Source organism: Coffea arabica, chromosome 11c (genome assembly GCF_036785885.1).
Source record: "Coffea arabica cultivar ET-39 chromosome 11c, Coffea Arabica ET-39 HiFi, whole genome shotgun sequence".
Taxonomy (NCBI): Eukaryota; Viridiplantae; Streptophyta; class Magnoliopsida; order Gentianales; family Rubiaceae; genus Coffea; species Coffea arabica.
The window spans coordinates 7,653,206-7,725,294 of NC_092330.1; the positions used below are offsets into that span (position 1 = coordinate 7,653,206).

At 36.9% G+C, this 72,089-nt stretch overlaps 1 protein-coding gene, 1 long non-coding RNA gene and 2 pseudogenes across 3 annotated transcripts; 1 reads left to right on the top strand and 3 right to left on the bottom strand.

Annotated features, from left to right (window-relative positions):
- The first annotated feature begins 761 nt into the window (after positions 1-761).
- LOC113719428 (uncharacterized) lies at positions 762-3,155 on the top strand. The gene is made up of 3 exons (XM_027244638.2): positions 762-1,362; positions 1,426-1,940; positions 2,748-3,155. The coding sequence occupies exons 1-3, from the start codon at positions 762-764 to the stop codon at positions 3,153-3,155; spliced, it is 1,524 nt and encodes a 507-aa protein (XP_027100439.2).
- Positions 3,156-20,641: 17,486 nt separating this feature from the next.
- Positions 20,642-21,738, bottom strand: LOC113719427 (probable pectinesterase 15; annotated as a pseudogene).
- Positions 21,739-23,763: 2,025 nt separating this feature from the next.
- On the bottom strand, positions 23,764-26,661 carry LOC113719426 (probable pectinesterase 15; annotated as a pseudogene).
- Positions 26,662-46,735: 20,074 nt separating this feature from the next.
- On the bottom strand, positions 46,736-52,465 carry LOC140016993 (uncharacterized). 2 transcript variants are annotated; one of them, XR_011823280.1, is made up of 2 exons: positions 49,957-52,465; positions 46,736-47,588 (listed from the first exon to the last, which is right to left on the bottom strand). It is a non-coding gene; the product is annotated as an uncharacterized lncRNA (long non-coding RNA). The 2 variants fall into 2 exon arrangements; XR_011823279.1 differs by having other exon boundaries at positions 47,768-52,465.
- Between the last annotated feature and the right edge of the window lie 19,624 nt (positions 52,466-72,089).

Below are 72,089 nucleotides of genomic sequence, written 5' to 3' on the forward strand. Positions count from 1 at the left end.
GCCAGAACCGAGAGAGGAAAGGGAGGCAATGGTTGAGCCACAACCTGAATCCCAGGCTGCAGGGGGAGATCAAGTGGCAACTGCCATCCATCAGATGGCTAACATTCTGGCTCGTTTAGTGGAACAACAGGGGCAAACCCCTGTAAATCAACCTAGGGACCCTGATAATGGGCAAGATAGGGCCTTAGAGAGATTCCATAAGTTCTCTCCACCCAAGTTCTTAGGAGGACCAGACCCGGATGGGGCCGAGAAATGGCTGGAGGCCATGGTTAATATTTTTACTGCCCTAAATTACACAGAGGAGAGGCAAGTCCAATTCGGTGTTTTCCAGTTTGAGGGGCCAGCTAGGGCTTGGTGGAACGTAGTGAGGGCCAAGTGGGAGAGAAAGGCGACTGCATGGACCTGGTTAAACTTCGTACGGGAGTTTAACGAAAAATACCTTCCACCCATCGTTCAGGAGAAGCGAGAGGATGATTTCATTAAACTCCGTCAGGGAATGTTGAGTGTAACTGAGTATGAGACTCAGTTTACAAAGTTGTCCAAATTTGATAGCTACGGAGCAAAGAAAAGTACGGAGGTTTGTGCAAGGGCTAAATGTGGAGTTAGAAGAAGCCTTAGCGGCGACCCACATTAATACATTCACGGAGGTTCTGGAGAAGGCCCTAAGGATAGAGACTGCTAGGGCGCAAGTGAGAAATTTCCATGCTAAGCGGAGAGGGGCATCTATTGGAGCCTAAGGGTCAGTACGAGGTGATCAGAGCATGCCACCTACTAAATCCGGTCGTGGGGCTGGAGGTGGACGGTTTTCGAGCACATCTAGGGGAAGTGCTCCAAGAGGAAGTGCCCAGAGGGGAGGCCAAAGTGGTAGGGGCCAAGGTAGAGGTTTTCCCCAGGGAGGCCAAATCTCCACTCCCCGGGTAACGTGTGGGTATTGTGGGAAACCGAACCACACTAAAAATGAGTGCTGGAGAAAGGCTCGAAAGTGCCTGAGGTACGGAGGTGTGGATCACCAGATAGTCAACTGTCCGCTGATCAGTGACACCCAGTCGACTGCCAGGTCAAATCCAAAACCGACCACCGCTGGAGGGGCCAGGTCGAGGGTACCGGCCAGAGTATATTCGCTGGATCAACCAACCGTGCCTGAACCAACGAAGGTGATAGAAGGCACAATCCCTGTTTTTCACTGGTTAGCCAGAATTTTGATCGACCCTGGTGCTACTCACTCTTTTGTTAATCCTGCATTTATGTTTGGAATTGACTTGAAAGTTGAAAGGTTACCTTATGATTTAGAGGTAAGAACACCTACGGATAATCAAATTTTACTTGCGAATGAGATGTATAGGAATTGTGACATTTGGGTTGGTGAGCGGAAATTGGTAGTTGACCTCATTAGTCTAGCCATTAAGGGGTACGATGTTATTCTAGGTATGGATTGGCTAGCTCATTATCATGCTCGAGTAGACTGTAGGATGAAAGTGGTTGAATTTTGTATACCGGGGGAGGCAACTCTAAAGTTAGACGTGAGGGGTATGATAGCCTCTTCTGCGCTTATTTCGGGAATAAGGGCTAGGAAATTGCTTAGTCGTGGGGCACGCGGCTACTTAGCTTTCCTGATTAACACTCCGGGAGAAAAGATTAAGTTAGAAGACATGCCAGTAATCAGTGAATATCCGGACGTATTTCCGGAGGAGTTGGAGTCTCTGCCACCTGAAAGGGAGATTGAATTTAAAGTTGACCTAGTACCCGGAACTACTCCTATTTCGAAAACCCCTTATCGTATGGCACCTGCTGACCTTAAGGAGTTAAAGGTGCAATTGCAAGACTTGCTAGAACGGGGGTTCATACATGAGAGCGAGTCGCCGTGGGAAGCTCCAGTGTTATTTGTTAAAAAGAAGGACGGAAGTTTAAGGTTATGCATTGACTATCGAGGGCTGAATGCAGTAACTATTAAGAATAAATATCCTTTGCCCCACATCGATGAGTTGTTTGATCAGTTACAAGGGGCTGTAGTGTTTTCTAAGTTGGACCTGCGACAAGGGTACTATCAGTTGAAAATTAGAAAGGAGGATGTGCCAAAAACGGCATTTAACACTCGATATGGGCATTTTGAGTTCGCGGTAATGCCTTTTGGTTTAACTAATGCCCCAGCGGCATTCATGGATCTGATGCATCGAGTGTTCAAACCTTACTTGGATAGATTTGTAGTGGTGTTTATTGATGATATCTTAGTGTATTCGAAGTCAAGGGAGGAGCATGAACAATATTTGCGGACAGTGCTGCAAACCCTAAGAGAGCATCAATTGTTCGCTAAGTTCAGTAAGTGTGAATTTTGGTTGGAAAAAGTGGCATTTATAGGTCACGTAATTTCAAAAGATGGCCTTACTGTAGACCCGGCGAAAGTGGAAGCTGTGGCCAAATGGAAGCGGCCAGAAAATCCCACAGAGGTGCGAAATTTTCTAGGTCTAGCAGGATACTACCGCCGATTTATAAAGAATTTCTCGAGAATTGCGGGACCCTTGACTAACTTGACCAAGAAACAAGGAAAGTATATTTGGGATATTAAGTGCGAGAGTAGTTTCCAAGAGCTTAAGAAACAATTGACTATGGCTCCAGTTTTAGCTTTGCCCAGTGGGCACGATAGCTATACGGTTTATACCGATGCTTCAAGAGAGGGGTTAGGGTGCGTGTTGATGCAAAATAGGAATGTGATTGCCTACGCATATCGGAAGTTAAAATCTCATTAGCAGAATTATCCGACCCATGACTTGGAGCTTGCAGCTGTAGTGTTCGCTTTGAAAAAATGGCGACATTATCTCTATGGTGTAACTTTCGAGGTTTATACGGATCATAAGAGTCTTAAGTATCTGTTTTCTCAGAAGGAGTTAAATCTAAAACAACGTCGGTGGGTAGAGTTCTTAGAGGATTATGACTGTACAATTAACTACCATCCTGGAAAAGCCAACGTTGTAGCAGATGCTTTAAGCCGAAAGGCTCAACTAGCAAGTTCTATGGTGAGAGAGTGGAGCCTGTTAGAAGAGGTATGTGAGTGGAGATCTCGTTTGGAACCAAAGAAGGTGATTTTTGGAAATATTGAGGTGAAGTCGGCATTGATGGAACGGATCAAAGAGGGCCAAGTGAAGGATCCAATAGTGTAAAAGTGGATGGAAAAGGTGAAAAAAAGAGAGTTACCTAACTTTAACTTAGGCCCTGAGGGAATCTTGAAGTTCCGAAATCGTGTCGTTGTACCTAGGGATGAGAAGTTAAAGAGGGAGATTTTGGAGGAATCACACCGCTCTAGGTATACGGTGCACCCAGGGAATAATAAGATGTACCGAGATCTTAAAAGTCTGTATTGGTGGGAGAATATGAAGGCGGAGATTGCCCAGTTTGTGCAAAAGTGTCTTACGTGCCAACAAGTAAAAGCTGAGCATCAAAAGCCGTCAGGTCTGTTACAGCCTTAAGAGATCCCTGAATGGAAATGGGAGCACATAACGATGGATTTTGTATCAGGGTTGCCACGAACACAAAAGGGGCATGATGTAATTTGGGTAATAGTAGATCGATTAACTAAGACTGCACATTTCCTACCCGTAAATATGAAATATTCATTGGAAAAACTTGCTAAACTTTATATGGATGAAGTGGTGAGGCTACACGGGGTATCAGTGAGCATTGTATCTGATAGAGACCCTAGATTTGTATCCCGATTCTGGCAGAAATTGCAAGAGGCTCTAGGAACTAAATTGAGTTATAGCACAGCGTATCACCCAAAAACGGATGGACAATCTGAGAGAACTATTCAAACTCTTAAGGATATGCTGAGAGCCTGTATTGTGGACTTTGGAGGAGGTTGGAGTCAATATTTGACCTTAGTTGAATTTGCATATAACAATAATTATCATTCCTCTATTCAAATGGCCCCATATGAAGTCTTGTATGGACGACGATGTCGATCCCCAATCCATTGGGATGAAGTAGGAGAGAGAAAAATTATAAATCCGACCATAATACCATGGGTTGAGGAAGCCTATGAAAGGGTAAAGGTGATCCGCCAGAGACTTCAAACAACCCAAAGCCGATAGAAAAGTTATGCCGACCATCGGAGGAAGGATTTGGAGTTTGAGATAGGGGATAAAGTGTTTCTTCGGATTACCCCATTGAAGGGAAATATTAGAGCTGGAAAAGGGAAAAAGTTGCAACCACGATATATAGGACCTTTCAATCGACTTGAGCTACCAGCTAGTTTGTCTAGAATCCATAACGTTTTCCATGTTTCTTTGCTTAAGAAATACCATCCGGATCCGACTCACATTTTGCCACCCGAAGAAATTGAACTCGACGAGTCCTTAACCTATGAAGAACGACCTATTCAAATATTGGATCGGAAAGTGAAGGACCTGAGAAACAAGCAGATTCCTTTAGTAAAGGTTCTATGGAAGCATCATGAAATGGAAGAAGTAACTTGGGAGCTAGAAAAGGACATGCAAGAAAGATATTCCGACCTGTTCAAGACGAAAGGTATGATTTTCGAGGTCGAAATTCTTTTAAGGGGGAGAGAGTGTGAGGACTCGCAAATTTCTTATATTTTTTTTCTCTCAAAAATGCCTTTTATTTGGAAAGTATTATTTATTAAGCCCTACTACCCCATCGTTCCACAATAAGTGCGGATAAACCTAGAAAGTAGGGTTTCACTCTTCGTTTTCAAGATTGGAGCAAAATTAGGGTTATCGCGATTTTTCGCCGGATGAATTTTCAGTATGGAGCAAGGATCAAATTTGGTGATTAAAAGTGACTTTTAGGTGAGAAATAATATGTGATTAGGGGCAATGATATAAGGTTAGTGAATAGGAAGAAAAAACCCTAGTACATGTGTTTTTAAGAAAAAGGGTGCAAACCGACGGGTACCGTGCACTACCGATTGAACGCACCACTTGACCACCACTTTCTTACCATACAAGCTCATTAATACTTGAGCAAAATATCTTCTCATTTGCCAGCTAGTTTGACCGAAACTTAGGGTTAAAAATAGCAAGGAAAAGAAAGAGAAAAATGAAAGGTGGTGGTGGCGACACTTGTCGCCACCTAAGGGTTTCTTGACCAAGAGATGGTCTTCCTTCTTATCCCCAATTTTTACTCCTTTTCCTTCATTATTTCTGCTGCTTGGCTGAACAAGAGAGGAGAGAAAGAGAGAGCAAGAAACAACTTCCTTCTTCTTGATTTTAGCCATCCAAGTGAGGAATTAAACTTCTAAACCGATTAAAGTGTTAGTTGTGGGCTTGAGAAGTTAGGGGAAACAAGAATTCCAAGAGGAGGTGAAGTATTACTCTTGCAAGCTTCAATTGTTGAGGTATAAGGCTAAACCATGGCTTTGGTTCTTTTATTGTGGTTTAAGCTGTTGCATCATGCATGATTGTGGTTGGATTAGTAGTGAAACAAGTTGTTATGATGATTTAAAGGTGATATATGTGAGTTAGGGTTGAGGTACTTGCTGCCTATACTTGCTATATGGATGAGATATGTGGTATCTAAGCTTATATAAGTGGTTTTAGTGATGATTAGAGCAAGAAATCAAGAAAGGTTGCATTGAAAACAAAAATTCCAGATTTCAGGAAAAATTTCCCCTCTTTCTGTCCGGTTTTATTGCATCATGTTAGAGGCCGAATTAGCCTTAGGTTAAAACATGAAAGTTGTAGAGAATGGTATTTTATAGTTGCCTACAAAAGTTCAGCTCAATCGGAGTAACGTAGCCAGTGAAGAGACCAAAATACCCTCGCTATTCTAGGTTACATTGCAGAGTTCCGTTTGGACAGTTTAGTCTTTTTGGTTGTGTTTATTTGTTTATCTCAATTCGTATCTTTTGATGATTACAAAACATTTGGATGTTACTAATACTTTCTGTAGAGATACTTTTCAGAAATGACACCAAACAGGTCTGTGGATTCAAAGCAGATAAAGAAGGTCAAAAAGGATGAAGAGTAGTGAGGATGATGTCGGACGCACAAAAAGAGAGTATCGGACGTCCGACATCCTTTGAGCATCTTCGGACGTGTGAAGAACTCAGACTCGGACGTCCGAAGAAGACAAGCCAGGGCTTCTATGATTAACTGATCCTGATCGGACGCTCAACACCTGAGTATCGGACGTCCGACAAGTGTTGCTGGTTTTCGGACGCAATATTTTGAACGCATCGGCCGTCCGAAGGAATTGAAGAAAAAAGTCTCAGTTTACATTCTACCCTCGGATGCACGATCGGACGTCCTAAGGGATTCATGAAAATTTCCAGAACTCATTAATCTCGTTCGGACGCATGAAAACTAAGCATCGGACGTCCGACAGCACCAACGGCTAGTTGACTCTTCAGTTGCCTTCTACCCGTTGACAGCATTAATTGAAGAATTTTCTTGTCTCCTATAAAATGAACAAAGTCAACCATCTCAGGACAACTTTGCACATCAAGTCTGCATCAGATAGTGAGTGATTCAAGGGTTAGAATACTCAAAAAGAACACGTGTACTCTTAGATTGTGCAATTTTCTGGTAGTTATTCAAGTGTGATACAGCTTCTTCAATAGTGTAGATCAGTGAGGGTTATTCGAGTGTTTGTAAAACTTCCTTACTTGACCAAGTGCGGTTTGGGGCAAGAAGGAAGTGATCCCTTTCTTATACACAAGACATTGGTTGCTAGCTTGTTCAACTTGAAGTAACTTGGTTTATAAAAGTGTTGTTCAAACCTCAGTTGTGTTTGAACCCTGGTTTGGTTTTTCCTGCTTTCATTTACTGCTTTTATACATAAACTGTTATTCACTTCATCTTACAAATTTCTGTGTTCTCTTGTTACCTGGGTCAGTGGACGGTCTTTGAGAAAAAGAGAGGTAAACTGTGTGAAAAAGGTGGCCTATATCTCAGCTAGTTTTTAAAACCTAATTCACCCCCCTCTTAGGTTGTCTTCGATCCTTACAATTGGTATCAGAGCTTGGTCTCTTAGAGATTAAGCTCAATCGGCTTGGGAGTTAAAATGACAACCAACAATGCCATGTTCTTTGAGGGACAATCTGTCACTAGACCCCCTATGTTCAATGGATCAAACTATGTGAGTTGGAAGGAAAGGATTATTATATTCCTGCAATCTATTGATATTGAATTATGGTTTATTGTCAGTGAAGGTCCATTTGACGCAACTACTGTTGATGATGTTACTCATAGGCCGAGACAAAAAACTAGAAGTGAGCTAACTGCTGAAGACAGAACTTATCTCACTCTAAATGCTAAGGCTATGAATGTTCTCTACAGTGCATTAGATTCAAATGAGTCTATTAGAGTTAAAGGCTGCAGATCTGCTAAAGAAATTTGGGATAAACTTAGAGAGATCCATGAGGGAAGCGAGAATGTGAGAGAGCAAAAGAAATCCATTCTGGTCACTAAGTATGAATCTTTTAAGATGGAGCCTCATGAAAACATTGACAAAATGTATTGCAGATTCAATGATCTGATCAAGGATTTAGAGGTGCTTGAAAAGGAGTACTCTCTAGGTGAAAAGAACAGAAAAATTCTGAATGCTCTATCAAAGGACTGGGAAAGCAAAGTGACTGCTATAGAGGAAGTCAAGGATCTAAATACTTTATCCATTGAATCTCTGATTAACTCTCTGACTTCTTACGAACTGAAACTTAAATCTAAGATGCAGGATGAAGAAGACACCAAGGTGAGAAAGAGCATTGCTCTAAAAGCTTCACAAGATGAAGATGAAACTGCCTTACAGGATGAAAATGATTTGGAAGGTGATGAGAGTGATATTGCACTCATCACAAGAGGCTTCAAAAGGTTTCTCAACAAGAGAAGATTCAGGAAAGGCGGATCCAGCAATTCCTTCCCAAATCAGTCTAATGACTTCAGAAACAGAGGAAAACTGGAGTTCAACAAGAAGCTGACTGATAAATGTTTCGAATGTGGCCAATCAGGACACTATGCAAATGAGTGTCCATTGAAGAAAAAGAAGGAGAATAAGGTTGAACGGAAACCAAAGTTCAACAATTTCCAGATTACCTGGAATGATTGCAACTCAGAAGGCGAAGTTGAAGAAGAAGAAGAATCTGCTCAAATAGCTTTCATGGCCATTGGAGATGAAGAGGTAATACAATGCAACTCTCAAACTGATAGTGATAGTGAATCTGATACTGATGTTAATTCTTTTCTAGAAAAAATGCATAATAGCTTGAAAGAATCCTATGTTAAAAACAAGGAACTAAAGTAGAAAATTACCTTTCTAATACAAGACAATGCAAACCTCTTTCAACAAAACAAGTGTCTTAAGCATGAAAATGAGAATCTGAAAATGATTGAAACTGAGGTGCTTACTGACCTTAACAAAAGGGAAAAACTCTGTAACATACTCAAAAGTGAGCAATGCAGTCTAAAAAGGAGGATGGATGATTTATGTAAACTGCTACACCATTTGAAACAGAACTGCCTTCAAAAGAATGACACTGTACCTTATGTTAATACTCATCATATAAGGCTGAATCAGAGCGCAAATGAGTTTGCTATTCACAGGAGAAGGCAAGTCAGATTGATTAAACCTGTTCATTTGATTGATCCAATATCTGTATGCAACTTTTGTTGTCAATATGGTCACATGAATAGCAACTGTTATGTTAAGAAAACATGAGGAGTGGCATGAGATGCATGTGGGTAGTCAGACATAAGACTAACTCTCAAGGACCCAACATGTAAAGGGTACCAAATGTTATCTTGTGGGTTTGTGTGTAGGTGAATCAGGATAACATTACTAAAGAATCAAAATGGTTCATTGATAGTGGATGCTCAAGACATATGACTGGTGATGCATCTCAATTCATTAAACTCAAGCAAAAAGCAAGTGGAAAGATAACATTTGGAGATGATAACAAAGCCAAAACTGTTGGCATTGGTAATGTTGGTAAGAATGGTCAAACCTTCATCCACAATGTTCTTCTCGTTGATAATTTGGGTTATAATTTGTTAAGTGTTAGCCAATTGTGTGATAGGAATTTATTTGTATTGTTCAAAAAGCTTGAATGTCTCATATTTGACTCTAAATTCAACATTGTTTTTAAAGGAAAAAGAGTAAATGATGTTTATGTTGTTGTTCTTGATAAAATTGATTCCTCCTTTATCAAATGTCTTAAAGTAGCAAATGAGGACCCATGGTTATGGCATAGAAGGTTGTGTCACTTCAATATGGATTTGCTAAAAGAAATTTCAAAAAGGGAACTTGTGAGAGGTCTCCCAAAAATCAGATTTGAAAAGGACCGGATTTGTGATGCTTGCCAATTTGGAAAACAAGTTAAAACATCTTTTAAATCTAAGAAATGTGTTTCTACTTCAAAACCACTTGAACTTTTACATCTTGACCTGTTTGGTCCTACGCAAATTACAAGCCTTGGTGGTAAGAGATACTGTTTTGTGATTGTTGATGATTATTCTAGATATACTTGGGTAATGTTCCTTGCTCATAAAGATGATGCTTTTAAGAACTTTACTTCATTATTTGCTAAAGTACAAAATCTGCTTGGCTTGAAAATCGTCAGGATTAGAAGTGATAATGGGACAGAATTCAAGTTCTGTGGTTTTCCAGAATTTTGTGATCATAATGGCATTACTCATGAATTCTCTATTGCTAGAGTTCCCCAACAAAATGGAGTTGTAGAAAGAAAAAATAGAACTCTCCAAGAGGCTGCTAGAACCATGCTTAGTGAGTGCAATTTACCAAAATATTTTTGGGCTGAAGCCATAAACACAGCCTGTTATACCATGAACAGAGTTCTCCTAAGACCAATTTTGAACAAAACCTCCTATGAGCTCATGTTTGACAAAAAGCCTGTTGTTGGTTACTTCAAAGTATTTGGTTGTAAATGTTTCATCTTAAATATCAAGGAACATCTTGGGAAGTTTGACAAGAAATCTGATGAGGGAATCTTCTTGGGATATTGTGAGAACAAAAGAGGCTTCAGAGTTTATAATCGTAGAACACTGGTTATAGAGGAGGCAATACACATTACGTTTGATGAATCTAATGATAACATTTCTATGAGCTGTGGTGAAGATGATGATACAGGTGTCCATGAAGAACTAAAGAAGTTAGCAATCAATGATCGTGACTCTGCTTCACCAGAAACTGACTTAAAGGATGCTGATGCTCAGGATAATCCAGCCGGAGAAGAGGATGACAGAAATACCACTACTCCTAATGATCTTCCAAGAACCTGGAAATTCGTTCATAACCATCCTAGGGAGCTTATAATTGGTGATCCATCTGAAAAGGTCAGAACTCGTTCTTCTAGGCAATTAATGGACAACCTTGCTTTAGTATCATACATTGAACCTAAAAATGTTTGTGATGCACTAAATGATGAGCACTGGATCTTAGCTATGGATGAAGAGTTAAATCAATTTGAAAGAAACAAGGTGTGTACCCTGGTTGCTAGACCACAAGACCATCCTATCATTGGCACAAAGTGGGTTTTTAGAAACAAAATGAATGATAAAGGGGAGGTTGTTAGAAATAAGGCCAGGCTGGTAGCTAAGGGATACACTCAAGAAGAGGGAATAGACTTTGATGAGTCTTTTGCACCTGTAGCCAGGCTGGAGTCCATAAGAATGTTTTTAGCATTTGCTTGCTTCAAAAATTTTAAATTATTTCAAATGGATGTTAAGAGTGCTTTCTTAAATGGTTTCATTGATTAAGAAGTCTATGTTGACCAACCTCCTGGTTTCGAAAATAAATCTTATCCAGATCATGTTTATAAACTCTCAAAAGCTTTATACGGATTAAAGCAAGCTCCTAGAGCATGGTATGAACGTCTGAGTGGATTTCTGATTGAAAATGGCTTTAAAAGGGGAATTGTAGACACTACACTTTTCACAAAATAAAGCTCACAAGATCTTTTAATTGTGCAAATATATGTGGATGATATCATATTTGGTGCTACTAATGAGAGCTTGTGCAAGGACTTTTCCATCATCATGCAAAAAGAATTTGAAATGAGCATGATGGGAGAACTGAACTTCTTCCTTGGACTCCAAGTGGTTCAAACCCAAGATGGAACATTTATTAATCAAACAAAATACACCAAGGAGCTGCTGAAAAGATTTGGAATGGAGGATTCAAAACCTGTTGGAACACCTATGTGCACCTCTACCAAACTTGACAAGGATGAGGAAGGTACAAAAGTTGAGGAAAAGAAGTACAGAGGTATGATTGGAAGTTTACTTTATTTAACTGCCAGTAGGCCTGACATCATGTTTGCTGTATGTTTATGTGCTCGATTTCAATCCTGTCCAAAAGAATCACACTTCAATGCAGTAAAAAGAATCCTTAGATATCTTAAAGGAACCTTAAACTTTGGTTTATGGTATCCAAAATGTCATGAACTTCCTTTATATGGATTCTCTGATGCTGATTTTGGTGGCTGTAAAATAGATAGGAAAAGTACTACTGGTATATGCAATTTTCTTGGAAATTGTTTAGTATCTTGGTTCAGTAAGAAACAGAATGCTATTTCATTGTCCACTACTGAAGCTGAATATGTTGCTGCTGGTGCCTGTTGTGCACAATTGTTATGGATGAAAAACACATTGAATGATTTTGGTTTAGTATATGAATGTGTACCTATGTACTGTGACAACACTAGTGCAATTAATCTGACAAAAAATCTCATTCAACACTCTAGGACTAAGCACATTGATATAAAGCATCATTTCATTCGCGATCTTGTCTCCAAGGGGATAATTTGTGTTGAGTTCGTTTATTCTAAAGATCAAATTGCTGATATCCTCACAAAAGCTCTTCCGTTAGATCAATTTGTATTCTTGAGAACAAAATTGGGTGTTTCAGAAAAAATATACTAAGTTTTATTCTTAGTCAATCTTTATCGGACGTCCGATGAATTGGAAAGGACGTCCGACAGTGTTCTTCATTCAAGTTTCAGAAAAACCCTGGTTCGGACGGATGTGTCAGACACCTCACTTCGTTCGGACGTCTGACACTCAAAAACTGAGTCCTATAAGACAGTTACTCATTCTTCTCAGTTCATTTTTTCCAAACGTCTCGGACGCAACCTTTCAGTTTCCTCCAATATTTGAAATTCAAATACATCTCTCCTCATACCAAGTTCCGAGAAATTGAACCAACCAACTCAATTACACCTCTACTGCCCTTTAATCACTCATAAAAATCACTCCTAACCCCCAACTACCCCAAAACTCCCAATTCAATTACAAAACCCTAACCCCACTTAAATCCCTCCTTGCGGCTTCTCAAGTACATCCTAGTTAGATCTTACTTTATTCTTCTTCTGCACACCAGTTTCCGTATCAAAAATCACAACCACATTGCATCATGGTAAGAATCAGGGGAGGATCTACTAGTGTCGGACGCTCCTTTAGGATTAGGGATGAAGATATTGAGATTGTGGAACCACCTCCTGTGGCACCCAAAAAGAAGACTGTAACTCGGAGTGGTAAGATAAAGGAAACTGCCCAAAGAAAACTGGACATTCCAACTGCTGAATCATCTGATGAGCAGTTGGAAGGGCAAAACTCTGAAGAGAACATTGTTGGTAGAGATGAGGAACTAGATCAGGCTATCCAGGGTGATAAAGATGTCACCAGGTCCTCTGCTAAACGAAAGAGGACTGCAAAGAGGAAGAGCACTCCCCAATCCAAGAGAAAGCAGTCTGCTGATCCCTCTGATGATTCACAGAATGAGGGAAACATTACTGGAAGTCAGAAAACTCCTGAACCTTCTACCAGGAAGTCTCCAAGGACAAGAACTGAAGTTCAAAATGTAGAGGCATCTGCAACACAAACTTCAAACAGGAAACGTTCTGGAAAGGATCCTGTGTCTCAACCAGTAGAAGAACCCACTCCTCTTCCAAAGTTTATCGATGATGAAGCCAGAGACAGATTTGAGTTAATCTCTCAAAAAGGGTTCATCACCCAAAGGCTCATCATTCCATTTGAATTTCGTAAGCTTGATCTTGAACCTGTCATCAAACTGTTTGAATTCCAGAAATGGACTCATCTTCTGACCATTCCTAATGTCTTTTACCCTGACATGCTTTATCAATTTTTTGCTAATCTTAGAAAGGGTAAATCACACACTGAACTCATCTCTAGGGTCAACTCTGTAGACATCATGTTAACTCCTGACATTGTGAATTCTATTCTAAAAACTAGTATAGAAACTAGTTTCAAAGGAAAAATTGCAAATTTCTTTTCGTATGAGGAATTTCCTTCTGCCTATCATCATTTTCACAATGCTAAACTCATGACATATTTTCAAACCACATTCAATACTCCTGCTGAGGCAAGACTAGATGACCTTAGTCCTCAGAATCTGATTATTTTCACCATCATTTCAAACCTGTTGGTGCCAACTGATGGCCACAGAACAGATGCAAATAAAATGGAACTCTATCTGTTCTATTGCTTTGTTGAAAAAATCCGCATTGACTTTGGATTTATAATGTGCAAGTTTCTGCTCAAAATTGGCACTGATACTCGTAGGAAGCTTTCCTATGGCAGATTTTTAACCCCTATCTTTGCCCATTTTGAAATTCCTTTCTCTGGAAAATCTCCCAAAGACAGTGCCTCATCTGTTTTCTCAAAACCTTATTTTGAACGAAAGAACTTAAAATTTTTTGAAGGCCATTGGTGTTATAAGGAGACTGTGGCTGAGTCTAGAAGGAAAAATTTTCATGAAACACCTGTTACTCCTAGGGCTCCTTGTGATCAATCAGACTTTGTCTCTCCTTTCACCATTCATCCTAGAAAGTCTGCTAGCAAGTCCTTTGCATCAAATTCTGAAGTCATTTCCTTGCTCGAAGACCTCAAACAGCATGTCTTGCTTATTGAAGAAGGTCTCATGATGACCATGACCTCTGACCAAAAATCCTCTTTTGTTGAAAAAAGAAACCTTCTTGTTCCCCCAGTACCTGAGAGCAATATAAATGAGCCAAGATCTGTGCCCACAAGACCAACCACTGGCACTGAGACAACACCAGCTTCCAGTTCTCAGCCCAAGGATAAAGGCAAGGCTCCAGCTACTGAGGAATCAGATGAAGAGGGTGATGAAGAAACCGAGGAAGAAGAGGATCCTGCACAGTATCGTCTGGCCAGGAGAAGACCCGGATCATCTAAAATAACTATCTAGGCACTACTAGGTCACTGCACCTTAATCTAGGATTATATTTCATCTTTTGCATTGAACTTTTGTACTACTGGTCTGTTCAACTGGATATTTTCTACTGTTTACCATGTTATAATTAAGTGTGTGTTATGAATGCTTTTGAATGGGTGTTTAGATTGATTATGTGTTTTTGATATCTGCCCAATGAATGAATGTTTCTGGTTGATATTTGCTAAATGATTGGTTCTAGACTGTGATGTACACTGCAAATGAATGTTTGAGATGACAAAAAGGGGGAGAAATGGATTTGGACTGATGGTGTAGGAAAACTAGTCAGGGGGAGTCAGTTTCAGGGGGAGCTGAGTTGGATTAAACACATTTGATGTTGATACGTTTCTTCCTGAAATTTGTTAGGAGGAGCTACTCATGCACTTTGGTAGGGGGAGCTGTTATATTTGTTTCTCTATCCAAATGTTTTGTCATCATCAAAAAGGGGGAGATTGTTTATCTCAATTCGTATCTTTTGATGATTACAAAACATTTGGATGTTACTAATACTTTCTGTAGAGATACTTTTCAGAAATGACACCAAACAGGTCTGTGGATTCAAAGCAGATAAAGAAGGTCAAAAAGGATGAAGAGTAGTGAGGATGATGTCGGACGCACAAAAAGAGAGTATCGGACGTCCGACATCCTTTGAGCATCTTCGGACGTGTGAAGAACTCAGACTCGGACGTCCGAAGAAGACAAGCCAGGGCTTTTATGATTAACTGATCCTGATCGGACGCTCAACACCTGAGTATCGGACGTCCGACAAGTGTTGCTGGTTTTCGGACGCAACATTCTGAACGCATCGGCCGTCCGAAGGAATTGAAGAAGAAAGTCTCAGTTTACATTCTACCCTCGGACGCACGATCGGACGTCCTAAGGGATTCAAGAAAATTTCCAGAACTCATTAATCTCGTTCGGACGCATGAAAACTAAGCATCGGACGTCCGACAGCACCAACGGCTAGTTGACTCTTCAGTTGCCTTCTACCCGTTGACAGCATTAATTGAAGAATTTTCTTGTCTCCTATAAAATGAACAAAGTCAACCATCTCAGGACAACTTTGCACATCAAGTCTGCATCAGATAGTGAGTGATTCAAGGGTTAGAATACTCAAAAAGAACACGTGTACTCTTAGATTGTGCAATTTTCTGGTAGTTATTCAAGTGTGATACAGCTTCTTCAATAGTGTAGATCAGTGAGGGTTATTCGAGTATTTGTAAAACTTCCTTGCTTGACCAAGTGCGGTTTTGGGCAAGAAGGAAGTGATATCTACACATTGGTTGCTAGTTTGTTCAACTTGAAGTAACTTGGTTTATAAAAGTGTTGTTCAAACCTCAGTTGTGTTTGAACCCTGGTTTGGTTTTTCCTGCTTTCATTTACTGCTTTTATACATAAACTGTTATTCACTTCATCTTACAAATTTCTGTGTTCTCTTGTTACCTGGGTCAGTGGACGGTCTTTGAGAAAAAGAGAGGTAAACTGTGTGAAAAAGGTGGCCTATATCTCAGCTAGTTTTTAAAACCTAATTCACCCCCCCTCTTAGGTTGTCTTCGATTCTTACATTATTCACTATAATCCGTTTGGATTTAGCCATTTTCCAAAACATGAAATTTTTAGCACCCTATCTTAGCTTTTCAACGCCATAAAGAACGTCTTAAACGGACCTCGGTAGACTGAGATATGGTCATTTGAATGCAGTACAGTTGATTAGCCGAATAGTTGGAACTAGGTTATATGAATTGGGAATTGGATTAGGTTACACTGAAAATTAGACTAAGTGCTCTTCATGAAAATTGTAGGCCGTCGTCTTAGCTTCGAATTGGTATAAGTTGCACTTCAATCCGATAAGCGTAGCCTTGGATGTGCCTGTTCCGTAAAAACCAATCAAATCTGTCTTCTATAAGCTTTGTTTCCGCACTTGATATTAGCTTAATTTTTGTTCTTGTATTGTTTTAAGCCTATGGAATGGCTATTGAACTGACTTTGAGTTATGAATAACTTTGGGTTGGATTGAGTAAGAAAATGAAGCCTAAATGGCTGGAAATTAGGAAAATGCAAAGGACATGCTGCCCAAATTTACGCTCAAAGACTATAGAAATACACTTGCGACTTGGGTAGAGTTGATATGAATATCACTTGAGCCATCTAGGACTTTGGCTATCTTGGTTCGAGGGTTATACGTTAAAAATCTAGCCAAACTTGTACCCTTGAGGAAAAGACATCATGACCGATGTAAACTCGTTTTCCTTGCACTTTCGACTCACATGTTATTCCAAGTATAATTGCTACAAAACTTACGGTTTGAAAAGCGAGCAAGTGGTTCATGAACGTCTCCCAAATGAATTTCAATTAGTTGATTCCTGTTGAACGAAACGTTTAAGTTTCGAATCTTAGACATGTTTCAAAGTTCTCAAACTGAATTTTTACCGCAGATCTGGACTCCAAACCTGGAGTATAAATGAACGTGAATACTTCAAGCCTTACATTTTGGTGAGTGCTTCCGAATATCCGATTGCACTTGATACATATGTTTCTTACTTGACTTACACGATTACATGGTGAATGAATGATAGGGCAAGGGTGTACTTTACCGCACTTGCCCTAATATGACTTATTCTTGTAATTGATTACACTTGACTTGCTATACATGTACATGAGTTATATCCTGCCTTGAATTCCAGAAACCCTGTGGCTAGTTAGTCGAGTCGAGCCGGCAAGGGTCTGGTCGATTAGATAACAAACCCTGGATAACTAGTAATGGCGAGTGGAGTGTTATCTCCTCGACCAAACGGTATACTCGAGTATTACCACCCATGTTTTGTGTGGCGTGCGGGCCCGGAGAAGGGGGTTGATCGGTGGACAGAGACTGGCGTGTAGTGGGGTTTTATTTGGACTGGCTATTACTTGAAAGTTGACGGAGTGTCAACTACCAATCGATCGAGCTGGAACGGAGCCAAGACCTCATTTGTTGTATCCTTACATGTGAATGTGAACTTGAAGTTGCTAGACTAGCTAAAATGCTCTTTCTCGGATATGACTTGTTTGCTCGCTATTTCACTATTACTCTGCTATCACTTGGTTTGTTGGCCAATTTGATATTTAGAACTTCACTGAGCTTTGGCTCACCCCGTTAGTTTTGTTTTCCTTACAGGGGTACGAGCGAGGCGTGAGACATGTAAAGACTAGCGTAGTCTAGTTGTTTGACTTTGACTTTTTGTCTTGTACTCGCGCTATTCCTCGAACATAATGTTTTGTATTTGGATTGTATACGATTTGAACTAGTTTGGGTATTTTTAGACTCTGTACCTTGACTTCTATCAATGTAAATTATAAGCTTGAATTGTGGATGTTATTTATGATTCATGGATGTGTGTACATGATTCGAGTGAGCGAGTGAGTGAGTCCTGGCGAGAGCTGGGCAGGTGGTCCGCCGAACCCTTTGGTGCGCCTTAGGAGGAGGTGGGGTCGTCACATTATAGATATCACATGCTCTCTAAACAATAAGAAATACAACTGAACCATCCAAACCCTAACTCAAAATCCACCAAAAATCATTAAAACTAGTAAGGTAACTAACATTAGCCAAGAATTTAAGTTGTTATACAAACTTAAACAAGCTTAAGGGATAGAAATAGGATGGACAGCCATAATACCTCACTAAGATGCTTGCAAGAGATATCCACTACCTCTCCTTGTAAACTTTTAGCACACCAAACTTCCCAAGTGCTCAAAGAAAGGATTAATCGGTCTAGATTCTTGAATTTTCACTCAACTAAGCTAGAAATCAAGATTGAAATGAAGTGGTCTTCACTCTTTTCTTTTTCCTCTCATAAGTCACGACCAAGATGAAGGAAAATGAAGAAAAATAAGCCAAGAAGAAAGATAACAAGAAAGGAAAATGTCTTAGTCAAAGGTCTTGGTCAAGACCTTGGTTGGATTTTTGACAAATGGCTTAATCACAAATATGTCCACCAAAATATCTCTCTTTGCCTTAGTCAATAATGGTGGCTGACTTAAGGGTTAATTAAGAGCTAATTAGCTCAACTAAAACAAGGAGATTAAGGTAATAAAGTGGTGGTCAAGTAGTGTGTTCAATCGGTAGTGAACGGTACACGTCGGTTCACACCGTTTTTCCTTAAATCGCGCGTACTAGGGTTTTAACTTATGATTTACTAACTTATTATTATCACTTCTAATCACACACTTAATATCATCTAAAACTCACTCTTAATCACTAAATTTAATACACACTCCGTACCGAGTAATCACACTTCCAAAAGACATAAAAACCCTACTTTACGTTAACGATGGAAGTAAAGGGAAAACCCTTGGTTCTGTGATTAATTGTAACTATTGAGGAAGTGAATGAGTAGTAAAGCTATTGTAAAATAATGGATTCCAAATAAAAGGGAATTTTTAAGATAATATGAGAAATTTTTCAAGTCTTCACAATCACACTACCAAAATGCACACAAAAACACACACCAAAACCCTAGTATGCACAAAAACCCTAACTTATGCCTTTCCTTTAGAAAAATTATAACTTGAGTTATATATATATATAATTTATATAACTTGGCTTGTTAAAAACTAGACTTCAAATACTAAGAATCTCTAGAAGACACCTCAAAGAGATTTAGTTCATAAGTTGATCCAAATTGAGCCATAAACTACTACAACATTCCTATGTTTACTTGTGCTGGGCAGAATTTTTTAGTCAACTTTGCCAATTTTCTAGAATTTATGGACATTGAATCAAACTCTAAATTTTACACCGTAGGAAGCCCTCTGAGTCTAGTTTCAAACGCAGCAAACAGAACTCAATTCCGACTTTCCTATACAAAGTTATAGCCAATTTCCTAAAGCTGCGCAAGGCCTCCTGCGAAAATTTCTAGATTTTCTAACAACTTGAGATTATGAAACTTTTCTTAACAAAATTCACTCCCTTGACTCAAATTCAACCATTAAAGCAACCAAGAATCAAAGACAAGTGAGTTCACATTAGGGTTATAAAGAAAAGTAAAATTTTGGGGTCTCACACAAGCCACACAAAACAATTGAGAAAAGTCGTCAAGTCTTGTCTCCCGAAATCGGTCAACAGAGAAAGAAAGAACAAGAAATATTGTTGCCATCTTTTGTCTCTAGAAAAAGCATAAAGAGAGTCTGATGTCTCTCCAATTCAGTCAAAAAGAAGAAATAGAACAAGTCAACAATTGTGGCTTTTTGATTTGTTTTTCTCCAAGTTTTGCCAAGAAGCCTCAAAGTCAAAGACAAGAATAATGTACAAAATACTCCTCTGCATTTTTAGCCTCCAAAAAAAAACAGTGCCTAAAATCTCTCACATTTCCTACTTTTTCTCCTAATTAATTGGTATCCAAATACCAATTAGTTCCTAAATAACAATCCTATTACAATTCAACTTCTTTAGCGTTTGCTTTCCTTTGGAGTGACCCCACTGATTCCCCAATTTGTAACCAGCTACTTCACTCATTTTTCTGAAACTTCCCACGTGCAAATAATCTTGAGAATCCGGCCTTGAAGGTTGGAGTTAGGCGTGGGCACGCCTAACTGTCAGGAAGTTTTCTGGAATGTTGATTTTCAGCACCTTTTTTTCACCACTTCCTGTAATTAACACCAAACACAAAACCTGAGTAGAATCCGCCAAAGAGAGCGACATTTAGTCCAAAAAACTATGAAATATCAGTGAAATAACCCACTAAAATGCACCCTATCAATACCCCTATGCTTAATAAACGATTCGTATACTTGTAAAAAATTGTGTGTGGGGTATTTAGAATTTATAAATGTAAAACTTGATTGTGGATGTGCTAATTGTATATGTATACCCTGTGCATGTCAGAGATAAATCTATCTAGGTGCGAGAAATATTGCAACAACAAAAATTAAAGGAATATTGATCGTGTTAGTAGCAAACTTGATCTGAGAGAGAGTATTACTTAAGCTAGTAAATGTTACCATATTAATTCAAGGTTCAAAATTAAAAATTTTCATATTATTATTTAGCAGTGTTTTAGTCAATTTAGAGTTTTAATAATTTTATTGGAGTCAAGTTATGGTAGTTTTATTGTTCAAAAATTAGTATATTATTAGAAAATTTTTTATGGTTGTAACACTTGTTTATCAAGTCATCTAGTCTATAAATAGAGTGGTATATTATTGTGTTTATTCGAGAAGAGTGAAATTTGAGAGTTTTGTTATTATGTGTGATTGATGATATATTATTGATATTTATTCCTTTTGGCCCAAACATACTTGTATGTGTGTAAATTGCCTCCCCATATATATTGATTTTATGAAATATATCTTCTCCTATATATACTTGCGTATGTGTAAATTGCCTCCCCATATATATTGATTTTGTGAAATATATGTCCTATATATTTTTTGGAGAATATTTTGGGTTCTACATCAAAGAGACGACATCCTAAACAGTTGTTGTTGTTGAGAAAACCACGGTAACATATGACCCCCAAACTCGTCACAGCCACACTTTACCACTACCTTTAACACTGCAATTCATGAAAGAGAAGCCAGAATTCTCGCTTGTTGAGTTTCTGGCCTACGCTGTGATGGCTCCACTAATACCACTTGTAATTTTCTTGGATTAATCTTTCCTACACTATATACACTGTCAGCGTTAGATGGATAACAACTATGTAAAATTTGAATTTGAAATTCAATTTTCGCACACATGTCGTGAATCAAACGGTGATATTGTATACACTGTCAGTATATAGAAGATTTACTCAAATTTCTTTTGCTACTGAATTTATCACGCAATCCTTGTAAAGTGATTTTCTATTTCCAAAAATGAAATTGATGGATCCTTGAACAAAGCGTTCTTTGAAATAATGCCTCCCATTATCGTCACAAGGATATCTTGGGCCCCATAAAATTCACACCCATAAAATGCAGGTTTGTCACCAAAAATCCTTAGTGCCACAACCTGTGCTCTGTCTACACCGAGGGATGGAGGAGGAGCCGTGTTCTGAAAGCTAATATTATAAGTTACAAAATTAGTAGATAAAATGGCAACTGTATAGCTGAATGGAATTCCTCTAGTCGAATTCGCAGTGTCATTTCAAGCAATCGCCATGTTCAAATAACTCTGACCTTGTATTATTAAGTTTGTCTTATTTGCACTTATCGTCACTTTCTCCCTGTACATGCCTGAATCAACTATTATAAGTGTCCTAGTAGAGCTTAAACTAGGAACAGCATCCACTGCCTTTTGTACACTATTGAACTTCGCACATCTCTTTAAATCTACTGTGAGAACAAGTGAAACCCTATAACTAGTTGTACAACGTGGATTTGCAGAGGTGCACGGGGAGTCAGACTCTTTGCTACTGGTTCGAATGTTCCACGTCGAGGTTAGGGTACCTAGGTGGTTAATGCGCGATTTTGAGGAGCTTTTAGCTTTGTGGCATCATGTGCGGGTCATGATGCATTGTCTCGAGAGGCGAACAGGTCTGCCGTTGGTCTGGCTATGGCAGGCATTAACTCAGGCAGCAATTGGGTTTTTGAGTCATGGGGGCAACTACCCCTAGAGGTTCGCAGAGATATCTCTCTGGATCAGCTAGGTATCCCGTTTAGTAGGGTTGACTAGTGTTCGTCAGGAGTAGTGCAGTAACTCATGGAGGTACGGTTTAGGCCCCCCTCCTTGTATCCCGTCTTTTCAGTATAAGCAATAAATCCAAATGTTGGTAAAAAAAAAAAAGAAACCCTATAACTAGTAATGAGTTTAGACTTTCATGCCAAATCATCACAATATTTCTCACTTTTCTTGATTCTCTTGTGACTCGGATGATGTCTAGACATTCTACGTGTAAGCTCTTGGATAATGTCGATGAAGTCCTCAAACCTGCCTTTATTGATTATCTTTCATGCAAAAGTAAGTTTTGACCTACTAGTATCATCGTTGAAAGAAATGACTGCGTTAATTGAAAAGTGATGAGTGGGATAAAGAGAAACAATGATGGAAACTAGTAGAACGAGAAAGGAGGCTAGCCACAATAAAGTGGTTATTCTAACAGTCATGCTTTGGCTACTTGCGACGGCCGGCGAGACACAAAGATATAGAGGACGGCCTTGGGAAGCAACTGACCTACTTTTCTCTTAACATCTCAACAATATAATTCTCGAACCAATCTTACGTTAGTAGTGTTTTGGAAATTTTCATATTATTATTTAGTACTATTTTAATCAAGTTAGGATTTTAGTAATTTTATTAGAGTCAAGTTATGGTAGTTTTAATATTTAGAAATTAGTATCTTATTAGAAATATCTTATGGTTGTAAAACTTATTTATCAAATCATCTAGTCTATAGATAGGGAGTCATATTGTTGTGTTTAGTTGATAAGAGTGAAATTTGAGAATCTTGTTATTATGTGTGATTAATGATATATTGTTTATATGTATTCCTCTTCTCCCACACATACTTATATGTGTATAAATTGCCTCCTCATATATATTGATTTTATGAAATATATCTCTTATAATTTTTTGATTAAAAATTTTTGAGTTCTACATCTAGTAGCCTTAGATTTAGGAAATTGATTTTTGGGGTGCCTATAAACATTGGAAAATTGTTTCGATTACGAGATTTATAGTGATTATTTTTCCCTATTAGGGTTAAGGTATAAAAATTGTGGATGTTTTTCACTGTCAGAGTTAGAGAACAAAAATTGCTGTGAAGAAATTTGTTGATCAAGCTAGATAACAAGGATGGTCAAGAAATGTCTAGTTTGTGATGATTGGACTACAAGATTGGTCCGCAAGAATTGTCAAATTGATTGAGGTTGTGAAGACAGAGATCAAAGAAAAATCCTATCAATTAAATTGTGATTATGAAAATCACAAAGTGAATTGTCAATAAGTTGACATCAAATTGGGCGACGAAAATAATCTATCCAAAAGCGTGGATTATTTCACAAGTGAAAAATAAATTGAGCAACAAGATAAATCTTTTCAGGTCATGGAATGTTGCGACCGCAAAAATCAAGGGAGATTATTAATTATAATAGTAGCGAAACTAATCCAAGAAAGAGCTCAACTTAAATGAGGCAATGTTGGTATATTAAATCAAAGTTGATAATTAGAAATTTTCATACTATTATTTAGTAGTGTTTTAGTTAAATTAGAGATTTAGTAATTCTACTGAAGTCAAGTTATGCTAGTTTTATTATTTTGCAATTAGTATCTTATCTGAAAATTTCTTATGATTATAACAATTGTTTATCTAGTTATATAGTTTATAAATAGAGTGTCATATTATTGTGTTTATTTGAGAAGAGTGAAATTTGAGAGTCTTGTTATTATATGTGATTAATGATATATTGGTGATATTTATTCCTCTTCTCCATCACATATTTGTATGTGTGAAAATTATCTCTCCATATATATTAATTTTATGAAATATATCCCCTCCCACACATACTTGTATGCATATAAATTGCATCCCCATATATATTGATTTTATGAAATATATCTCTTGTATATTTTTTTGGTGAATTTTTTGGATTCTACATCAAAGAGTCGTCCTCCCACATGGTTGTTGTTGAGAAAATCACTGTAGCATATGACCCCTAAGTTCGTCCCAACCACACTTTACCAATGCGTTTAACACTGCAATTCACGAAAGAGAAGTCCGAATTCTCGCTTGTTGAGTTCCTCGCCTATGTTGTGATGGCTCCATTAATGCCACTTGAAACTTCTTCGCTACTGAATTTATCATACAATCCTTGTAAAGTGATCTTCCATTTCCAAACATGAAATCGATGGATCCTTGAATGAAGCATTCTTTGAAAAAATGCCTGCCACTATCGTCGTAAAGGGTATCGCGTGCCCCCTCAAATCCACACCCATAAACTGCAGCTTTGTCCTCGAAAATCCTCAGTACCATAGCCTGTGCTCAAACTGCACCAGGGGATGGAGAAGGAGCCGTGTTCTGAAAGTTAATATTATAAGCTACAAAAGTGGTAGATAAAATGGCAATTGTATAGCTGAATGGAGTTTCTCTAGTCAAATTAGTATTGTCATAGCAATTGTCGTGTTCAAATAACTCTGACCTTGTATTATTAAGTTTGTCTTGTTTGTACTAACCGTCACTTTCTCCCTATGCGTGCCTGAATCAACTATAATAAGTGTCCTAGCAGGGCGTAAATCAGAAAGAGCATCCACTGCCTTCAGTACACTGCTGAAATTCGTACATTCCTTTAAATTTATTGTGAAGATAAGTGAAACTCCATAACTAGTAATGAACTTAGACTTCCCTGCAGAATCATCATAAACAGCATCTCATTATTCTTCATCCTCCTCTGACTCTAATGATGCATGACCATTCTATGTGTAAGCTCTTGGATAATGTTAATGAAGTTCTCAAACCTGCTTTTCTAGATCATTCTTTGTGCAAAAGTAAGTTGTGACCTACTAGTATCACCGTTGAAAGAAGTGACAGTGTTAATTGGAGAGTGATGGGCGGGATAGAGATAAACAATGATAAAACTAATAGAGCAAGAAAGAGGGCTAGCCACAATAAGGTAGTTGTTCTAGTAGTCATGCTTTAGTTATTTGCGACAGCCAGAGAGACACAAAGATATAGGGGATGGCCTTGGAAAGCAACTGACCTACTTTTCTTTTAATATCTCGACAACACAATTCTTGAACCAATCTTATGTTGGAAGTGTTTTAGAAATTTCCATATTATTATTTAGTAGTATTTTAGTCAAGTTAAGGTTTAAATAATTGTGAAGACCCAAAATTTTGCTTATTTTAATGGCTTAATAAATTGTCTATTCATCCGTTTTCTCCAAATAAATTTATTTTAACCATTTTAAATTCAATTTTATGGAACCATGTCTCATTACACTATTAAAACATCCTGTTAGCAAATTAATTTTTTTTTCTGTGACTCGATTATCGAGGAATAAGTGAATATATATATTTTTCGAGATAATATTTGATTCGACAGTACAACAATCTTGGAGGAGTAGGAATGATTACTAGTAGGTTAAGACAAGTTAATCGAGAGCTTAGATGTGATTGATTTAAATAAAGTTTTATTATGCGTACGTCGATAATTTCTCGAAAGTCATACCGCATGACAAATTGGAGACTTGAGAAATTAATACTAGACTCGTGTGAGAACTCACAAATTTTCTTATTTTAAACTCCTAATTCTAGCTCATTTAATTATTTATTTGGCCAATTGCTCCGAATATTATTTTCTAATCTTTTTAGACCTAATTACATGGATCTATAGCTTAGTTATATTTTTAAAATGACTTGTTTCAAAATTTAATTTTTGGAAGTTCGTTAAGTGTGAATAGTGAATGCGCGGTTGGAAATAATAATTGAATCGAGGATAGAATAAGCTTGAAAATTTGGAGACTTGTACCATAGTCTTAAAATAGGTATTTTATGTTTAAGTGTTCAAATGTTAGTTGGTTATACTATCGTTATAAGAATTTCTTAGAAATTTCATTTTATTGCGCTTAAATCGGAAGTACGCGTTTTTACGCGCGCGATTAATTGAGGGACTTAAGACCATTACTTTTAGACTATTAAGAATGAATAATAATAGTATGAATACAAGTGCATTAGAGGTTTAGTACACTAGTGAAACAAACTCGAGAGAAATCGAGCACGAAACGCGCGAGCGCGCGCGCGAAAGAAGAGTTGGCTTTTGGAGTAATTCTTGTCCACAAATTTATAAGCTTCACAAGGAAGCTTCTTCATCAGCAACGCCACTCTTCTTCTTCCTTGTTCCAGCCGTGCACCAAGAGAAGAAAAACAACCCAAAGCTCTCCAAATTTCTTGCTTCATTCCTTCATCAAATCTTCTCAAAATCATCACACAACTTCCACTTCACTTGGAGAGCAACTTAAGCTAGAAGAAGGGCATCATCTCACGGTTTTTCTTGGAGCTTTTGGTGACTAAAATTTCTGGTTTCATCATCTAAAGAGGTAACAAATGATTGAACCTTCAAGTCTTGATTTATGAAAGTTAGATTACACTCATGAGCTCTTGGATTCTCATGGGTAGCTTGTTATGTTGGAAATATTGTTGGGTGGGCTCTATGAACTCCCACTCTTGGATTGATGGCTGATGTGATGCTTGATGATGGATTTAATGTTGGTTTAGTGCTCAAATTGGTAGATTAATGGTGCATAGCTAGTATAAACTTCAAGGAGTGCATGGATGTAAAGTTTCCAATTCTGCCCTGTTATGATCGTGCCTCTTTTTGTGGAATTTTAAGATTTTAATGGCTTGTATATGATGTTTATATGTTGTATAGATGGTGTATAAAGTTTCATCGAAAAATATTGAGGTTTGGTTGGTCAAATGGATTAATCTCGCAAAGCTTGCAAACCTGGAAAAATTTCCCCGTAATGCTCAGACAGCCTTTTTGTTTCGTCCATAAGTCTGTGCTCTGACGTCAAAATCAAGTGCCGTCAGTGGAATTTGAAACTAGACATTCCCAGCTTTCCAACGGTATAAAATGCAACCCCTAATTCCACCCGAGTATCCCGTACCAACTGTTTAAAGCTGCAACTTGAGGCTCGAATTTGAGCTAGTTGTGTGCTGAATTTCAAAATGATTTATTCTGTGAAATTATAGTTTTATGAATGTATTTTCTAACATCACCAACCATGCTCAATTCCGAGTTGAATTGAGTGATTTGTGATCAAAATACAAAACCTGCCCTATTCTTGAAAACCCTAAATTTTGGGCAGAATTGATGCTAGACTTGGTATGGACTTGTCGATTGAATTTCTTGGAGTTAAAACACTTACCAAATGTCTCATGAATGTTCCTTAGGCTTTTCCTACACAAATGAACCATGTTTGAAGTATTTTCCATGGCCAAATGTTTGGAATGAAAAACAAAAAGCTCAAGGCAGTTTTGCCTTAGGATTTTTCGAAACTTTGGTTGTTTGGTTGACTACCTTTCCGAAGGTATTTTTCCATGAAATTTGATAGAGGGATACCTTTTATATAGGAGTATTATATTGCTGATTTGGGTTCCAATCCGAGTCCATTTCGCTGTTCGACTAAATTACCCAATTCGTGACTCGAGTTTGGAAAACCCTTGTTTCACAAGGGAATTTTGGTAACTTTGAGTTGCCATACCTTAGTGTTCAAAACTCCGTTTCTCGTTCCTCTTGTTTTGTTGTAAACTTGGATTACAACTCTAATAGAGTTCCAAATTTCATGGGTTAGTTCAAATCAAGTAAATTTTGCCGAATTTTCAAAGTTGGCCAAAAACCAACCTAAACCTGTTTTCATTGCCCCAAAACAGCAACTTTGAGCTAAATTTTGGATACCTTTCATTTGGAATCCTGGAAAGGTGTCTTCTAGGAATTTTTAGTACTTTCTAAAAATTTTCCAACGGTACCAAGTTTTCCAATTTTGGACTTGTAAAGAGTGAGATACGATTCTTTCCAAAGATCTAGTATCAAAACTGAAATTTCCAAATCTTAAGGAAATGGAGTTTTTCAAATTCTCCTTATTCCTTCGATATTACTTGAACGTTTTATACTTGATTTCAAAGATGAAAACTCAATTTCTCTTGTACTTTAAAACCCCACTTTTGAGCCTTAGTTCGCGAGTAATTTAGGCTTATTTTAGGAAAATTTTCTAGGATTGTACAAGCGTACAATCTTTATTGATAATTGGGGTTTATAAGTGATTACTCACTATTAATTACTCAGGCTCGCACAAGAACCTTCAAGAGGATCCTACGGTGGACGCTTGAACTTTAAGTAACATTTCTCCTTGGTTGACTTGGTGAGTGTCAAGTGTATGTTAAATGCTTATGTGATTGAGATATTATTGTACGAATGTTATACATGATACGTAAACTTGCCGAGGTGAGGGTGTACTTTATCTCCCTCGTCCTCTTTCTCGTGTAACTACGTGATACTTATTACTTGAATGAATATGATTGGTAATTGTACATGGATAGTACGTGCATGAATAGTTGAAATCCTGAGAACTTGATACGTGCTTACTTGTTATCAATGACTTGAGATTTGAAAATAGAGCCGAGTGTGTACTTTATCGAATTCGTTCTCATTTGAAATAAATGACTCGTGCTTGAATTACATGACTTGATGGAAATGAAATGAATGTTTGAATGTATCAAATGCTTGAATGACATGAAATGATTAATTATGCTATGGCTGCATAAGTCAATTGGAGCGATGTCTCATCGACCTCTGAACGATAGTAAGTACCACACCAATTGGTTGGGAGGTACCTCTCGAATCGTTTCAGATCTATAAACTAAACGATAGTAAGTACCACACCGGTTCGGGTGGGAGGTACCTCTCGAATCGTCTCAGCACCCTAAACCTCTGAACGATAGTAAGTACCACACCAGTTCGGATGGGAGGTACCTCTCGAATCGTCTCAGAACCCTAAAGCATTCTAAGTCAATTAAAGCGCTGTCTCATCGACCTCTGAACAATAGTAAGTACCACACCAATTGGGTGGGAAATACCTCTCGAATCGTCTCAGATCTATAAACTAAACGATAGTAAGTACCACACCGGTTCGGGTGGGAGGTACCTCTCGAATCGTCTCAGTACCTAAACCACTGAACGATAGTAAGTACCACACTGATTTGGGTGGGAGGTACCTCTTGAGTCGTTTCAGAAACATAAATGGAATAAGTGAAGTGCTACGAATTTGATTACCTACCCGGGTGACGGGGTGTCGTTACGAGAAGGTATTAAATTAACCTTGGGCAAAGCAATTGAAAATTAGCTCCCGAGAGCTCTTTCATCCTATTCAAGTGTGTTTATTATAAATTAGAATTACTTGAATGTATAGCTTTCTTTATTGTGTAAGTATTATTGCTATTGAACTACGTATCTTTCATGTTTTCTTGGCCTCACGAGCATCCGCTCACCCCGTTAGATTTGTTTCCTTTAACAAGAGCCGAAATGGGAGGAATTATGAAGAAGCTTATTTGATGGCTCATTTGATTAGAATTTTGAATGTATTTGTTTAGACAACTTTTGGAAGTTGTATATTTTGGAAAAAGTAATTGTAAGTTTGAAATTGTGATGTAAGATTGAATGTTTACGCATGGAAATGACTTCGTACTTTTATTCTGATTTTTATTGTTAGTATTAGACTTTAAGTTTGAATTGAATTTGTACCGAGCCCTGGCGAGAGCTGGGCAGGCGTTCCACGGATACCCTTGGATTCGCTCTTGGGAGAAGTGGGGGCGTCACAATAATTCTATTGAAGTCAAGTTTTGGTAATTATGGAGTCAAGTCTAGTGTTTTAGTAAGCTAGGGTTTAGGAGTTAGTATGTTATTAGGAAATTTCTTATAGTTATAAGACTTGTTTGTCAAGTCATCTAGTTTATAAATAAAGAGTCATGTTATTATGTTTAGTTGAGAAGAATGAAATTTGAGAGTTTTGTTAGTATATGTGATTAATGATATAGTGTTGATAGTTGTTCCTCTTCTCTCATACATATTTGTATGTGTGTAAATTACTTCTCATATATATGGATTTTATGAAATATATCTCTTATAGCTTTTTTTATTGAAATTTTTTGAGTTCTACATCTGGTATCAGAGCTCTAGATTTAAGAAATTGATCTTGGGGTGCCTGTGAATATTGAAAAATTGTCCCGCTTATAAGATTTGTTGTAGATATTTTTTGTTGTCAGAGTTAAAGCATAAAAATTGTGAGTCTTTTCCACTGTCAAAGTTAGAGCATAAAAATTGCTGTGAAAAAAATTAGTTGATCGAATTAAACCACAAGATTGGTCATGGAATATCTAGTTTGTGAGCATTGGACCATAAGATTGGTCTACAAGAATTGTCAAATTGATTGTAGTTGTGAAGACAAAGATCGGAGAAGAGTCTTGCTAGTTGTATTGTGATTATGAAAATCACAAAGTGAATTGTCAATAAGTTAACATCAAATTGAGCGACGAAAATAGTCTATCCAGAAGAGTGGATTATTTTCACAAGTAAAAAATAAATTGAACGATGAGATAAATCTATCCAAGTGCGTGTAATATTGCAGCAACAAAAATTAAGGGAGATTATTGATCGTGATAGTGGTGAACCTGATCTCAGAGAGAGTTTGATTTAAGGAAGGCAATGTTGGCATATTAAATCAAAGCTCGAAATTAAAAATTTTCATATTATTATTTAGTAGTGTTTTAGTCAAATTAGGATTTTAGTAATTCTATTGGAGTCAAGGTATGGTAATTTTATTGTTTAAAAATTAATATTTTATTATAAAATTTCTTATGGTTGTAATACTTGTTTATCAAGTTATTTAGTTTATAATTCCAAAAAAAAAAAGTTATTTAGTTTATAAATAGAGAGTCATATTATTGTATTTAGTTGAGAAGAGTAAAATTTGAGAGTCTTATTATTATGTGTGATTAGTGATATATTGTTGATATTCATTCCTCCTCTCCCATATATACTTGTATGTGTGTAAATTATGTCCCCATATATGTTGATTTCATGAAATATATCTCCTATATATTTTTTGGTAAATTTTTTGGATTCTACAGGATCGACTTATATTTGTACTTGGTACTATCCTAATTTATATTTGTAATTCATTATTTTTTTGTCAACTCTCAAAGCATTTTTCATAATACAAGAACACTATTTACTAAAAGAGTAGTTATACCATCACTGCCATATACGTATTCCTTAAACAAATCATCTGAAATTGTTAAGAGAACGCGATTTTTTGTTTTGATCATCATAAGGTGTTAGCTTGGATCAAATGTAGTTTGTTGCCTAATAATGCCTGCACGAGGTAAGAAGGACTAAATTAAGTTTTACACATAAAAAGACAGGTAAAATATATATACACATAGTTTACTTGTTTATACAAAGATGTTTGATGTAAATAATTGGTTTGCCCATTTCAGACTTCTTAATCCTCAAATAGATTACATTTTCTTCCCTATTTCATATGTTGTAATGTTGAATCAATCCGTAGGAATGCAATATGTGACAGTCCCACCTCCCCCTAAGGCGAACCAAAGGGTTTGGCGGACCGCCTGCCCAGCTCTCGCCGGGACTCAGTCGATCACTTCCATCCTCGAGCAAAAACCAGATCCAGTCCATACGAAAAATATAGCAATGATCCAAAAACTTAAACGAAACTTATATACATTACGATCTCAAAAGAAGTACAACCGTCGAATATACAAAGGTTCCAAATCCACCATACAACCAACCCGTGCCAAGCACTAGGGCGAGAACCATTACAAGAAAGATCAAAAGCTAGACCAGCTAGTCTATACAGATCTCTCGTCCTTGCGTGCCTTCCCCTGTTAAGGAAAACAAAACTAAAGGGATGAGCTAAAAGCTCAGTGAGGTTCCGAACACATAATAAAACAATCAATCCAATACACTAACATGGCATATCACTACTTCACGAAACATTTACAATGGAAAGCGATAAAACATTCATGAAAAGGATACGGCTCACAGGGAGCAATTCATTCGATCATTCATTCGTTCTCCTGACATTTCCCCTTATTCCTCCAATCATTTGAAAATTTCCTTTTTGTAAATAAACCCTCGTTCATTCGTTCATTCGTTCATTTCATTCACCCTCTCCTGGACATTGTCCAGGCTCCACCAACCTCCACCAACCTACAAAGGTAATACTCGAGTATACCAAAACGTTCACCCAGGTCACCATATCGCCCGACCGAGTCCGCTTCTGGCTCGAGTCGATCGGTAACAAGGGGCAGTGGCAAGTTCAGCCAAAAGGTTTACATTCATGCACAAGTAACATTCCAATCGTTCAATCATTGAAATTTCACAATCATTTAGGCTGAGTGCGATAGAGTACACACTCGCCTTGAAACTCATTTTTTTTTTTCAATCATTGAAAGTACTTAACACGTTATCAACCAATAATACAAGTCATGAAGTCAAGAAAATACAACAAACAAGGAACACTCACCTAACTATGCAAAATAACGTGCAAAATATCCTTCTGGATAGAATCCTTAATCACCGAGAAAACCTAAGATTGAACGAGAAAGAATATAGCACAACCAATTAGGTGAAATCCAAAAAACCCAATAAATGATAAGTAAAACGCATAAAAATGACTTTAAAGCGAAACGGGGCATTTGGACTGATGGTCGGAAATATCTAGGGTTTCATAGACTAAACGTAAAGCTAAACTAAAAAGGGTTATAAAATTTTGCGGCAAAAAGCACTTGGACCAAAGACAAGTCGGAATCCAACTAGCCTTCAAGAAAAATTTCGGCAGCAAATCCCTTGTGTTTACCTATTTTTCAGCCATTAATAGCTTCATTATTTCCTCAAATCATTCCCAACATCTCACACAAAATAAGCTCATTTCCAAAAGCCGTTCACTAGGCTTAAAGTCATTCAAGTACAAAATTTAGCTAGGAAATGACCGGATATGAAAGTCAAGCCCTAAACTATTCAAATAAACACAATAAGACTCGATTACAAGTCATAAACCAATTCTATATACTACCAAAACAGGGTTCCCTAAGCATACACAAGCAATAGAGGAAACCAGAAAAAAAAAATCCGGAAATGATTTAGCTTTAACCCTAAAAAAAACAGTTTTTGACCTCATTTTACGGTAACGGCACCAAAGGTACTACGATTATCGGATGAAGGTACAAGACCCACCGTTTTGAAGCTAAAAGATAGGGCTACAATATTACAGAAGGTCACTTAACCCAGGTTCGAGTGTAACCAGGTCAAAAATGCAAGGAACTCACCAGAATTGGAAAAACAGATTCACAGAACACGTTCTAGTGCAAACATCATAACTCAGCCTACCCAAGTCCAAATCTAGAAATTTCAAACTCAGATGAAAGCTAAGAAACAGGGCTACATTTCATCAGAAGACCTCAACAACCAATTCGGAAGCAATTCCAGCCAAAACAACCAATTACAGGCGCAATTCTAGCATTCGGGTAAAACCAGGACAGCAAGGGTAATTTTGACTTTTCTCATTCTACACTACTCCGATTGACCTGAAATTTTGTAGGCACTCTAAAATGTCATTCCCTACAACTTTCATGTTTTAATTCAAGGCCAATTCGGCCTCTAACTAGGAGCTATAAATTCGGGCAGAATGTAACCATTAGAACCCTGATTTTTTCAATTTTCTTCCAAACCAGAAATTGGTTGCAATTATCCACTTTTTCCACCTTCTAGAATCATTATATACCATTTCCAATCATCATAGATAGCCACACAATCATGTTCATATTAAAACAGAAAAATCCCCAAAAATAATAAAACTTCATCACTTCAACCACAAATCAAGAAATAATCCATAAACTTGCATCTCATACTACCACTAATCATGATTGAAGCATCAATTAAGGAAGGAGGGTGGTTCTTCACAACTCACCTTAGAAACAAGAGAGAGAGAGCAATAGGTCCTCTTAGCTTTCCAAATAACTCCACAAATCAACTCACTAACACTAATTGAAGAGGTTTTATGGAGTAATTGCAAGTTTCAATGGTTGGTTGGATGGATTTGAGCTAAATGGAAGCAAACCTTGAAGAGTTTCTTTCTTTCTTTTGGAGAGAGAGAGCCGGCCACTTGAAGAGAAGAAAATGGGAATTTTTGGTTAATTTTGTGATTTATTTGGTCAATGGTAAGAAAAGAAATAGTAGTCTTACAAGTCACTCCAATCAAATGGTGATACTTGTCACCCCATTTAATGCTTGCCTAACTTTTGTCTCCCTCATACCAATCCACTTAGCATCCTCTACTTATCTCTTAACACCCGGTAAATTAAATCCAGTATCCAAAATTTAACCTAGTTGACCGAACTTTTCGCACTAGTGGGTCCCACGTCCGGTATACGCTCTTAATTTTTCAAAAACTATCCGATACTAGAAAAATCATCCAAAAACTATATTTACTCATAAAAATTATTTTCCCAATTTCTCAAATCAATAAAATGTGGAAAAACGGGCAATTATAAGAAAAAATAAAACCGAGTACTTTAAAGCAAAATTACAGGCTCTCACACAATAAGGTTTCAGCATCAAAGGCATATGCAAGTCAAATTAGACTGACATTTCCTTTTATAATATTAAATCTTTAAACATGTTTTCTTCCATCTGCTTTCTGACAATCTTTGTCATAATTACTACGTATTTGATGTGGATTAATTTTTCAAGTTATAAGTCTTAATTATCCGCTATTGCAAATATACGAATCGAATCGAATACAGAGATAATCAGGATCAATCCTATAAGGAACAAGTCAACTACTAAAGCTTTTTAACTAGCTCTATTATCTAAACAATGATAAATTTTAGTAATAAAAATACAACTACTTAAGTTAACAAGAAGAAAATAAATGACAAAGAAGAAACAAATAGGAGTTGAATCCTAAGGTTCCAATTTCCTTATTTGCTCATGATGTGGATTTGATTCGGTTGATTGAAACTATTAATCTTGTCTTGCTAAGGAGTAATTTTCTAATGTATTGAAACTTTCTTTCACCAACGAATTATTTATACATATATCTAGCATTCACCAACTTTCTTGCTGAATAACTATATATAAGTTCATTAAGATCAGTAAAACTACTAGTTCATATCCACTTAAAAGTATCGCTAATGTTATGAGCACACTCTTTAGAGTTTATGAATTCCGATTTACTATAAAAGGACAATTTCCATAGCACCAAACAATGTATTAAATGATTTGTAATTAGTGACCAAGTGATTACAAACATAAATCAAGAGTACATGAACTAACAAGTACATCATATATATAGATATATATATATCAAGAGTACATGAACTAACAAGCACTAATGAATCCATAATCAAGATACTAATAGATCCATCTCAACCCTAGGAGGAAATAGCTTAACTACTCATAGATAGTAACACATGAAAGTTGATATTTCTCTTGTAGTAATTCATGAAAAAAACACAAAAGTAATAAAGAGGAAAGGATGAAGAAATCTTATTCCATGAATGGAGATAAAATTCTTCAAGCATCTTTTACAAACTTGACTTCAAAACACAAAGGTATGGAGCATTTTTCACTCGAACTCTACCTACAAAAGTTGAAGATATGAACCCTAACTTTCCACGTATTTTTTTTGGGTGAAAACTAAGCTATTTTTGCTCCCAGAAGTGTCCTCCGAATGTTCCCTTTGAAATGCTGCATAAGTTAGCATACATAGATGGACAAAAAGTAAAGGAAAAAGTGTGTGAGAAACCCTAGTTACCGTATAACTGACCTAAGGATACATGAAGGAATCCACGGATGAATCAATATCGGGACCCCACGGATCTAAAAGTCGGTGAGGATCCACAAATGGATCCTTTGTGTGGATCTGAAGCTGAATTCTTAGAGTCAGATCTTCGAGATGGATCCGTGGGGCTCTCCCTCTTGGATCTGTGAGTGGGTCCATTTTGTGCTACAGGTCCAAAATTCCAAAAGTTAATCTGCGAGCGGATCCTTCTTGTCGAGTTGGATCCACGGTGCGAATACTCCTCAACTTGCACAAGGCTTCACTTTCCTCATTCAACATTTTCCACCTTCACTCATTTGACTTTGATTTTTACTCCATCTCTTCAAATCATCTCCAAATTATCTTAAATATATTGTCTTGCCTCATTTGATCCGGATTGATATTTAATTCACCAAAACCAACAAAAATACATAATTTTGTGAGTTAATCCATTCAAATCCATGTTTTGGCTGAAAATATTAATTTATAACATTTCTTGCTAAAAAGGATCAGTTAACACCCTTGTACTATAAAAGCACACAAAAACTATTGGATAAAACATACTAAAAATATACAAAATAAATACTTATCAATATTTTCCATCTATTAGCCTACAATCTTGAGCCACCACAGTTTTCAATCACTTACTAAGCTCCTTTGTGATCTGATCTTTAGCTCTTGGTAAGTTGATTTTGTATTGAGTAGACGACTTATACCAACCGATGACCCCAACCATTGTCTTGAATTGGAATTGGAGTGCACCAAATTTTGCCTTCTAAAAACAACACATCATCAGTGTAGAAAAGAAAATTAAAAAAATGTGGGCTGCTTTTTTTCATTTTAATGCAAACAGTGGTTGCAGGATTATTTTAATGTTGAAAAGAAGATTTGGGTGATAGGGTAAAAATTGTGGTATTTTATATGTGCAAGTTGTTAGTTAATAGTGATATTTGAGCTCTAATTTGAATAGAAACTACTCAATTTTGATATTATGTTGTTCTAATAGGTGGATAGCTCAATTCGAAAGAAAATAGACCAATCTCAGCGAGGCATATCACGTGAAAGAGCAACGATGCGAGTCAAGCAAAATTGAAATGAGGGCAACTGGTTTACAAATGATCCACAGGTGGATCCATGTCTAGTGCCGATGACGAAATTGGTCACTGCGATGGATTTTTCTGGACTTGTTTGGGATTTGAGCTTGGCCCAATGACCAGCGCCAGACATTGGGACATTGGGCCGGTCTTCATAGGGAATTGGCACAAACATAGCTTTTTCAATTCCAAGAAAGCTAATTCTACCATATTTGGGCTACAACTTTAAGAAATTATAAATAGGAATACTTTAGAACATTTTTAGGAGGAAAAAAGCACTAAGGTAGCTTTAGTTCATCAATTTACAAATATTTTTCTTGGGAGATCAAGATCAAGGTACAAGCAAGAATCAAGGAGCAATCAACATGGTAACTAGAGTATAAAAAACTGAGAAGTTTTTCTTACTTTATTCTCCAATATTGTGTTTTTATTTGAATTCTTGATTTATATCATGTCTATGTTGAACTAATTTGTTTCTAGAGTTAGGATTTTGTAAAAGAGTATTGGTTAATTATTTTAGTAAATTATTGACATTTGTCTTGATTTATCTATTTTATTTTAATTATATATTTATGTTTGGCCACCATAGACACACTCTTAGGATTTATATTAAACTGAGAAGAGATATACAGCTAGGTACTAATTAGATAAATATACTTAACCTAATCATAGAGTAGGTTACGATTTGTATGATGTAATTAAATCACCAAAGATCTTAAAGGGTTCAATTAAACACTTGTGATCTCGAGAGAGATGTGAGATTTAATTGAGTAGAATTTAGATATATCAAAAAATAATCTAAAGTACCATTGTGTGATACGTTCTTGGTATGTTAAGAACATAACTAAATAATTAATTCAAACTCTGGATCAAAATCTGAACCTTGGTCTTTTGCTAATTGTTTTCTCAATTTACTTAACTAGTCTAGTTTATTTATTTTATTTCTTAATTGGAGATTGATACCACTTTTTAATTTTGAATTTTATTATTTTTCTATTTTAATTAAACTAGAGAAAATTAACCTGTCTCTATGGGTTTGATTCTTGAAATATTCTCGGTGAATTCTTGGTATGATCCACTGTGTGTGCATGCAAGATATGTTGGTTAAGTTTTTGACGCCGTTGTCGGGGATGATGCTTAATTTTACTACTTTAGTTTTTTTTATTTTTTTATTTTTAGTTTTTTATTTTTGTTTCTGATTTTTCTTGCTTAAGTATCTGATTTATGACCCGATCCTAAAAAGGTGACTTGGTGTTTGATTATAAAGTTGAGAAAACTACAAAGTACTTGAGGAAGCAAACTTGTCTGTAGAAACAAGCTTTGCATCAATTGTCACCTAGGATGCATATTGCCTTAGAGTTCAATAAATCAGGTTGTTAAAACGAGTCCAAGATGGCAAAAAAGTAGGAATAAGGTTAATAATCAACACTAGGTAGTTCAACCACCTGCCAGACTTCATCCAATGTCTTGTGATCGTGGCTTTTCCCTATTGAATTTGCCTGAGTGATAGGGCAAGGAATTATGAGTTAAAGACAATCCTCTTTAACATGCTGCATGTTTTCTATGACTTGGTTAATAAAGATCTGTTTCCCTTTATCTAAGAGTTCTATTCAGTGATCCAGATGTTTCCTTTGAATGGTGATTTAGAGGATGATCTAAGGATGAGATTCTCCCTATATTGTCTGAAAGATTGTATGAAATCATGGCTGCTTAATCTACTTGAAGGTTTTTTGAGGACATAGGAAGATGCGTACAAAATCGTTATGACTAAATATTATTCACCTTAGAAGACATCAACTTAAGGAAAAGATTTGCACATTCTTACAGATGGGAGAGCCAATATATGAAGCTTGGCAGTGATTCAAGTTACTACTCCTTTAGTGTCCCCATTACCAGTGTTCTCTGTGACAGCCCCACCTCCCCCTAGGGCATACCCCAGGGTTCGCCGGGTCGCCTGTCCAACTCTCGCCGGGACTCAGAGGCAAAAGTAAATAAAAGCTATTCACACGGCAAAAGAGTACTATTCATATTATATACATCGACAAAAGAGTTCTATTTACATCCCCAAAAGCAACTACTCATACCATTACATCCTTATGATTATAACCAAAACCAAAGAGTGGACCCTAAGAGGGTCCTTACACGGATCACTATAATAGGGAAAAACATTTTTTTACTATTCGGTGATTACAAACGAAACCTAACTATACTAGTGATGGTGCCAAAATTTCCCCGCGTCGGCCCTGCTAAGGAAAACAAAAGAAAAGGGGTAAGCTAGAAGTTTAGTGACTAACCAGGGGTAAAAATATAATTTTTACATGTCAACATTTGCACAGTGAGAGCAAAGCAAAAGCAGAAAAGTAACACCACATGGTAAGAATACGGGTGGCTCCCAAGCCAACTCATTTGTCAAGCTTGATCACTGGTTGACTCTTGAGATCCTGAGCCACACAGCTCACTTCTCTTAAAGGATTCTAGATAAAGAGACGATGAGCCTCAGCTCAAGTCACGAGCAATAAATGGTCAAAATATTTTTCAAGCAATAAATGCTCTAAAATCGTAGTTCAAGCAATAAATGCTCTAGTTCAAGCAATAAATGCTCTCAAATTGCGTCACAAGTAATAAATACTCTAGTTCAAGCAATAAATGCTCTCAAATTGCGTCACAAGCAATAAATGCTCAGCAAATGTTCACAAGCAATAAATGCTCCATAACAAATCACAAAAATCATATTTCACTGGTATCAAGAGCAACTAACGGATTTTAGATCGAGTGCGATAAAATACACCCTCGCCTAAGTGCCCATTTTTCATAGTAAACTCATATTAGTATTGAGTTACACAGAAACCCTGATTACTCACCTAAAGAGCAAGTATAACGAGAGAAAGTACGGAAATGAATTCAAGTCGCTAGCTAGTGGGCCCCACCGGCTCCGTCTAGCCCGTCACCGCCTGTAGTAGAAGGTTGAGCCATATTATCACACAAACAACTACTAAGGTGCACAAATTAAGCAAAACGGCAAAATTGGCACATGCATGTGCGGAAACGGCAAACGAAAACGTAAACGGCCGGCAACGGAAACGGTAGATTTGGCACCTAGAACCGTTTTGATCAAATTTCAGGCTACGGTTATCGGATCGAAGTGCCTGAGGTACTGTTACGAAGCTAAGAAGAAGGGTTACAATTTTCATGAAGACACCTTAATCTAGATCTGAATGGAAGCAGGTCGAAATTATGGAAAACAGTACCAGAAATTTGCATTTTAGGGTGATGGACAGGGTTTGTTTGCTGGACCATAACTCACAGCTCACAAATCCAAATCAAGAAATTCCAAAGGCGTTGGAAAGCTAAAACATAAGGCTATAACTTTTGTATTTTGACCCAAAACTGAATCAGTATGAAGCATAGGGGAAAACGGGTTCAAAGTTCCTGTCAGAACTGTCCAAATTCGAAGGCAGTTCTGACAATCGATCTTATTCTGGTCATAACTGAAGCTACGGAACTCGGATTTGGATGCACTTTATACCTGTGAAATATGATTTTTGTGATTTGTTATGGAGCATTTATTGCTTGTGAAACATTTGCGGAGCATTTATTGCTTGTGACGCAATTTGAGAGCATTTATTGCTTGAACTAGAGCATTTATTGCTTGAACTACGATTTTAGAGCATTTATTGCTTGAAAAATATTTTGAGCATTTATTGCTCGTGACTTGAGTTGAGACTCATGGTCTCTTTATCTAGAATCCTTTAAGAGAAGCGAGCTGTGTGGCTCAGGATCTCAAGAGTCAACCAGTGATCAAGCTTGACAAATGAGTTGGCTTGGGAGCCACCCGTATCCTTACCATGTGGTGTTACTTTTCTGCTTTTTCTTTGCTCTCACTGTGCAAATGTTGACATGTAAAAATTACATTTTTACCCCTGGTTAGTCACTAAGCTTCTAGCTTACCCTTTTTCTTTTGTTTTCCTTAGCAGGGCCGACGCGGGGAAATTTTGGCACCATCACTAGTATAGTTAGGTTTCGTTTGTAATCACCGAATAGTAAAAAAAAATTTTTCCCTATTATAGTGATCCGTGTAAGGACCTTTCTTAGGGTCCACTCTTTGGTTTTGGTTATAATCATAAGGATGTAATGGTATGAGTAGTTGCTTTTGGGGATGTAAATAGAACTCTTTCGTCGATGTATATAATGTGAATAGTACTCTTTTGCCGTGTGAATAGCTTTTATTTGCTTTTGCCTCTGAGTCCCGGCGAGAGTTGGGCAGGCGACCCGCCGAACCCTGAGGTACGCCCTAGGGGGAGGTGGGGCTGTCACAGTTGGTATCAGAGCTTAGGCTTCCGATCTCTGTAGTGTATCCTAGGCTAAAGTTTATGATGCCGGACTGTGGGATTTGATTTGATTTGAAAGTTAAGCGATTGAGGGATAAAACTTATTGCTACGACGTGCGGTCTCCGTACAGAGTGAACTTGAGCCAAGCGGTGTAATGGTTCTAATGTGAAATGTGTAAAGGACTAAGTGCTCTTTAGGAGCGTAAGTTGTGATTTATGAAGTGGTAAGTGCAAGATTTGACTTGATTAGTATAAGTTGGAATGTCGAGGACGACATTCTTTTAAGGAGAGGAGTTTGTGACGCCCCGAAAGAATGAGTGTGAGAACCCGAAAATTTTTGTATATTTTCTAGACATTATTTTGTTTCCTTGTCTATAATTTTATGATTTCTTCAAGATATTAATTTCCTATACATTGTTATAAGGGAATATAGTTTTCAAATCATTTCCTTGATACAAGTTAGTCCACGTTAAATTTGAAGTGTATTATCAACGTGGGACCCGCTAGTGCGGTAAATGCGATATATTTTTGACAACTTGTTGGAGTTTTGTATTAAGTGATATTATTTTACAAGGTGCTAAGAGATAATTAGAGGTTACTTAGATGGTTAATCTTGGAGAGACAAAAGGATAAGCTTAAAACCCTAAAAGGAGCCAAGTGTCACTAGGCTATTAGAGTTGGACTTTTGACCAAGATTGGTAACTTTACTAAAATCAGATTTTTGACCAAAATTCTTTCATTTTCTTGTCTCCTTTGGCTAAAATTAGTGAGAGAGAAACCAAGAGAGCTCTTCAATTTCTAGCTTCCAAATTTGCTCAAATCTTGAGTTTCAACCAATCAAATCACAAACTACACCATACAAGTGATCATTAGGGAAGGTTAAAGGTGTTGGTGGAGTTGTTTTGGAGAATGAAAGATTAAGCTCCGAAACTGATAATCAGCTTATGTAATTGGTTAGTTTGACCAGGAATATTACCGAATTGGTTGTTGATGCCTTCTTAAGAATTCTAGCATTGTGCCTTAGCTTTCAAATGGCTTTGGAATTACCTGAATTGGAGTTGTGTGTGCTGAGATATGAGTGAATAAAGCAAGACTGCTAGTTGATTTCTGCAGTGAATTTCGAACTGGAATATCTGGAGTTGTTTTGGTAAATTTGACCTAGTTAGGGTGAGAACTGGATTGAGAGGTCTCATGAAAGTTGTAGGTCTTTGTCTTAGCTTCGAAATGGTATAAATGTCACCTCAATCCGATAAGTGTAGCCTAATTTGTGTCCGTTACGCAAAATAATGTCGAATCTGTCTTCCTTTCCGGATATTTTCCGGGCTTGAATTTGTACTTGTACCACTTTGAGCCTATTGAACGGCTATTGAAATAAAATTATTTTGTGTATGTGATTGATTTGAGATGAAATGGTGTTGTTTGTAGGTTGGAAATGAAGTATTTATGGGGAAATGCTGTCCGAACTTTGAGAATGTATGATTACTTTGAGTTTGTGATTTAGGGCTTGGACTTTGGCAAGGTAATGATATATGATGGATGGTTTCTGAGCCGTGGAGGTGAGTGACCCTAAACTGTTTCCAAAGTACTTTTGAAATGTTTCTTGCATTATTTACTTGACTGCATATCATGTGTGCGCGCATGTGAGTTCATGACATGATTTGGCTTAAATGAGTTCTTGGGGAGTCTTGTGCTGAACACCAACGTCTCCACTCCTGTTTATTGTTCATGACATGATCTGGAGCACCAACGTTGCTCCCCCTTTTTGTTTAACGTTAAGTAATTTATTTGAGCGTTGGGTGTTTAAGTGCCATGATTTCACTGGCTCACGAGAGCAATAAACGTACATTTTATCTCTGATTCATGACATCATTGAAATGCTTTATTCTGAAATATATTTGATTACTGATTTTATTGGTTGCTCACTGAGCTTTTAGCTTACCCCAAAAATATTTTATTCCCCTCCACAGGGCTCGTGGCGAAGGAAGGCTTGTAGTACTTATTCACGTGACTGGATGGCATATATCTTGTACAGTTTGGATTGGGATCATTTTATGTATATTTGGGAATTGTTTCTGCTTCGCTTATGACATGTAATTATTGGAGAATTTGATGTATATTTGAGATTTATATTGTAATTTGTTTGAGGACTGTAGTGAGTGAGTGAGTCCCGACGAGAGCTGGGCAGACGGTCCGCCGAACCCTCTGGTTCGCCTAAGGGGGAGGTGGGGCTGTCACAGTTCTCTAGTATTACAAGTACAATTTTTCTATGATGGATTGACCTTGATAGCCCAAAATATGGTGGATATTGTGGCTGGAGGATGTATTGGAAACAAGATGCTGAAGGAATTAAGTTACTATCTAGTAACTCCCAACAAAAAGCACTCCGAGGCAAGATAGTAGTTGTTGATGAAGTGAATACATCAAAAGATTTTGGTTCACAGTTTGCTGAGTTGAGTCATCTGATGCAACTGCTTTTAAATACGGAAACTCAACTTTAGGAACCTTGTTCTTATTGTCATATGTATGGGCATGCTGCTGCTAGCTACAACAATGGAGAGCCTTCCACCATGGTGAAAAGATATAAATTTTGCTGGAGCATATGGTTGGCAGAACTTGTAGCCAAGGAATAATCTTTTCTCTAACACGTATAATGCAGGATGTACAAATCACCGTAATCGTTCTTGGAGAAATCAAAGAGTTAGCCTTTCTAAACCACTTGGGTTCCAAAATTGATAGTAGACCTCTCAGTATCCTCCTCAACCTGTTCAAGAGATGAAATCCAACTTTGAAATAATTATGTTGCAATACATGCAAAAAGTGGACCAAATGATAGATCAATATGACCGACTTGCCCAATCGCAAAAGCATCTATACAGAATCTTCAAAGGCAAGTAGGTTAGTTGGCTAAAGTAGCAACTGAGAAAGGAGCAGGAAGATTACCTTGCAATATGGAGATGAACCCTAAGAAGACTACTGTGGCAGTGACCCTTTGATTAGGAAAAATGTTGGATGATCCTGTTATTAAAGCAAAGGAGGCACCTAAGAAAAGAGTTGGGATAGATGAGGAAACTGAAGAAATTGGCAATAAAAATGCATGGTTCAGGCAAAAGATAAAACTATGCCCAAATGAAAGCATACATTTCACCCATCCCCTATCCTCAAAGGTTAAAAAAAAAAGGACATCTAAGGAACATTATCAAAAATTTTTGGAGGTGCTTAAGAAACTCCAAGTGACGATGACTTTTCTTAAGGTTCTTGCAAATATACCTATGTTTGCAAAGTTCTTGAAGGTGATAGTCTCTAACAAGAAGAAGTTGGAGGACTTTGCAATAGTGTCGCTTATCGAGGAGTGTAGTGTGATTATTCAAAATCATCTTCTAGTTAAGATGAAGGATCCAGGGAATTTTATTATACCTTGTCATTTTGAGGATATTTTTGTTGTTAAATGTTTATATGACCTTGGATTCAGTGTTAATTTAATACCTTTATCATTTTTCAGGAAGTTGAAGTTGGCTGACCTTGCACCTACAAAGATGATTCTATAACTTGCAAACCATTCAGTGCATTATCCTATTGGTATTGTTGAAGATCTACTAGTAAAAGTTGGTCAATTTTGCTTTCCTGCTAATTTTCTAGTTCTTAATATGGAATAAAAGATTTCTATGCCTATTGTGCTTAGTAGAGACTTTTTAGCTACAGAAAGGGATAATATAGATTTGCTAGAAGAAAAATTAACTTTAGGGGTTGGTAAGGAAAATGAAGATATAATATTTTTGAACCCTTAAATTATTGTTCTTATGAATCTTGTTCATATCTTGATGCTATTGATGATTTATCTGGTGAGAAATATGTTACAGAGCAAGACTTAGAGTTGAGACCCAAGCCAAATCATCACTAGTATTCCAATTGGGGGGTACAGAAGTGTAATATTGATGTGTAGAATTGTGAAAGATTTCAGGCACATATGATAGAGAAAGTAAAGTTGTCTAAAGAATTTTATCCACCATAATCATATTTGCCTTTTGTAACTGAAAACATAGAACTTAGAACTTGTCAAGAGGCAACCCAATTTTCTTTTCCTTTATATATTTATCCTTAGTTTTCTTGCTTACAGGATTGGTGGTGGTATTTAAATATTTTCTAGTTTGGATTATTTGTAGGTGTATTTAACTCCTATTTGTAGGGTTCTCTTCTTCTTTTTTTTTTTTTTGGTAGGATGGATTCTAGCACTTGACTTTTAGGATGGTAATTGGTGATTCCCTCTCACCCCAATTTGGTCATTGGTACTTCTTGTCATCAAAGGAGTTCATTTTCATCTTTTTTATTGCTATTGTTTTTTATTTTTTTCTCCCTAATATTAGGGACAATGTTGTTTTAAATTTGGGGGATGGTAAATGAGTGAAGTGAAATTTTGGGTTTACATTTTTAAAATTTATGTTCTTATTATATATACTCCCTAATAGGCAATGACTTATTTCAAATATTATTATTGTTTAAAACTTATATGTATGAATATGTTAAGTGTTAAACGAGGTTGTTTTAGAATACTTCGTAAATATTTGATACTTTGAGACCTTTTCAAATTTCACTAACTTTTCTAGGTATTGAAAATATTTTTTCAGCACTTTTCTTGTGAATTTGGACTGATCATTGATCTTAATTTCAATGTTATCGGGATATGAAGTAAGCTTTTGTGTTTTTGTTTGTGCTTACGAGTTTATTAAATTGGATTATACTCCACTGGTTATTGTTGTCTAGTAATTGGGGGTCTTTATTGAGCAAATGTTGACTTTCGAGTCAAATAGTGATGATAGTTATGAGTATGTAATTCTTGAAGCGGTGAAAGTTGAGTAACCAAGTTCCTTTATTTCGGAGATATCAGAGTTCACGTCAAAAAGGTTGAACACTTAGAGTTAATTATATCCCCTTGTTAAAATTTGGAAAAAAAAAACTAAGTGTTTGGGAGCTTGAATAAAAAAGAAGAAAAGAAAAAATGAGAAGTATATATGTATTAGCTTGTGGATCCCTATGTTCATATATATATATATATATATATATATGAGATTTTGATTAGTGGTCAAATATTTTGATTAATGTTTGGTCCACTTATAGGAAATGTGACGGGTATTTTACATACGTACAAGTTAAAAAAAAATCGAATTACACCCGTTCACTGCAAGTATACAGGTCAACTAGTAGTTTAGAGTATATATCGGGTCGATCCCACAGGGAAGAGTGAACAATTACCGGTATTACTAAAACTTCTCTATTATTAGACTATCAATGAATTATAACAAATTTAACCTACTGAAATTATACAAAATAACAAATAAAAGCTCCTTAGGTTGAGGTATCTCTAACTACTCATGCAAGTGCTATATTTGGATCATTGAGTACTACATCTAGGCTAGTTATGGTGTAATTTCCTTAAACATGTGAAACCTATTTTCGTAGTGAATCAGCTATACTCATAACTAATCCATACCTATTTTCATGGTTATGAAATTAGCTACAAGTTCATTTCTTCAATGAAATTATATGAAATGAATCACTAAAAACCACATAGGTGCACCTCTACTTTCATGAGTGTACTCCCTATGTTTAGCACTTCTTGAACTAGTGTTAAATCTCAATTTTCATTGCAGAAACAACACCTTAGATAATCACAATCAATGGTACCAGATTAATTATGATTTAAAGAGCCAAAGTGCTAAATAACTTGCTCAAATCAAATAACCAAATAATAAACACTAACAATTATAGAAAATTCAACCAAACCCAAGGCATTAACTTTAAAGATACATATTAAACACAAAATCTAGAACTTGTATATTAACCATACTTAAGAATCTGATACAAAAGATAAAGAGTTGGAGAAGAGATAACCCATGTCACTTGAGCTTCAACTCCTTCTTCTTCATCTCCATCTTCATCCTAATCTAGCTAACATACAAGGATGGATGAACTATACTAGTCTACACTAATGCTAACCTAACACTTAGAAGATGAAAGAGCCACATTTCTGCACTCTCCAAGTTCTCCCATATGTCTCTCTATTCTCCAATCTTGCAATGAATTTGGCTATATCGAGACAAAGGAAGTCAAGAAAATGAGGCCTGCACCACCCTTTTACAGCTGCAAAGTGGTTCTCACATGCCTGGCATTGCATATGACTTGTTGGAGGTGAAAATAAGTTTTTCGCGTAAAGAGCAGCCTTCTCTGACCACAATCCGGCCATAAATCCGGCCACAAATCCGGCTAGATTCCGGCCGGATTGCTACAGTGCCACTTTAGTGCACTTTTGTTCAATTTCCAGCTCTGCTCCGATTTTGCGTCAACTTCAACTGAACTTTTCTTGATGATAAAAGCTGATTTAGCTCTTGACCAAAACATGAAACTTGTAGCCCATTGAGTTAGCTTTCCAATACATCAAGAATCACCTCATTTGGATCTGTGTAGGCTGAGAAATGACCAAAAAACCCTTGCCTAGCCTTGTTTCAGCTTCGACCAGTAGAAATTTGCTACTGTAATTCAGCTTTTTGACTTTGAAAACCTTCAAATTGGATTCAGATGTCTTCACCAAAGTCGTAGATCTATCTCTTATCTTCAAATTGGTTCAAGAATCATCTCAATCCGATTACTGTAACTCAATTTATAGCTGAAATACGAAAATATGTCAAAACTGTCAAAATACACAAAATCCCACTAAAAAGTGATAAAAACCTCATTTAATCACTTAAAAGCATTTTTCACCAATTATAGCCAAAATGATTCATTTTCTTCCAATAATATAACTAAAGTGACTAAAAATAATATAAAATATCATACAATTATTACATAAATTAGTCACTTATCAACTCTCCCACACTTGAATCATTGATTGTCCTCAAGCAATCCACGCATAATCAACTACAATGATTCAAGAGGTGAAACAATATATGCACTTTGTCCAATTTAATTCCTCAAGACTTGGAAAATAATCATTATATCATTGTTCAAATTACACTAAATACTCATAATATCAAGTAAAGGAAAGATAATTATACCCTAAATTCAACAAGTTAAACTTAATCTTTTACCCTAACTTAATTTTATAAATAAGCAAATCACATAGTCAATTTATAGCCTTCCTCCTCCTATAATAATCTTTTTCTCAAAATTCTATAACTAAGAGGGATTTATTCATACTAATTTTACTTAAATAGTGAAAATACCTTTTTTACGCGAAAATCGACACTTTTAGGTGAAAATCCCCGGTTACTCAATGTCGCGCCCCATTTTTGGAAAATCGGAAAAGAGTCGTTTTGAAATCATAATGTGTAGTGTGTGAAATATGTGAAGTGTGTGAATGTGAGAAATAAAGAAAAAAGGCCATGGGACTCTTAAATGCGACGGTTTGGCCAAAATAATAATCTAAAAAGGTTTGAAAAAAACAGGAGTCGCCACTTGGTATTGAGTTAGGGTGTACCAAGTCACCCAAAAAGTAGTTTTTGAAAAAGTGTAGTAAAAACCTTTTTAGATGACTCCTAGCCTACGAAAATCAGAGAGACGAGTTCGGGGGTCGCGGTTGATAAAAGGGAAGGCAAAGACAAAGTCTAAGGCACCCTTTTACCCTAGCTTAACCTAGTTGCGTGATTTAGTCATGATTTTCCTAATTTCTAAACAAAAGATGTATCGCGTTTGGATGTATCTAATATGAATGCAATCCTAAACCTAATGAGGCATCGAAAGGGACAAATATCTCTTAGAGGTTCGATCGGACTAAATCACATGAAGTTGTGAGAGCCAAGGATAAGCCCTCCAAGAGGTCATGAATAAGGCTAATGACGTAAGAATGAGTGGAATGGATGTATGCAATGTGAAAACATGAGCTTGTGTGAAGTGAAAGAAATAAAAGATAATAGTGCGTAAGTGGGAGTGTGCAAATGGGTGTGCAAGGTGAGGTATGTAAAGTGATAGTGTGAAGTGTATGTGTGCTCAGTGGTAGTATGTAAAGTGCTAGTGGTAGAGTGAGAATGTGTAAGATAAGAGTCATGTGAAGTGAACATGTGGAAAAAGTAATAGTATATGAAGTGAGAGTGCAAAATGATAGTGGGTAGTGTGATAACATAAAGTGCATGTGTGCAAGTGATAGGGGGTAAATGAAATGCATGAACCCTAGAGGAATGCAAGCAAAATGGGTACGGGGAGACCCTAAATCGTGACTTTTAATTTACCTTTTGGTTAGAAAAAGAATGAGCGTGCTAAGGCTATATGTAGCCACACTCGTCCATTCCCCTTACCAGAAGGGTGACTCCCTAACCTATGCAAGCAAATGACCCTAATAACTAGAATGAGATGCGAAGTTCTAAATGTGTAAGGGAAGGGTTAGGGGAGCATGCAAAATGAGCAATACTAAAAGGAAAAATGAATGAAATGTAATGAAGGCATGTGAGTATGTACTAGCGAGGGGCGGCCCTATTGGGTCTAGCATTGGACTAACCCTTATTTCTACTTCCTCACTAGCATTGGACTAGTGAGAAATCGGACAAGGGAACCACAACTAGCATTGGACTAATGTGGTATCGAGAATTGGATCACAACATGCTTTGGACTAGTGTGATAACACGTCACACATCAATTATAACTAAATTAATCATGTAAAGTCTAAAGAAAGCATGTAAACACATAATATCACATAAACACATAACACATAATCATAATATCTAGATGCAAGACCCTAAGAAAGCGGTAACACATAGCACGTAAGCATGCAAATCACACAAGCAAACAAACCCTAACTATTACATTTGAAGGGGGCCTACTACAATCTAAGAGGGGGAAAAGGAATAAAATAAATACCTAACTATTACAAATTTGGCATTCAAGCCTCCAAATAATTACATTAGAAGAAAATGGAATTAAAGAACAACCAATGTAGATAAAAATAAAAATAAAATAAACAAGCACGAAATAAAACATGCAAAATTCACGAAAAAGCACATAGGAGCACGTTGGAAAAATAAAATCAAGGAGATAGAGATTACCTCCCTTGAAGTTGGAGCTCTAATGAAATGAAATCACTTATTTACCCTCCAAATACAAAGAAAGGTCAAGGCATCACTTTAATTAACAAATAATCGTGAAATTGAATCCATTAAAATCATGTAAACAACCTATATTCAAGAAATTAAAACAATAAAGGACTTGATTGCAAAAATTAACAAAGCTTTGGGGTCAAATTATAATCATCACAAAAATTTGAGGTCACAATTAAAGAAAAATAAAATTCAGGGGCCTATTTGCAATTAAATTAAGGTCTAATTGAAAGGAACTAGAAGTTTTAGGGCCACAGTGAAGTTAAAGAAAAGTATAGGGACTGATCTGCAAATTCGTTCTCTGGATTACTTGAGCAAACAAGCTTGTGGGCCTATTTCTTATTTCATCTTGGGTCAAAGCTTCCTAAGCCCAAAAAGAGTCCAACAAACAGATGCGGGCCAAAACATCATTTTTATCAAACAAACCCAACAAAATGAATGGGCTTTAACCCCCAAATCCAACTACAAGCCCAGGAAACAAACAAACAAAACCCAACAATTCACCCAAGATATAAAGGATGATTAAAATTTAAAAGGGCCAAATCAATTCGATTTTTTATATATTTTGGGCCACCGGGAAATTAGATAAAATTTGAGGGGTTAAATTGCAATTTTCAGATTTGTTCATGCATGCTCTTCGCAGAAGGCTTTTTCTTCACAGAAACTCTTCTTCATCACTGATTTCTATGATTTTTGCAGCATATACAACCGAAGCAACTTAGGCCACCTCAAACCAAATCATCAAATTCATTAACCCATTCCTATTAAGCTCCAAAACTCAACACAACAGGCAGGATACAAACCCTTGAAGGTCAACCAAAGAACAAAAATTGAAGAGCATGCAATCAAGACGTTTCTGTAACAATACTTCTTATGAAATTCATGCCAGACGCAAACAACGTCCAATCACACATCAAACATTCAAACAAAAAAAAAACAAGACCTTACAGCTCTAATCATTGAAATTTAACCAAGATGCAAGCTACAGAGACCCATCGAAAGGATGCAAAAACAAGAACGAAAGCAGCAAAAATTTTGGCAATTTGGACAAATAATCATCTTCTCCACCGAGCTAACATCAGTTATTATCTCAGCCTTCTTTCGGTCAACAATACCAGGAATTTGGTTTCAATTCCAACAATTCCCAACAGACAATGAACTCACGACACTCCTTCTCGTGACATCAGTTCGGATTCAAACATAGAAAAGCATAGAGAGAGAAATAAAGACAGAAAAAGGCACAAGGAAACAACACGTCAAAGCCTCTCAAAAACACTGCTTTTTATTAGAAAAAAAAATTAGCTATTATGCTCGGACAAACAATAAGCCAACCGAATGTTCATTTTCCTTACACACAAAACGCAGGCAGATCATCTTCAAGTAGAATTCTCAATTGGGCATTTTATCAAACAATAAATGGCCATAAAAATTTCAGCAAATCTTTGTTCAATTGATGTCATATACAGCCCCAAGATTTATTAGAAACAGACAAATTCAGCCCAATCGACGTGTACAGCATCCATATTAAAAAATTTGAGGCCAATTAGCAGGAAAATCACACTAGATGAAGCCACGGCAGACCCATTTCACAAACTTGAGAAGAACTGAAATTTAAATAGAAAAACTTACAGAGCTCTTGCTTGGGAGATTCTGCAGGTAATGACGGTGAAATCGGTGAGGTGTCAACGGCTATGAGCGGTGGTGGTTCCTTCAATTATGGTTTCCTTGATTTGTTCAACTTCAGCCTTTTCCTCTCTTTTTGCTTGCTCCTTTCTGTCCGTTTTACTCTGCCCGAAATTCCTCCTCCAAGTTCCAGATTTCAGCCGCGGCTTCCTTCTCGGTTTTCCTTGTTTCGCCGTCCAGATTTTCTCCTCCCCTTTCACTTCTCACTCAGCCGCCAGCTTCCTTTTCCTTTCTTTAGTTTCGTTTCTTGCCTCTCAACCCTAGCTCCCTCTGTTTTTCTTTTTTTGCTCTTGCTCGAATACTCCGCCGCCACCAGTAGCTAGTTTTTCTTTCTTCTTGTTTCTTGCCTTTCCGCAGCTGAAGCCCTTTTCAATTCCTCCCTCAATTCTTAGTTTCTGTTTTTTCCTTTCACTCCCTTTCTTCCCAGCTTCCGCGTAGCCGTTCCTTTCTTTTACCTTTTTCTGATTTTTTCCTCGGTTCCTTTCATCCGCCCCCCCTTTCTCTCAACTCCCCATTTCCCCTGTTTTTTCTGTTTTTTCTTAGCCCCCTCGCGCTCTTCCTCTTTTCTCTTTTTCTCCCAGTTCGTTGAAGCCTTCATGCCCAAAACCTAGCCGGCCCTCTCTGTTTTTTCCCCTCTGTTTCTTTCTTCTCCCCCCCAAGCTCCCCAGACTTTTCCAGCCGTGCCAGACCTCTCTTTTTTAGTTTTTCTCTGTCCCTCCACCTAGGCTGCCATCCCGTTTCTGTTTTAGCCTCTCTAATCCTTTGTTGTCCGTTGCTCCCCTTTGACCTCCAAGTGTCTGCCCCCTAATCCCTTAGTTGTCCAATACATAAAAAGGACACTTGTCCTAATGCATGCCTCCCCACTTGCCATTTTCACTTTTTTCCTTTTTCTTTTGTTTTTCTGAAATTTAGTATGAAAATAAAAATAAAATAAAATAAATAACAATAAAAATAAAAATAAATCAGAACAAAATAAAATTAAATTAAATTAAAGAATCCTAAAATTGAAACAAATAAAGCTAGAAGTAAACAAAGTTAAAAAATCAAAAATTTGGTGTCTACACTCAACATTTCACTTATTCAAGTTGCTATGCATACTCTTAATTCAAGTACCTTTTTACGCGAATGTCGACATTTGTAGATGCCAACCCCCGGTTACTTGGTACGAGAATCATTGGAGTAAAACAATTTTTATTTACTTTCTTTTCTCTCTTTTTTTTATTTTTTTTATTTTTCTCTCTTTGTTTTTTTTTTTAAAAAAAAGAAAGGACAATAAATAGATATTCCTTCTTAGAAAATATATAAGAATAATCAAAGGAGGAGTATAACCTTTATCGACTATATCAATCACTTGCAAAATTAAGTAAAGAGAAGAAATCTCATTAAACGTGTAAAATTATAGGCATAATTTTCCTCACTTTACCAAATATACTTTCTAAAATGTAAAAATTCTAATTGCATAATAACTATTTCCAAGTTAAATGAGGACTAAATCTTCCAAAATACACATAAAGTTTCAACAATTGGAAGAATTTAAACATTTAAAGGTGGAACAATTTAGCCCTTTTTGAATGAAAATGCAAAAATTGAAGAACTTTTAGGCCATAGTGAAATATTGAAAAAGATTTTAGAAAAATTTTTACAGAGTTTCTCCTTATAAATGGATGAAAACTCCCTGCCATCAAACCCAATTTCAGGCAAATTATCCACATGGCAAATAATTCACACACAATTCCAACATTTCTAAGCATTTATATCCACAAAATATCATCACATGGCAAATAAATGCAAGTCCAATATTTTCCTCTCCCACACTTAAACTTCACATTGTCCTCAATGTGAGAAAAGGAAAATAAATAAAGAGTAAAAGAAAAAACTGCTCAATTGAACTTGCGTAATCAGAATCCATGGCCAAGTGACGAATTTCCAACCATAAGAAGTCTGAAAACATAGATGAAGACCACTTGGATTAGTTCACACATAAGAAAAAATGAAAACCACTAAAAGTTAAACATCACAAATACTACCGAAAATAAAAGAAAAACTAGTGACAATGTCACGAGGTGATGAACACTCCCTCAAGTAGTCGCTTGGTCAGGTGAAGATGGTGGAGTCGGAGGAGCTTCAATACCCAGCTTGGTTTCAATGCGACGAAGACGCTCGGAGTTCTGTTTGTTCTCTTGGCGGCTCTTCTTCACCTCAGCCTCGACGCAAAGCAACTTATCCATTATCTTCTTCAAAAATGACCGAGTGTCCTGAGGTGAGGATGGACGACGGGAGGGAGACGGCTCAGTTGTTTCAACCCCTTGAGCTCCTTCAATACGTTCAATCTCAGCTTCCTCCTCGTGTCGAATGTCTCCTTGAGCACCTTCTTGAGTTGAAGGACCACCTACTTCTTTACTTTTCAGAATGAACCTGTAAAAATCCAGTGTAAAGACATCTTTCTTCTTGAGACCCGTAGGGATAGTGTTAGAAAAATCCAGTCCAACCCTTTGAAACTCCAAGGTCAAAAACTGAGGATATGGGAAAGCATGTTTGATATCGTTACTGCGAACCGCTGTCCACATGTGGTTGGTGATAATGCTTCCCAATGGAATGCCTCGGATGTTACCTAGACCATGCTCCATTTTATCCAAGAAATAGATGTCGCTTGTGCGCACCTCATTGGTTCCACTCACCCTCGGAATAATGTTGGAGGAAAATAGGTAAATAAGAAGACGTTGCAACTCCGGAAATGATGAAGTCAATACGGAATATCGCCCAATCGTCCTAGTAGATTTATACTCAACCCCCAAGCATACAAGTGGCTCTAGCATGTTCCAAGAGTCCAAATCGTTGGGTTTGAAGGCTTTCTTCAAATCTACCTTGTACCCCACATCCGAAACATGAAGATAGCTTTCCAAATCAGCTCTATGGACTTGAACTTTTCTCCCTCGTACTGTACTGGTAATCACTTCCGTGTTGTAGTGAAAAGCTTTCTTGTCCTCCACATTCGCATAAAATTCTCGGACAAGCTCCTCATAATAGAAATTTGGGATGTTAAAGAAGTTTTCCCATCCCAATTTGGCAAATGAGGCCTTGAAATGGTATACCTCCTCAACATCCGGAGTGACATTCTTTTCCACCAATACCTTAGCTCCTCTCCTAGTCTTGTACCAAGCTTCATTTTCGGCGGAAGTGAAGCGCGACTTATCATATGGGACTTCCTCCTCTTGTTCCCCTTGTGCCTCTTGTTGTTCTTGTTGTTGATTCTCCTCCTCGAATGATAGCTCGTCTTGAAGCACAAGGCGTCTACTCGCTTTTCTTTTCAAGCGTGGTGGTCTAGACGTAAACGCTTCTCCTCTCCTATTGAGAGGAGGAGATTTCACACCGGCTTTCTTAGTGCGAGCCATTGTACCTAAATTTAATAATTAAACATTCACTTCATTTAATAGGTACATTGCTAAGTAAAGATAATGAAAACTCATTCACTTTTACCCCTTTATCTTTAATTAGACGATCTTATCAACTTACTTATATAATAATTAACAATTGACACAATAAGTAAGAATTACACTTGACTCTCAATCACAAATGCTCCTTTCATTTTTTTCCAAATTGAAGCATATAAGTCCCATTAGAGGAAGCCATTAAACAAATGCACTACTACTCCCAAATGACCTAATTAAGTGTTAATAACACCTTAACCATGAATTTAAACTTAAAAAGGTCATTAATTATCCTTTTCACCTAAATTTTTAGAATAAACATGCCAAAATTCGAAGGATAAGCAAATTAAGCCTAAATTTAGCATGTAAATATCCTAGCACAATCTATTAGTCTCCTACATTTTTATTTAATCCAATTTAGCTAATAATTATCAAATCAAATTAATCCTCAAAATTAGCTAAAAATTGCTAAATTCACCAAATAATCACAAACCCATGAGTTAAACATCACCAATAATCATCAATAAGCTTAATAAAATAATAAAAAGCATCAAACTTCACCAAATGAAAAAAATTCGAAATTGCCCAAAAATAAAAAAAGTGAAAATTGGCAAAATTCAAATGACAACATTTGGTGAAGATTTGTTACCTCAAACTTGTTGGTAGATGATTGATGATGCAAATGGTGAAGAAACCCCCAAAAATTTCACTCCAATTTGGCCTCAAATGAAGAGTTCAAAATTTTGAAACCCTTGTTCTTCTAAAGCTCAAATCCGAATTAAAACTTATTTTTGAAGGATTTTACACTATGAAATCAACTCACAAGGGAAATGGAAGTGTTTTGGTGTATTTAGTTTGGAGATTGGATGGTAAAAAGATGGATTTTAGGAGTAGTGTGTGTTTTAGGTGTGAGTGTGTGTGAAGTGTTGAAGAAGAAAGGTAAGAAGAAATTGGGGAATTCGTGCGCGGATTCCCCTCTTGTGCACAAAAGTGGCTAGAATCCGGCCGGATATCCGACCGGATTGTAGGTCGGATTCTGGCCAGTTGCCTCGAAAAACTTTTCAATTTTTGCCGGACAATCCGGCCTAAAGTTGGCCGGATTTGCTACAGTACCACTTTTTTTTTTTAAAAAAAAAAAACTCTGCATATCCGGCCGGATTATCGGCTGGATTTCTGGCTGGATTATCGGCCGGATATGAGACAGTGGCCAAAAATTTTTTTGTTTCGCCTCCCCTGACTATCCGGCCATTAATCCGGCCAAAAATTGGCCGTATTCCTGGCCGGATTTACTGCAGAAATTTTTTATCTCTGCAGTTTTTCCTTCCATTTTTCATTTAATCAAGCTTTCAACTCACCCAATTTTCAACTTTCTTCATTTTTTTCAAGAGAAACTCACCTTAAACATGAAAAATGTGCTTTCTCAACCACTCCATTTCGAAACATGAACTTATGCATCAATATAACTTTAGAATAAAGCTCCTTAAACGCATGAATTGCATCAAATGAATATAAAAACTCCCTCTTTTGCTTCCTTCTAATCTCTTTTGCACTTGAACAATTTGGATAAGCCATTGCTATTGCCATCTATAAAACACACAAAAAAACACACACTAATTAAACAACTTAAACTTACTCAAAATAAGAAATCATTGGGTTGCCTTCCAACTAGCGCTTCTTTATAGTCATGAGCTTGACTATATCACCTCATTATCAAGGAGGCTTAGTTAATGAATAATCCACCATTTTAGGTCTTGGTGGATCATTGTAAGGTGACTTAATAGAAAAAGCCACATGATCTAATGATGTGAGAGATGGAAGTGACTTACATATTCCAAGTGTTTCATAGATATTATCTTGAATATTCACCACTTGAGAACTTACCAAAGGGAATGCCATGAAAGTATCTTGGGCAGGAATATCTTTAAAACCTATACTTTTTATACACTCCTCAAGAGGGGTGAAAATTGAGTCCTTAAAACTCACCTCTTGAGGTTCAAAGTTAGTTCTAAAGATATTATCATGTGAAATGGACATTTCCTCATTGAAACACAAGTTATAATCATCATTTTGATCAAAATGCAACCCATTTTCACATACAACATTCCCACCATTCATGCTAGGATCATTTTGCACATTATTAGAGGAAATAACTTCACACAATGCACTCAATTGCTCATGTATTCGACCAAAGTGAGAAGCTAATTTATCTATTCTTTCCTCAATCCTATCAAAATTATCGGAAGTTGCATTTGATAGATTTTCTATTGCTAAATCAAATTGATTAGAAAAATTTTCTACAGCTAGCTCCCAAGATGCATTAGAATCATTAGCTAATGGTTCACTTTCTAACTCCCAAGGTAGAGGTGTATTAGCTAACTTCTCTATTGCCAATTCCCAAGATGGTTTTGATTCATATTGGACACTTTGAGGGTGGTAATCATAAAAATATGAACAATCACTATAAGTACATTGATCATCCCAACCATAAGTAGGAGAATTGCTCCAATTAGCACTATATTGATCAAAACAAGGATTGTAATGCTCTAATTCATCATAATAATCCACATTTTGTGCTTGTTTACATGTATTAGAAGCATGATAACCTCCACACAAATCACAAATCACATGATAAGAATTAAAAGCATTAACATTCCTCTCTTGCTCAATTTCATGCATAATTGTGTCCATTTGAACTTGTAACATCATAACATCAAATTTAGTCTTTAACCACCTTATACCATCTTCAAAAGACATACATTCAGTAAATTTTTTATTACCTCTGTTGAAGGAGCTTTGCACTTGGTAACCATCCATTGCCAAACTTCCATTTCTCAAGCATTGTCCTCAAAATTGACCTACCCTTCTCATCACCTAAAATTGCTTTTAAACAACCTCAAAAGCAAAATTACTAAGAAAAATAGGTAATGAAACACTTACACACATAAAACACAAAAATAACAGAAAATAACATTCACACTATAACTAATGAAATGTCTAAACTAATAAAGTTGCTCTTCACACCGATATTGCCAAATCTTCCCCGGCAACGGCGCCAAAAACTTGACGGGTATTTTACATACGTACAAGTTTAAAAAAAACCGAATTACACCCGTTCACTGCAAGTATATAGGTCAACTAGTAGTTTAGGGTATATATCGGGTCGATCCCACAGGAAAGAGTGAACAATTACCGGTATTACTAAAGGTTCTCTATTATTTAGACTATCAATGAATTATAACAAATTTAACCTACTGAAATTATACAAAATAACAAATAAAAGCTCCTTAGGTTGAGGTATCCCTAACTACTCATGCAAGTGCTATATTTGGATCATTGAGTACTACATCTAGGCTAGTTATGGTATAATTTCCTTAAACATGTGAAACCTACTTTCGTAGTGAATCAACTATACTCATAACTAATCCATACCTATTTTCATGGTTATGAAATTAGTTACAAGTTCATTTTTTCAATGAAATTACATGAAATGAATCACTAAAAATCACATAGGTGCACCTCTACTTTCGTGAGTGTACTCCGTATGTTTAGCACTTCTTGAACTAGTGTTAAATCTCAATTTTCATTGCAGAAACAACATCTTAGATAATCACAATCAATGGTACCAGATTAATTATGATTTAAAGAGCCAAAGTGCTAAATAACTTGCTCAAATCATAGCAATCAAATAACCAAATAATAAACACTAACAATTATAGAAAGTTCAACCAAACCCAAGGCATAAACTTTAAAGATACATATTAAGCACAAAATCCAGAACTTGTATATTAACCATACTTAAGAATCTGATACAAAAGATAAAGAGTTGGAGAAGAGATAACCCATGTCACTTGAGCTTCAACTCCTTCTTCTTCATCTCCATCTTCATCCTAATCTAGCTAACATACAAGGATGGATGAACTATACTAGTCTACACTAATGCTAACCTAACACTTAGAAGATGAAAGAGCTACATTTCTGCACTCTCCAAGTTCTCCCGTATGTCTCTCTATTCTCCAATCTTACAATGAATTTGGCTATATCAAGACAAAGGAAGTCAAGAAAATGAGGCCTACACCACCCTTTTACAGCTGCAAAGTAGTTCTCACATGCCTGGCATTGCATGTGACTTGTTGGAGGTGAAAATAAGTTTTCCGCGTAAAGAGCAGCCTTCTCTGACCACAATCCGGCCAGAAATCTGGCCACAAATCCGGCCAGATTCCGGCCGGATTGCTACAGTGCCACTTTGGTGCACTTTTGTTCAATTTCCAGCTCTGCTCCGATTTTATGTCAACTTCAACCGAACTTTTCTTGATGATAAAAGCTGATTTAGCTCTTGACAAAAACATGAAACTTGTAGCCCTTTGAATTAGCTTTCCAATGCATCAAGAATCAGCTCATTTGGATCTGTGTAGGCTGAAAAATGACCAAAATATCCTTGCCTGCTCATTGCCCTGTTTCATCTTCGACCAGTAGAAATTTGCTAATGTAATTCAGCTTTTTGACTTTTAAAACCTTCAAATTAGATTCAGATGTCTTCACCAAAGTCGTAGATCTATCTCTTATCTTCAAATTGGTTCAAGAATCATCTCAATCCGATTATTGTAACTCAAGTTATAGCCGAAATACAAACATGTGTCAAAACTGTCAAAATACACAAAATCTCACTAAAAAGTGATAAAAACCTTATTTAATCACTTAAAAGCATTTTTCACCAATTATAGCCAAGATGATTCATTTTCTTCCAATAATATAACTAAAGTGACTAAAAATAATATAAAATATCATACAATTATTACGTAAATTAGTCACTTATCAAAATGCTTATTAAATATTTTATATACATAGTTTAGCTAGCTGGAGTTGAATGAGTTGATAGTGTCAAAAGCTAATCTGAGTAGTATCTTTTTTGGTTTCACCATTGACATTGGACACTTGTTTGGAATGGTTACTTTAGCGAAAATAGCCTTGAAGTACAACCATTATTTATGCTTATCTAGTTTTTGGTTCTCGTGCTTAGGGACAAGCACGAGTTAAGTGTGGAGGAGTTCATTAGGGTATAAGTTGTGGTATTTTATATGTGCAAATTGTTAGTTAATAGTGATATTTGAACTATAATTTGAATAGAAACCACTCAATTTTGATTTGATGTTATTCTAATAGGTAGAGAACTCAATTTAAGAGAAAATGGATCAATCTTGACAAAGCAAATCGCATGAAAGAACAATGACACAAGATAAGCAAAATTGAAATAAGGGCTACTTGTTTACAAAGGGTCTAGAGATGGATCCAATCAATCTACTGATAGATCCACATCCGGCACCGTTTATGAAATTGGACATTGCAATCGAATATATATGAGTGTAGACGAAGAAATTTTATTTAATTTATTTAGTAAAGATTTATTAAATTGATCTTGATTAAATTAAGTTAAATTATAGAAGTCCGTTATGTTTTGGACTGGCAAATTGGGCCGATATTATATGGGCTATTAAATCAAATTAAATCTGTAATGTCCATTTAAATTGAAGTGAATTAACTGATCTATTAATTCACAATGGACTATTTGGATTGGCCCACTATTTAAACCCAACTTAAATGGGTTTCTTAAGTGACAAGTTACCCAAAATGCAGGAAGATTCTGGAAGGTTTTCTTAAAGACTTAGCCTACATATTTTGGCTATAAATAGAGGTCTTCCCTCAAGGCAAAGAGGACACGAGAAAAATCCTTAACTTTCGGAGAAACACTGTCAAATTTTCTCAAGAGCTTTCTTCCTCAAATCCAAGTCCAAACCAAGTCACACAAATCCTCCTGCTATCAGTGTTGAAGACTTGAAATTTCAAGTGTTTGACGCCATCATCAAATCAATCGTTTTCTACGCCGAAATTGTAGGAAACATCCTTTCGATTGGAGAACAAGCCTTTTCGGCCCTTCAATTGAGCTATTCGAAGAAAAGAATCAGGGGATTAATTTCTTTGATTCAAGAACTTTTAGAAATTGTAACCCGCTTATTATTTAATTTAATAAATTTGATTTTTGTGCAAGTTTTCTTGTCTTTTATTTTAGACAATAAAATTTGTGCTTACAAATTTCTGGCACGCCCAGTGGGACAAAATTTGTAGACAAAGAAATTTTATTTAATTTATTTAGTCAAGATTTATTAAATTGATCTTGAATAAATTAAGTTAAATTATAGAAGTCTGTTATGTTTTGGACTGGCAAATTGGGTCGATATTATATGGGCTATTAAATCAAATTAAATCTGTAATGTCCATTTAAATTGAAGTGAATTAACTGATCTATTAATTCACAATGGACTATTTGGATTGGCCCATTATTTAAACCCAAGTTAAATGGGTTTCTTAAGTGACCAGTTACCCAAAATGCAGGAAGATTCTGGAAGGTTTTCTTGAAGACTTAGTCTACATATTTTGGCTATAAATAGAGGTTTTCCCTCAAGACAAAGAGGACACGAGAAAAATCCTTAACTTTTGGAGAAACTCTGTCAAATTTTCTCAAGAGTTTTCTTCCTCAAATCCAAGTCCAAACCAAGTCACACAAATCCTCCTGCTATCAGTGTTGAAGACTTGAAATTCCAAGTGTTTGACACCATCATCAAATCAATCGTTTTCTACGGCGAAATTGTAGGAAACATCCTTTCGATTGGAGAACAAGTCTTTTCGGCCCTTCAATTGAGCTATTCGAAGAAAAGAATTAGGGGATTAATTTCTTTGATTCAAGAACTTTCAGAGATTGTAACCCGCTTATTATTTAATTTAATAAATTTGATATTTGTGCAAGTTTTCTTGTCTTTTACTTTAGGCAACAAAATTTGTACTTACAAATTTTTGGCACGCCCAGTGGGACAATCTCTGCCTCTCATCTCTTTTCTTCCAACAACTTACCAGTCTCAAAATTCAATGGAGTTCAAGAAGGTGAACTTTTCTTTTGAAGGCTTAGTTGCTGATGTCTCAACCACTCAAGGGACGCAGTATACTGCACATCTGACGAGCAAGGCCAAGAAGTTAACAAGGAAGGCCAAGGCGAACATTGTGACTGAAAAAACAAATATCGAGATGCTCCTAACAAGAAAGGAACCCATGATGAATCCATTGATAGCCCAAGTGATGCGGCTGCGTCTGTGGTGATGCCCGTCATGATGACTAACATTACCACTGTGGAAGATCGGATTTCGAATTTAGTCAAAGGGCTAGTAGTGCATGCTCAAAGTCAAGATGCCAAAATAGTCAAATTAATGGTTATGGTGAAAAATATAGGCGAAAATAGCCTTAGTATGTCCAAACAGAAATCCAAAGTGCAAGATGAAGGTGACTCATCATCAAGGGAGAAAGAGAAAGAGGATGCGAGGTCACAAACCACGAAGGAATTTTCAATCTCCCCTGATGGCACTATTCATGTTGATAATCTGAATGAGTTTATCGAAGGCACAATCAAGGACAAGATTGGTGAGAGTGCCAAATCATATAATGGTTACACCAAACCTTACACCGCTAGAGTGGAAAGTTTGAAGATGCCTATGGGGTATCAACCTCCAAAATTTCAACAATTTGATGGCAAAGGCAATCCTAAGCAACATATTGCACACTTCGTGGAAACTTGTAACAATGCGGGCATTGATGGTGACTTGCTCGTTAAGCAGTTTGTTCGCTCGTTGAAGGGAAATGCCTTTGATTGGTATATAGATCTGGAGTCTGGAACCATTGACAGTTGGGAGCAATTAGAGCATGAATTTCTCAGTCGCTTCTATAGCACAAAGAGAACTGTCAACATGACTGAACTCTCTAATACACGTCAATGGAAAAATGAACCTGTCATTGATTTTATCGACCGTTAGAGGAATCTAAGTTTAAATTGCAAAGATCGAATTTCTGAATCTTCCGCGATCGAGATGTGCATTCAACGCATGCACTGGGGACTTAGATACATCTTGCAAGGTGTGCAGCCAGAAACATTTGATGAATTATCCACAAAACCCCATAAGTTGGAGATTAATCTTGATGGACAAGAACCGCCAGTTCCTGACCCTCACAAGGCCAAAGAGAGACAAGACATGAGGAAAAGGGGCAAGCCACCGATCAAAAATAAAAAGAAGGAAGCTATGGCTACAAGTATAACACCATTTAAGGTTGTTCCCAAAACTACCAGAAGAGAAGGCAGGAAGATCAATGTAGACACCAAATTTTTAAATTTAGTTTTATTTATTTTTATTTTTTATTTTTTTATTGGTTAAATGTTAATTATTATTCATTTTTACTTTTTATTTTTTTAAGACATTTTTGGCATAGAATTTATTGAAAAAAATCTCCACAAAAATATGTTTTAATTCTTCTAGATTCAGTTTAGAAAATTTTGGATGTTTGTTTACCTAATTTAAGAAAAAGAAAAAGAAAAAGAAAAAAAAATCATCAATCAAGTTCAAGAATTATTTTTGGCATTTTAGTTGACTTTTGTTGCTTTTGTTTATTTTGATTTGTTGCTAAGAAAATCATTTCCTTATTATTTATTATTGATAAAAAAAAAGGAAAGAAGAAGAAAACAAAAGAAAAAAAAAAGAAGAAAAGGGTCATGGCACGCGTGCTATTTCTATGTTTGCAAATACACCAGCAGAAGCAAAGCAGGTGCGATTCTCTTAGTTTCGTATCATTTGGCTCCGTTTGATCATTTTTGTGTCAAGCCACTTGGCTTTTAACCCTACATTAAGAGGATCATGGTACCAAAGTTCATCTGATGGTTTACACTTCACCCTGGAAAAATGAATTCAGCAGCACCATTGATGCTAGGTTCTAGGGATATTCGGTGCATATAAAAGCTAAGAGAATAGAGAGGGTTAAAAGGGGGGCAGGTCGGCTGTGAGAAAAGGCTAGGGTTAGAGAGGGAGAACAAGGAATAGGATTGACGGCTGAGGTTTGAGGAGGTAAGAAAGAAACTAGAGAGCTGGAGTTGCGGCGGAGTGAAGAACTGAAGAAAGAGCTGAGTGAGGCTAACGACCGCTAGGAGAGGAAAGAAAAATAGCGTGAGAAAGAGTAGGAAGGGATGAAGCAAGAGGTAAGAAACTGTGGCAGTTGAGGAAGAAGATTCTGCAAATGATCCATCGGAGCTGCTAGCCCTCCTGACCATCATCATCTTCACCGAAAGAAAACACCATTATTGTAAGTAGTGTCCTTTTTTAAATTCCAGAATCTCTTCAAACGCAGACCCTTGAAGCCTTCAAAGCATGTATTTCGTGACTTTGCTAGTGAAGTTTGCTGTTTCATTGTTCATTTTCCTTCGCTTTACGTCTCATGTTCATTAAAGATTTCATTTTTCTGATTGTAAGTAGCTGCGTGTGTTTTTGAACTGGTGCGGTTGAGAACTTAAAAGCCATCAGCTTTGCGTTTTCCTTCCTCCAAAATGAAATGGATGTAGTCCGTAGGTTTTCTCTTTGGTGACATCTGATGCTCTGAAAAAATTGATTTTTGATGGTTTAAGAATGGTAATATGCTAGGGCTGATATTACAGTCACGTCATTTTCGCTCCTTGGTAGCTTTAAATCCCATTCCATTCGAAAGATTGCACTAATATTCATGGCTGTTTTTTGTTACCCGAGTCTTTCTTTGATGTTTTTGTTCGCTATAGCAGCCAGTGGGTTTGTTTTTTCCATTATAAAATTTGTTGTTTAAATTTGTCCTGAGAAAAATGAAATCTGGTGTTTAATGTTGTTTGGAAAGTTTTCTGCTCCAAGTTGTTTGTTGAACCTGATATACCGCGGGCTAGATAAAGACTCAGAAATTTGTAAGAATGACATGAATAAATCTACGTAAGCTTTCCCCAGTTCAGATTTTCTTTTCTTGATGACAAACTTGGAGGTTGAATCCTTGTTGCTTTGCTGTTAAAATTTGTTGCTGTCGCATGAGTTGGCTAAACGGCAAAGCATCAGATAAGCTTCAGAAATTTGCTAAAGTTGCATAGTTTTCCTTCAAATTTTCATGTGTTAACATCTAAGGTTTTATGGTGAAAAGTGGAGAACATGCTTGGTTCATACTGGAGTTGTTGGTTGTTTGAAGTATGTGCTTTCTTTGATGTTCGGTTGCCATGATAGAGTACTGTAGGCATGTTACCGCGAATGTCTTCATGCCCCTGCTGCATTTTTACATTCAATTGCATCTTGAAGCTACTGATGTCTGTATTGTCTTCCTGATGCACGTAATCTCTAGTGTCTCCTGCTGCTTTATGAATTCTGGATCATTTCTGTTGGGGTAGCTAGAGGTAGACTACCACGCTTGGATTTTTGGGGATAAGAACGTGGGGAATTTGTGTGAGTTTGATGGATAGGTTTTCATTTGAATAGTTGTCCAAGTGAAATAAGCTGCAAAATTAGCAGCAGAAGGTGCGAACTTGCTGCACAATTTTTTTTATTCTCTTTTCCTTCTTTCTTTTGTTGTCAATCAGGCCAGACTCGCATGTTCTTGTCCTAGTATTTTTGTTTTCGTGGTCTGCGTTTAGCAGGTTTCATTGAAGGTTTGGTTTGATTTTTTCCGGCAAAGGTTAATAATGTTTTTGCTGCATTTTGAAACCTTAGCTGAAGTTGTGTGCTCATTGACAGTAGCTCTAGGTGTAGTTTCTTTCTGAATGTGCAGCCTCTCCCGCTCCTCTCACTTTGAGTTCAATATGTGGGTGTGAGTATGCTGCTTGTGTTAGAATCTTTTTTGTCCTTCATCAGAATTTCGAAAAGAACCTGAAGTTTTGAAGCTTCCCTGCTCTTTCTACAGCTTTCCGTGCATTTCTTTGGTTATACTTAAAGTTGTGTTTTGAATCTTTTGATGGGGAACTCACGTATAAAGTCTATCGGTTTTTGGAGCCGCAAGTCTTGTGTTCCATTCTCTCATTCGTTTCATGATTTGGTTTTGGGTCGAAGTAATTCAGAAATTTTTATATCATTTGGTTGAATTGTTTTTTTCCCTTTTTTTTTTTTGGCTGGATGTTAGTTCACATTCTCATCTCATCTTGTTGAGATAGGTGATTTAGATCTCATGTTAAAAGGATATTGGATGTCAAGGATCTACTTTGCACAATTTAGATTCTAAATGTTGCAGCAGTTTCATCCGTAAATTTTGCATGAAAGTTTCCTAAGATTTTGCATAATTTTCTTCAAAGTTTTTTTTGTTTGTTTGTTGGATGACGAGGTTATTTGGTTTGAGGCTTAGCTCAAAGTTTGGGTGTTTGGATGAAATGGTTTGATCAAAATCGTCTGGAACATGAGCTTGAAAACAAATTGCAGCAGGCTACATTTTTCCAAATTGCAGGAACTTTCCTCATGTTATTTTTGCATGAAGCTGCGTTAGCTCTCATGTCTTGATTCCCTCAATAGTTCACAAATTGGGTTTCATCACTTTGTTGGCACATTTAACCTTGTGTCAATGATGATTGCCATCTCTCCGGGTTGTTCACTAACTGTAAAGTTGTAGCAGAAACTCGCATAAGCAAAGGAAATTCCAGCTTTGACTGAAAGCTTTTGCATGCATGCATGAACAAATCTGAAAAATTGCAATTTGACCTCTACATTTTCATACAACTCTGATTAGGCCCTAAACTTCTTCTGATATTTGCGATTTAGTCCTAGGCAGTTTTAATTTCACAACTCCATTGCTTGTTTGCTTCAACTAGCCATCATACTTTATTTAAACTGCATTTAATTCATAATTTTAAGGGCTTTATGATCAATTGAGCCCGTGTTTGTATATTTTCTTTATTTTTCTCAATTAAAGCGCTGCCTTGACTCTTTTATTATTTTGGAGGGTAAATAAGTGATTTCACTCCATTAGGGCCCCATCTCCAGGGAGGTACACTCTATCCCTATTTCTTACTTTATTTGACCCTACGTGCACTATGTGATTTTACGTGTTTAATTGCATGCCTCTTAAATGTTATTATTATTATTTATTTATTTATTTCATTTATTTTCTTTGTTGGCTTTAGTTTGTATATTTATTTTTAGTTCAATTTTAATCATTTGAAAGGCACTTGAATGCCAAAGTTGTAATGGCTAGGTTATTATTTTATTTATTTTATTCCGTTTCCCCTCTTAGATTGTAGTAGGGCCCCCCGTATGTAATAGTTAGAGTTTTATTTGCTTTATTTGCCTTGTGGGCTGGCATGCTTATGTGCTACGTGTTACTTGCTTTCTTAGGGTCTTGTATCTAGATACCATGCTTATATGTTATGTGCTATATGTGATTTTATGTGTTTATTTGCTTTATTATGCTTTACATGATCTATTTAATTACAATGAATGTATGACGTCACCACACTAGTCCAACGCTAGTTGTGGCCCCCTTTCCCGAATCCACACTAGTCCAACGCTAGTTGTGGCTCATTATTCCGATTTTCCACTAGTCCAATGCTAGTAGGAATTCATAGATATGGGTTAGTCCAATGCTAGACCCTTAGGAACCCTTCGAGCGTTAGAGCATGATTGTGTGAATAAACATTTCATCTCATGCACTTTTTAGGGTCTTTTATCATTTTTTGCATGACATCCCTCCTTATACATATATTCCTTCCCCCATATTTTTCCTTATATGTATATTCCTTACCCCTTTGTATGGAAACATAACATTAGACTTGCATTTCATTTAAGAAATAGAATTAGGGTAGTGCATTTGCTTGATTAGATAGGGAATGACCCCTTAAGTATGGGATATGGACGAGTTTGGCTTTTCTAACCTTAGCACGCTCGTATTCCCTCTATTAAAGGAAAAATTAAGTCACGAACATTAGTCCCCCGTACCCGACATGATACATTCCTTTAGGCCACGTATATTTGTATAATTATTTTCCTTTTCTTTTCTTAGAGTCTCACATTTTTTTGCATTATTCGTGACCTCTCCAAAGAGTCCATATTGGGCATCACAATTAATGTGATTGGCACCAATTGAGCTTTGAAGAGAAACTTCGACCCCTCGATACCCTCTTAGATCTAGGGTTTGCATTCATATAGTACATTCAAATGTGATAAATTTTTAGATTAAAATAAGAAAATTTTTGACTAAATCGCGCAACTAGCCTTGGCTAGGTTGAAAGGGTGCCCTTGGATTCTTATCCTTGCCTTCCCTTTCTTCAAATGTGACTTCCGAATCTTTTTCTCTGATTTTCGTAGACTTGGAGTCGTTTAAAAAGGGTTTTCTATTTTTTTTCTTTAAAAATTTATTTTTAGGTGACTTGGTACACCTTAACTCTATACCAAGTGGCGACTCCATTTTTCATTCAAAAAACCCTTTTTAAACTATATTTTGGGTCAAATCATCGCATTTTCAAGTCCCATTTAGACCCATGTTTTTCATCTTCTTTTTAAATCAAAAAATTCATTTTCAATCAAAAAAATTGAATCAAAAGCCATTTTTCTAAACTCGTCTTTTATTTTTCTCATAAAAAATGGGACGCGACAGTTGGCGACTCCACTGGGGATATTTGAGAGTCCGAGCAAATTTGATTTAGTCAACCTTTTTCTTCTTTCAACCTTTTCATATATCACATTTGGGTGTTTAGGGATGCATTTTTCTTTTTTTAGGATTTTGCATTTCGCGCGTATCAACTCACTCCATCACCTATTTGCGTATGATTTGATGGATGGATGGTTTATTTATGTGATGTGATCTCGCGCTTTGCATTGCATTTGGGTGGGGGGATATTTCCTTAGAACCTCGCGTTGGTTCTCGATCTCTCCCCTCCAAACGAGCACTAGCATACATGCATACGCTTTATTATGTATCCCTCCTTTATTTTTCTTTTAGTGGCTTGTCACGCCACTCCACCCTATTAGGATTAGGCGACCCACTTGGACGTGTGATCACGACACGATGTGTGTGTAGCATGATCCGATAGGTCACTCAATCTTCCGCTTTAAGCTGTGGGTAGATAGCCTTTAGCTTTTAGTCGAAGGTTGAGGATTTTTGATAGATTCACTCAAACACGTAGCCGTGACACGATGTGTGCGTAGCGGTGTTTGGGGAATCGCTCGAGCCACCGACAAAGAACCTTGGGATTGATGACCCTTGGTTTCCAAGTCTGAAGGCTCGGGGACCTATGACCTATCGAGTCTAGATGCATTAGCGAACCAATACCTCATGCATCCATGGTAATTTACCTAGGGTAGAGTCTGCCTTACCCTATTAGGGACACTATTCACGAGGGGAGAGATCCAACCCCTCTTTTCCTTTTGTTGCTTTATCTTCTTATTGCTTTGCTACAGTGTGTTATGTGTATTTATCTGATTGAACTAACTTTTCTTGATTTTTGTCTCCAATTGCATTCATAAGCCCTAGAAAATAAGAGTCCTGGCATGGTACTCTCTAGGAGTCTACCCTATTTGATGTGACACGTTTAAATTCAATGTTTCGCATGAATATACTTCATTTTAGGCTCACCCCGGCATACAAAAAGGGGTTCCTTTGGGTCACGTTTCATTTGTGTATTGCATGTTTACTCGCTTTGATAAAATGGCATCATGCATAAACCCTAGAAAGGGAATGCCATTTAGGGGATCCCGTGTTAAGAATAAGCCACCTTGTGTTTTGGATACTTAATCCAAGGAGACTTGCACGTTACATTTTGTACCATCCAAAGGGGTAGTGCACAAGGTAAGGTAGGATCCGATCATTTTCATAGAGCAATATTTGGAATATGAGCGTCTAATAATCACTTTTTGGCCATTTTATCAAAATTGGTAAAAATCCCTTGCGTAAAAGGACATTAATTTGAAGAAATTCACAAATAATTCCTCACTATTGAGACGATAAATAAATTGAGGCCAAAATTTGATTTTAGAAGGCTCATAGATTAATGCATCGCAATAAATTTTTGAAACTACCAGTGGATAGATTGATTTTTAAATAAACTGTCAATTCCATTCAATCCACTGGATCATTTTATTCATCAATTTCATCCACTCCATTTTATCAATTTGTTCATTTTTAGAGCAACCTAGTCGATTTTGAATTCATTTGACAAGTTTACCCATTTTAGGGTAATCTAGTTGATTTTGAATAGATCACCAATTTCATTCAATTCATTCGATTAGTTTACCCATTCTTAGGACAATCATATCGATTTTTGAATAAATCATAAATTTCGTCCGATCCATTTGACCAATTTACCTATTTTTAGGGCAATTCGGTCGATTTTGAATAAATCATCATTTCACTCGATCTGTTTGCTCAATTGATTTCATTCAATTCATTTGATTAGTTTAATTCATTTTTAGGGTTATCCATTCAATTTTGAATAAGTAATCAAGTTTCATGCATTTGACCATTTTACCTTTTTTAAGGTAATCTAGTCAATTTTGAATAAATCATCAATTTCATCCGATCCTCTTGACCCGTTTATTCCTTTTTAGGGTTTAAGTCTAAGGTTCACTGAATAAATTTGTTGAGACATTGCAATCCCTTCAAGAGCAGGCTCTTTTACACATCATTTTATGTGTTGAACAAAGCAAGCAATCCATTCGGACTTCGTCCTCATTTTTAGGGCAAATGTCTCTTTTCACTCCAATTGGCCAAATTTTTTCAAATTATTTTTCATGCTAAAATCAATCAGTGAATTGGATTCATCAGGTATAGTATAATGCCTACCCCAGAGGATTGCATTTTCATGCTAGACTTACCCTTGGCATTAAAAGGGTCCTCCAATAGGACATGCATCCGAATTACTTTAATTTTTACTAACTCCTGTCTTTTTCTTTTTTTTTTCTTTTCTTTTTGACAACAGTCAATCAAGAAGGGCATCTAATAAGGGTTTTCCTACATTCTCAGGTAGTAATTACAAATATAGCTACCCGAAGAAGCCCCATTATCACCCGATCACGTAACCGAGTTTCACGAGATAGTGTAAACATGAGTACCCATCCAGAATCATCTGACAGGCCCGCAACCACGTCACCGACTGACTTGGCAAATTTGGGAGCTCAACTGAGTGAAGTTCTAAACAGATTTAATGAGCTAAGCATCGAAATGATAGCACAACAGCGCGTGATCGATCAATTGGTCGCTGGTGGTGCTAGTAGTGAACAACATGAACCCTTACCCCCTGGCCAATCTGGACCTGAACCAATACTCTTACCTTATACTCAAGCTCCTGTTACTTCACATGTCATAAATCCACTTGAAGAAGCCTTTACCTATCCCACTCATGGCCCACCACCTACTTATGCACCTAACGTTCAAATTAACCCTCCTCATGCCCAAATTCCCCGGAATTATCCACCTATTACTATGAGCATGCCATTCGAACCTCAGGGACCGCATTATTACTCCACTGCTGAGCCATTCACCTTAGATACCGCCGCCCAAGGGAAGGCTGAAGTTGGGGAGTCAGCCGCACCGGTGGATAAAAATTTGCTAAAGAGATTGGATCAGTTTGAGGAGTTTATAAGGAAAAGTCAAGGTTTGAACCAGCAGGGAGGTCTGGACTACAACGAGCTGTGCTTGTTTCCAGATATGCAATTACCGGTGGGTTTTAAAGCACCCAAATTTACCAAGTACGATGGAACTGGCAATCCCAAGACCCACCTTCAGATGTTTGCAAACAAATTAGGGAGACCAACATATAATGAGAACCTGCCTAGGCATTTATTTCCCGAGAGTCTAGAAGGCGACGCGTTGGATTGGTATTCAAATTTGAAGCCTGAGGATATGAGGTTTTGGATGGATTTATCAACCGCTTTTGTGAGGCAGTATGAATACAATTGCGAGCTCGCTCCAACAAGGACCACATTGGAAGGGACTAAGAGGAAACCATCGGAGGACCACAAGACATATGCGAAGAGATGGAGGAAATTGGCCGCCAAGGTGGAGCCTCCCATGACTGAAGATGAGATTGTTCGTACGTTTATCAAATCTCATGACCCGCCCTATTTCGAGGAAATTTTTCGAATGACTGGGTGTTCCTTTGCCGAGATTGTCAATAAATTGGAAGAA

What these genes read in the sequence shown, in the direction of transcription:
- LOC113719428 (XM_027244638.2), top strand. Translation starts at nt 762, where the DNA reads ATGCCACCTACTAAATCCGGTCGTGGGGCTGGAGGTGGACGGTTTTCG. An exon ending in GAATTGTGACATTTGGGTTG is followed by an intron (nt 1,363 to 1,425) that starts GTGAGCGGAAAT and finishes ATGTTATTCTAG; the next exon opens with GTATGGATTGGCTAGCTCAT. An exon ending in ACTATCGAGGGCTGAATGCA is followed by an intron (nt 1,941 to 2,747) that starts GTAACTATTAAG and finishes TCTCATTAGCAG; the next exon opens with AATTATCCGACCCATGACTT.